This window comes from Gossypium hirsutum, chromosome D10, assembly GCF_007990345.1.
Source record: "Gossypium hirsutum isolate 1008001.06 chromosome D10, Gossypium_hirsutum_v2.1, whole genome shotgun sequence".
In the NCBI taxonomy this organism is placed as follows: domain Eukaryota; kingdom Viridiplantae; phylum Streptophyta; class Magnoliopsida; order Malvales; family Malvaceae; genus Gossypium; species Gossypium hirsutum.
In genome coordinates, this window is record NC_053446.1 from 54,050,178 (window position 1) to 54,121,619 (window position 71,442).

The 71,442-nt window shown below is 33.8% G+C and overlaps 5 protein-coding genes and 2 pseudogenes across 8 annotated transcripts in view; 4 read left to right on the top strand and 3 right to left on the bottom strand.

The window, feature by feature from the left end:
- The first annotated feature begins 10,161 nt into the window (after positions 1–10,161).
- LOC107916253 (probable GTP diphosphokinase CRSH, chloroplastic) lies at positions 10,162–18,147 on the top strand (annotated as a pseudogene).
- A 134-nt stretch (positions 18,148–18,281) lies between these two features.
- Positions 18,282–25,072, bottom strand: LOC107915637 (ABC transporter B family member 4). The gene is made up of 11 exons (XM_041103278.1): positions 24,765–25,072; positions 24,361–24,415; positions 24,079–24,254; positions 22,943–23,164; positions 22,621–22,859; positions 21,399–21,927; positions 20,976–21,249; positions 20,030–20,832; positions 19,468–19,734; positions 19,118–19,381; positions 18,282–19,016 (listed from the first exon to the last, which is right to left on the bottom strand). Exons 1-11 carry the CDS (start codon positions 24,984–24,986, stop codon positions 18,375–18,377), a joined length of 3,693 nt encoding a protein of 1,230 aa, XP_040959212.1. The 5' UTR covers positions 24,987–25,072; the 3' UTR covers positions 18,282–18,374.
- A 2,353-nt stretch (positions 25,073–27,425) lies between these two features.
- On the bottom strand, positions 27,426–31,677 carry LOC107916254 (flap endonuclease 1). Its single transcript, XM_016845413.2, has 17 exons — positions 31,517–31,677; positions 31,299–31,415; positions 31,125–31,183; positions 30,911–30,970; positions 30,706–30,759; positions 30,543–30,591; positions 30,399–30,446; positions 30,165–30,230; positions 30,025–30,075; positions 29,676–29,795; positions 29,519–29,603; positions 29,332–29,413; positions 29,116–29,230; positions 28,963–29,019; positions 28,825–28,871; positions 28,689–28,743; positions 27,426–27,638 (listed from the first exon to the last, which is right to left on the bottom strand). The coding sequence occupies exons 1-17, from the start codon at positions 31,526–31,528 to the stop codon at positions 27,564–27,566; spliced, it is 1,152 nt and encodes a 383-aa protein (XP_016700902.1). The 5' UTR covers positions 31,529–31,677; the 3' UTR covers positions 27,426–27,563.
- Positions 31,678–43,729: 12,052 nt separating this feature from the next.
- LOC107916256 (protein transport protein SEC23) lies at positions 43,730–53,151 on the top strand. 3 transcript variants are annotated; one of them, XM_041103280.1, is made up of 14 exons: positions 43,823–43,991; positions 44,118–44,193; positions 44,673–45,427; positions 45,498–45,671; positions 45,767–45,928; positions 46,082–46,224; positions 46,724–46,799; positions 46,879–47,054; positions 47,153–47,234; positions 49,341–49,418; positions 50,515–50,676; positions 50,798–51,061; positions 51,972–52,076; positions 52,733–53,151. In XM_041103280.1, the coding sequence occupies exons 3-14, from the start codon at positions 44,705–44,707 to the stop codon at positions 52,871–52,873; spliced, it is 2,286 nt and encodes a 761-aa protein (XP_040959214.1). In that variant the 5' UTR covers positions 43,823–43,991; positions 44,118–44,193; positions 44,673–44,704; the 3' UTR covers positions 52,874–53,151. The 3 variants fall into 3 exon arrangements, with proteins under 3 accessions (XP_016700908.2, XP_016700906.2, XP_040959214.1); XM_016845419.2 differs by lacking the exon at positions 44,118–44,193 and having other exon boundaries at positions 43,730–43,991; positions 52,516–53,151; XM_016845417.2 differs by lacking the exon at positions 44,118–44,193 and having other exon boundaries at positions 43,730–43,991.
- A 563-nt stretch (positions 53,152–53,714) lies between these two features.
- Positions 53,715–59,314, bottom strand: LOC107916255 (microtubule-associated protein futsch). 2 transcript variants are annotated; one of them, XM_016845415.2, is made up of 11 exons: positions 59,095–59,314; positions 58,680–58,762; positions 58,401–58,586; positions 58,140–58,251; positions 58,011–58,044; positions 57,705–57,742; positions 57,553–57,587; positions 57,295–57,447; positions 54,606–57,124; positions 54,255–54,332; positions 53,715–54,138 (listed from the first exon to the last, which is right to left on the bottom strand). In XM_016845415.2, the coding sequence occupies exons 2-11, from the start codon at positions 58,736–58,738 to the stop codon at positions 54,065–54,067; spliced, it is 3,288 nt and encodes a 1,095-aa protein (XP_016700904.1). In that variant the 5' UTR covers positions 58,739–58,762; positions 59,095–59,314; the 3' UTR covers positions 53,715–54,064. The 2 variants fall into 2 exon arrangements, with proteins under 2 accessions (XP_016700904.1, XP_016700905.1); XM_016845416.2 differs by lacking the exon at positions 59,095–59,314 and adding an exon at positions 58,873–59,020.
- A 4,622-nt stretch (positions 59,315–63,936) lies between these two features.
- LOC107916257 (60S ribosomal protein L10-like) lies at positions 63,937–66,334 on the top strand (annotated as a pseudogene).
- Positions 66,335–69,597: 3,263 nt separating this feature from the next.
- LOC107916258 (uncharacterized) overlaps positions 69,598–71,442 on the top strand; it is a 3,249-nt gene continuing 1,404 nt past the window's right edge. The window contains exons 1-2 of the mRNA XM_016845420.2: positions 69,598–70,415; positions 71,032–71,304. Of these exons, the coding sequence (XP_016700909.2) occupies positions 69,837–70,415; positions 71,032–71,304 (852 nt within the window). The 5' untranslated portion in view covers positions 69,598–69,836. The remainder of the gene's footprint in view (positions 70,416–71,031; positions 71,305–71,442) is intronic.

Genomic DNA, 71,442 nt, shown 5'->3' on the forward strand with positions numbered 1-71,442 from the left:
CATATTTGGTTTAGGTTTAGGGTATTAGGGTTCATTATATAATGTTTAGTATTTTTGAATTATAGTTTAGGGTTTAAGGTTTACGATGTAGGTTTAGTGTTATCAGTTTAGGGTTTAAGAGTTTGGTGATTAAGGTTCAGTGATTATTATAAGTTAAAAAGTTTATCGTATATAGTTTAGGGTTTTAGGGTTAATCATTATATAATATTTATTATTTTGTGAATATTAGAGTTTTGAGTTTAGGGTTTATGATGTAGGTTTTGGTGTCTTAGGTTTAGGGTTTAGTAGTTTGGGGTTTAAGGTTTGGGGTCTAGGGTTTAGGCTGTTTTAGTCATGTTAAGAGGTTAATTAGTGTTTTAGGGCTTGATGCTTGTGGTTAACGGTTTTCAGTTTATAATTTAAGGTTTACAATGCATGGTTTTGAGTGTAAGGTTACGGGTTTAGAGTGTAAGGTTTGTAGTTTAGGGTTTAAAAGGTTAAAGTTTAAAGGTTACGGGTTTAGAGTGTAAGGTTAGGAGCCTATGGTTTAGGGTTTAAATTTTATTTTTCCACATTTAAGGGATATGCTAAAAACATAGGAAAATATATGTTAAAAATAGAAAAAATTAAAATAGTATTATTTAAAATAATTTGAAAATAATTTTAAGTTTGACCAGTAGTGGCGTTTTTCGTGAAAACGCCACAAATATTCATTGAAAGATAGCAAAACAGTGTCGTTTTGTCTGATTTTTTAGTGGCGTTTTGACTAAAACGCCGCAAAAGGAGTTATATTAGTGGCGTTTTACAAAAAAACGCCACAATTTTGTTTTTAGTCACTGTTAAGCGTTGTCGTTTTTATGTATGTTTTTAGTGGCGTTTTTACTAAACCACCGCAAAATGATTTGTATTAGTGGCGTTTTTTTGTAACGCCGCAATTATTTTATTAGGCTTTTGTAAACGTTGTCGTTTTTATCTATGTTTTTAGTGGCGTTTGTACCAAAACGCCGGTAAAGGATATGTTTTAGTGGCGTTTTATTATAAACGCCGCAATTAAGTTTTAAGTGTTTCCTAAACGTTGTCATTTTGTATCTGCGATATTTTAATGCGTTAGTGGCGCTATTTATAAACGCCGCAAATTTATATTGAACTAACGTAAACGGCGTCGTTTGTGTAGCGTTGAATTTCCTTAGTTTACCCCCACTTTGATTTCCCCAATTTCGTTTCCCTAATTTCCCATTTCCTATTCCCCCAACTTCCCCGATTTCATTTTCCCCCAATTCCTTTTCCCCCAATTTCCCCGATTTAATTTCCCTAAATCCCTAAATTCCCAAATTCCCCCTGTCATTGTAGTCGTCTCCACTCCGGCGGTTGCTCTGTCACTCGCTTTCGCTGTCGTCTACTTCTTCTATTCACTGTAAGTTTCCTTGTTTCCACATTGCACGATTTTCCGTTATTTGTTTCGATTAAGGTTATATTTCTTTCGATTAAAGCCCTTTATTCCGTTATTTGTTACCTTGTTGAATCGGGTGCATGTTTTCGATATTAATCTTTTGGATTATTTTGGTCAAGGTCACAGAGCAACTAATCTAGTGGAGGATTAAGGCTTGGGGAGTTGTTCATCTTCGGCAAGGGTAAGTTACTGATTTGGGGGTTCAAAATTGGCTTTGTTTTAAACTATTGACTTCATAGACAAGAAGATTAGGGGATTTTTAATTTTGCTTTAAACTTGGCAATCAGCAATTGCATCTATGCATTTAAATCAATGTTGCGTATTTTATACCTTGGGTTTTCTCGTATTTGTTAGTTTTTTTTTTTGCTTTGTTATTGGTTGGTGATCCTGGAATTAAAAAAAAATTATTCTCTGTGTTTAGGGTTTTTGTTCTTCAGCTATTTTGTTCATCCTCAGGTACTGTAATGCTTCGATTACATTTATTAACTTATAAAAATGTTCTGTTAAATATAATAAGAGCCGATTACATTTCCAGGTAATGAATTGGATTTTTAAGTTGAATTTTATTAGGCCATGTTTTTTAGTATGATTTTTAGCCAAATATATATCATCTTTGTTTGTTTGTTAAAATTGTCTTTCATCCATTTTCTTATTGCCATTTGTGATTATATAAGTGATGAAATGAGATAATATCAAATTGATACATTAGTAAAAAAACTAAAAATTATTTAGCCGAATGAAAATGGGTCAATGTGTTCTAGAATCCGTGTTACCAATTAGTACCTATTCGGTTTGTGGTTTGTAAACTATGAATTCGGTTTCTAAACTACTCATTTATGGTTTGTAATCTGATTCATAATCACAAGATGTACCTCATGTGTTAGGTTTTATTTATTTGAAAGGAAATATTTTAATTAATTGGTAACAATTTGCAATGCTTAGAAAATGAACACATAATTTTCATAGTCTCTCTAGCATGTTAATATTTTCCAGCAGCAACTTTGAAAGGAATATGATTTGCTACGTTCGTGCAAAAAACGTAATCATTCGTGCCAAAAACGCAGTAAATTTATATTCTTTTTATATATTACATATATTAATATGGATATATAACCTATATTTCAATTTTTTGTAATAATAACATTTTAAATTAAAAAATAATTGTAAATGATAATTTAATATCTATTAAAACCAATATTTTTAATATATCACCCCATATATGGTATGGGTATATAACCTATATTTAAAACTTATTACTATAAAATTTAAAAGTTTGCTAAATAATTATAAATATTGTTTTAATATCTATATAAGTTTTCTAAATTTATAAGTTTTCTATATTAGTATTAAATTTATTAGTATTAAATTTATAAGTTTTCTAAATAAGTGTTCTAAATTTATTAGTATTAATTTTTTAAGTTTTCTAAATAATTATATCACCCCATATATATGGTATGGGTATATAACCTATATTTAAAACTTATTACTATAAAATTTAAAAGTTTTCTAAATAATTATAAATATTGTTTTAATATCTATATAAGTTTTCTAAATTTATAAGTGTTCTAAATTTATAAGTTTTCTAAATTTATAAGTTTTCTATATAAGTGTTCTAAATTTATTAGTAATAAAATTTATTAGTATTAATTTTTTAAGTTTTCTAAATAATTATATATAAGCTTATATATCTTACATAATACATAACTACATAACATACATAATACAGAACTTACATAATAATACATACCGTACATAAATTAAATAAGTTACATAATACACAAAAACAAAAACTTACATAACTTACATAATACACAACTGACATAACTTACATAATACACAACTTACATAACTTACATAATACATAATTTACATAACTTACATAAGACATAACTTACATAAGTTTCATAATACACAACTTACACAACTTACATAACTTACACAACTTATATAACTTACATAACTTACATAATAAATAACTTATTCCTAAATCCTAAACCCGTGCAATTTATTGTCAATATCAGACTTCAAGAATTAAGAAATGGACCGTTCTTGGATGAATTTGTCAAGGGTAAGCGACGGTTATCGAAATGGAGTACAGACTTTTCTAAATTTTGCATTTCAATATGCAAGCCAAGAGAACATGATTCTTTACCCGTGTAAGAAGTGTGTATTGCAGATAAAATGCCTAGAAGAAAATTTAGTTATTAAGTTTACTTACATTTTATGTGTATTGCAGATAAAATGCCTAGAAGAAAAATTCTAAGGGAAAGCATTGTTCAAAATGATCCAAACTCGACAGAAACAAATAGTACTGAACAGCAAACAGCAATTGGATCTTCGAACGTTCCGATTACACCTGAGGATCCTACGGAAGTTCAAAGTAATTTTACATTTAATTTACATGCGTGTTGACTTATAATTGATTTATTTTTCAAATTCTTATATTATAATATACCATTTGTAGTTGAAAATCGTGGGACGCGCAGAGGTTGAGGACGTACGCTTCTTAGAGAGTTATACGAGTTAGATCCAGTCGAGTGTGTCAAGGTATGCAGAAACAGTTTTGGTCAGCCTGTTGGATCAGAAGCTCGACTTTTAGCAGGATACATGGGCATTTTAGCACGAAATACGAATATGTTGCCTATCAACTATGAGTCATGGCGTCAAATGCCCGATAGCAACAAAAACTAAGCCCTCGATAATATTAAGGTAACAAAATGTTAATGTCATCTGTAATGCTTGGAAATAGTTTCATTTATATTTACTTTATTAACTTGTGTTTATTGTAGGCGAGGTTTGCTTTAGAGGTCTCGGATGCTTATGTAAAGAAGGTATTGGGAAAAAGATGGAGAGACAATAAAAGTACTTTGAAGAAAATTATTATAAGACAAAACAACCCTCGATGAGAAATTGCAAAATGTCCCGTCGGGTATGTTGAGGTGTCAATGGGAAGATGCGGTTAGATTTTGGCATTCGAAGAAAGGCGAGATACGACGTACTTCCAAACTATTGTAATTATTTTGGTTTATAGTATTTACTATTTACGTACTAAAAATTTTATAACGTAGGATCGTGAACGAGTTGGAAAAAAGCAGCCGGCAGCAACAAAAATTCACTCACACAACCGGGTCGAGAAGTTTTGCATGTGTAGCTGAGGCAGAGGTATTTTTAATTTTTTAATATTTTCAAATATGTATAACTTTCTATTAAATAATATTTTTACTACTATATTGTAGGAACAGTCGTCCGGTCAAAAAGTTGGATGCCTTCAACTTTTTGAAATTACACATAAGAAGAAAGATGGATCTGCTATGACTCCTAAAGCTGGTGAAATTATGGTACGTTTACTTAATACGATTTGACTTGTTTTAGTTATTTATAGTGTTTATTTTCTAATGGTTTAATTTATTGCTTGTAATGCGACTATTGTTATATTGCATTTGTTTTTTTTAATATATATTGCGTTCCTAACTATGTGATTTATTTATTAGGAAAAACTAAAGGATAAAAGACGGAGTACGAAGCGATTGCTTCTAGTGATAGTTCTGTTCATCTTGAAGACATTGATAACCGGATTATTACTGAAGTTTTGGGTCCTGAAAGGTATGGTCGGGTTCGATTTCAAGGATCTTTTATCAGCCCAACCCAATATTTTGGATCCAGCTCGCACCAATACATGGCTTCGGGGAGTCAATCTCAAGCTGAAGTTCAAAGATTAAAAGACCAGATGGCTCAGATGCAAGCGACCACATTTGAGGTTCAAAGGAAATATGAAGAACTTCAGCAACAACTTAAAACAGAGGCAGCAACGAGGGAAGCAGAAGCTGCAGCGAGAGAAGCAGAGGCCTCAGCGAGAGAAGCAGAGGTTCAAAAGAAATATGAACAACTACAGCTACGACTTCAAGCAGATGCGGCATCGAAAGAAGCAGAGCAGAGCAAAAAGTACGACGAACTTCAACAGCAGCTTCAGATTATGATGAATATGTTTCAGCAGTCACAACTTCCGCCGTCATAGTGTATATTGCATAAATATTTTTATCATTTTAACTTTTAACGTTTTTGTAAAGAAAAGTATGAATTCACTTTTATTTATTGATATTAATATTATTTTAGTCATTTAATTTGAAATATTATATAAATTTATTGTTTTTGGTTAGTTTAGATCTGGTTGCTTTTGATTTGTTGTTGCAGGAAGGCTGAAAAAAATAGAAAATTTTATTTTAAAAAAATCCCAAAATTAGTGGCGTTTTTTAAAAAAGCGCCGCTAAAAGTCATATCATATAGTGGCGTTTGTGAAATAAGCGCCGCGAAAGAGCACTACTTTTAGTGGCGTTTTTTACCAAGTGCCGCTATAGAACATTACTTTTAGCGGCGTTTTTTTCTAAACGCCGCTAAAGATCATGTTTCTTTAACTGTGTTTTCTCCCAAGCGCCGCTAAAGAACATGATCATTAGCAGCGTTTTTTTCTTAAGCGCCGCTAAAGAACATGACCTTTAGCGGCGTTTTTTTCTGTAAGCGCCGCAAAAGTTAGCGACATTATCCTTAACAGCGTTTTTTGTGGCGCTTCCTCAAGCGCCGCAAATGCATTTAGTAGCATTAAAAAGCGCCGCTAAAGGCCTAAAAAACGCCGTTAAAAATCTGTTCTGGTGTAGTGCATGAATCGATTTAACTAAGTTCACTTTTTTCTCACCATCTAAATTTGTTAGTTCATTCAAAGGTAAAAGCATAAAATAAAAAAATTGTTAGCAAATTAAAACCATAAATAATTTCAAAAGTAGGAAATCCAGTAAAAGAATTTATAGAACGATTAAAAGCAAACTCAACAAAATGCAATCATTTTTTTCCCAATTCTTTAGACTCTTACCTACAACAACTCTAACTAAAATATCCTAAAACTCGATTAACAACCTTAGTTTGGCCATTGGTTTGTGAATAACAAGTAGTAAAATAAAGAAGTTTAGTACCTAGCTTACCCCACAATATCTTGTTGGACAAAACACGTTAGCAAACAAAAATATATAAATATAAATAAACAAATATTTATATATATAAAATAAATTGAATATTTTATATTTAAATTTTCGAATATGAAAAACCAATAAATAACATAATAAAAACCAAAAATCAAAAAGAAGAAACGAGTTTTACTAGATGTTGAGGCCTATTTTACACAGTTTCCTTAAGATAGATTCAGTTGCTCGTATGGTACTTGGAGAAACGTTGGTTGAATGTCTCCTAGGATACAACAACACGATAGTCGAAGTAGTAGCACCCCTGCAGTGATCAATGAACAAACAATGCCTTTTTCTATCACCAAAACGTTGGAAAATATAGAGAGGAAAAAAGAATTTTTGGAGAGAAAATAATCTCAGTGTGAGAGATTGAGATTGAGCAAAATATTCTGAAGAAGTCTTAGTCTTTTATAGGCATTCAAAGTGGAGGAATTTTTGGAAATATCCATGTATAATGAGACAAAATCTACATTAAAGGGGCAATTAAATCAAATTGATTAGAATCAAATAAAATCATTATATATGTCCTTTTATATAAGATTTTGTATATATTTACTAAGGAAAAAATAAATTTCATGTTGGGAAAAATATATTTGTACGCCTCATGTCGCCCACGTCGTGCAAATGTGCCCTAACCCTAACAAGTTTGTACTTGAAAACACCTTATCACTAGGCAAAGTTTCAAGCTTAGTCATTCAATCACTTTTTAAGCGGGTTCTCACATATATACACATGTTACACTTGGTATTTAACCAATGTGGGATCTAAACTTTTCTTTTCCTCAACAAATATTTCCAAGTAGCTTACTTTGAGCATCAATTTCTCATTTATCACTCAATCATTTTGAGCATATGATATACCGTTGTAAAGGTCTCATGGAGTAGAATATGAAACCATAATTTTATTATTCAACTCTCCATCTTTACCAATTGCGAATATGTCTCAAAGTTCCCCTAAATTACAATTTTTTCAACATATCTTCCAAAAATGACTTAGCAACTTCACATCTCTACCCAAAATAATGGATTTAGGATCACCGTGAAGTCTTACAACTTCCCTAAAGAACAAATTGGCCACGTGTTACAGTATTGATTTTGTGACATGGACTAAAGTGAGTCATCTTACTAAATATGTCAAAAACAACAAAAATATTATTATTATTCCTTTGGCATAATGCTAAATTTAGCCTTCAATGTTTATATTTTTTTATCAACTTGACTTTTTTTAGCTAAATTTGGCTCATGACCTTTTAAAAAAGAACCAAATCATTTTTTAACGAAAATGCTAACTAAAACATTAATTTTTTTAACAATGTTGGTGTGGTAACTTGCATGACAGCACACGTATACTTTCACGCTAACATGACACTATTTGTCTTATATGTCATTTCAACAAATAGTTTTAAAATATAAAGAAATATTTAAAATTCATAAAAATTCAAAAAAAACAGCTTGAAGTACATATGGATTGTCATTCAAGTTGTCATGTTTAAAATTTTTAACATTTTATTCAGTATTTTCGATAAATAAAAAAACAATAATTTAACTCTTTTTTAAAATTTAACGGTCAAGTTTCTTTTTTTTTTAAAAGGTTAGGGTCAAATTTAAATAAAAAAGAATTAAATTGATAAAAGATTATAAACGTTAAATTTAAGCCTATACCTTTTTATTTTTAATCCCTAATAATCCCAAAGCAAAATCCATCGAGAAGTCAATCCAAGGGGACCTAGGAAGAAGCAAAGGAGTATAACCAGGCCACATAACATTAGACTTAGCTTGTTTAAATGCAATACATCTCGCGCAAATCTTTTCTCATATGCATCGAGAAAAAGTGTTATTGCACCATGTCCAAAGTTTTAAGCATATTAAAATGTTTCATTATGTAGTGTTGAGAAAAAAAGCCTACTACATTAAAAAATTCCAGTTACTCAAAATCGAATTAAATTTTATTATTTTATTTAATATATAATTAATTTTAATTTTTTATGATATAAAAATAAATATTTTAGATTTAAAATAGTAAAAATAATTTAAAAATTCTTAAAAATTATTGTCCTTTTAAAATATTTATAAAAAAACTTTAAAATTTTGTAAAATAATATTCAGAAGTCATAAAATAAAAACATTTTTATCAAAATAAGTCTAAAATATAAAAATAAAAAATTAATATAAAAAATTGAAAATCGAATTAAATCAAACCGGATTATAATGAATAATTCAAAAAATATAAAAATTCCAACCGAACTGAGTCGATAGCACCCTACCACCGTGTGCTTCCCTAACAAATAGTTGTCTAAGTGAATAGTTTAGAATGCACAATCTATTGTCAAGCTGTTGAATTTATCAAGTGATCCATTTTCACATGCATCATCCATTCTGTTGACACGTGGCACACTCAACCATCACACTTTTTTTCTTTTGCATTTTATAAAAGTTGTTAAATTTTAGTTTTTATCCATCTAATATGCTTAAATTTAATATTTAATTTATATATTTTAATTTTTAACAAAACTTAGTCCCTATATTTTCATAATGCTATTAATTAATTCAAATAGTTAATATTGTTAACTTTTCCGTTAAAACATGACGTGGTTATATATAATTTGAATTTCCTAAAAGTCTTAAAAGCTAACATACGACTTTTCATTTCTTTTAAATTTACATTACTTTTTTAACGCTACAAGACAATAATCAAATTTCAATTTTAACTTTTAGAGTATAATGATAATTTTACCAAATATATAAAAATGACTTGAAATATTTAAGCATATGGCATGTTTTAATTTTAATCTTATTGATAAATTATTATATATTATTTTAAATGGTTTTGAATAAGAATTATACATAATAATTTCAACATAAAATTAACTTGATAAATTGCTATTTACTTATTTATTCAATTTAAAATTATATTTTGTTGAAATTTATATATTAATTAAAAAATTAATATATTTATCAGACATTATTTTTTAAAAAATTAGATGTTAAAATTTATGTAGTACAATAAGAATTTATAATACTTTATTAAATACACTCTTAATCAAAAACGATTTACGTCTTTACTTCGTAGAAGTGGCAAACAGAGCAAGTTTTCGGTTAAGGATTACTTATATTTAGGAAAACTACATTTGAGTAAACTAAATTATTAGTAAATTTGTGTTTTGATGACTAATTTTTAAAAAATTATAAAATAATAATTTATTTTCTATTTGTACTATTTGCACTAATTAAAAACTGTCGTTTCTTTGGTTTTTTATAGTTCAATTAATGAAAATGAAATAAATTTATACATCATAAATTGTAAACTTAAAATTTAAATAGCTTTTTTACTATATATAATACTGATTGTCAAATCAACTTAAATCTAAATAAGCTCTTCTATTAATTAATGAGTATTAATTTACTGTACCCATCACCGAATTATCGTTTAAAGCTCACTAGCCAAACTTTTTTAAAATAAACATTTAATAGTTTAGGGATTTATATAAAAAATTTTGAGTAATTTAATAATTATTTCATAAGTAGTTGAGTTGAGGGTTGGCGAGCCCGATTTTGAAATATCCGTTGTTGAATCCAATCTGGTAACTGGAAACTACTGGCCTAACCAAATTGACGGAGTTAACTAAACTGAGCTAAAACTAAAAGTAAAAACTACCCGAGTTAACTAAACTGAGCTAAAACTAAAAGTAAGAACTACCCAATTCCGACTAGCTCAGCTCAGCTCAACCACACGTATGTATGAACATCAATCTCAGCCACAAACACTGTAAAATAGAAAAATTTTGTATTGGGATGGAGATGGGGGTGGGGAAGAAGTTTTGAGATTTCCTTTGATTGAACGATGCAATAATCAACCATCCAAAATATGGTGGCAATAACATCGGTGGAGGCGCTGTTCCCCAAATTAAAGGTGGGAGAATGCGTACCCAAATCCCATTTATTACCACTCTCATCATCTATTCCGCAGCAGCAGCGGCCATTCATTTGCAGAGCTGAAGCGTCGGCAAGTAATGCAAGTACGGCGACAGCGACTGCGTTGGAGCAGAGTGGAGGTGGGAAGATGGTGGTGGAGTTGGTAGGAGCCTTCAACCAGCTGACCCAGGAGATAAACGTGTTATCCAGCAGCTCCTCTCGCTTGCTTTTCAAGTCTCTCAAGCTCTCCATCCCCATCTTGCAGGCCTTGCCTCACGCTGTGGATGGTCGCCCTCTTCTCTCTAAGGCCTTGTCTCTCGCTCTCCTTCTCGCCCATCTCCAGGTACATTTTCTTTCTGGAATTTCTATTACTATTTTTCTATTTTGTTGATTACATGACTATAGGACTGTAAATGAACAGAGTAATTGAAGAGTTCATCAACATTTTGATTTCTCTTCATTTTTGTATGTTTATTAAGCTAAATGTACAAAATGATCAGAGGCTTGAACCGGCATACGTTTTGTTTATTTGTGTTCACAATTGTTTGAAGTTGGTGTAATTGTTTAAAGCTATTATTTGATTTCTATATAATTATTATTATTTCTGTTTTGTTTTTGTTTTTTTATATAATTATTAATATTTATGTTACTTATCCAAAATATATATATTTACGTTTACTTGTAGTTTGTTTGTTTGTTGTTCATTAATTGCTTATGAAGAATATGTTCGATTATATGTTGATGAACATATTCGTTTAATGTTTGTGACCGTATTCATTTAATTTAAATGAGTAAACATAAACTGAGAAATGAATGTACACGAACATAATTTTGAAGTTCTTGACGTACACGGATCGAACATGAACAAGCAAAACATAAACGAATGAACATAAACACTCAAGCTCAATTCATTTACGGCCCTACAAAGGAATGATATGAGGTTTTCAGTTTTCTTTCTCTTACGCTCTAACCGAATACAACATCATTTGTATGCCTTTGTTTCATGCAAACACTTAAGCTTAGTTTGAAAAATTAACCGTGTTGCATTCACATGATAGGTATGTATTGTATGTGTTTTACTTCTGAAAATGGGTGTCAAATATCCTACCATGATTGCAGATGGATGCCGAAGTTATTTCAGCTGGTTTACTCATCCAAGTTGTGGAAGCAGGTGCCATTTCCATCTACCTAGTCCGAGATCGTATTGGTATCGGTACCGCTCATCTTTTGCATGAAAGCTTGCGTTTGAAGAATATCCCTTCCAAAGTTGATGTTTTGGATGTGATAGTGCGGCTGCCCTCCGAAAGTTGTGTCTTACTTACTATGACATCAGGGCTCTCATTTTGGACCTTGCTGTCAAGCTCGATACGATGAGGCATCTTGATTACCTCCCAAGGTATCAGCAGCAAATGCTTTCTCTCGAGGTTTTGAAGATATATTCCCCCTTGGCTCATGCTGTGGGAACCAACTACTTGTCGCTGGAGCTCGAGGATCTCTCTTTCCTTTATCTCTTTCCTTATTCATACCTATACGTTGATACATGGCTACGAAGCCACGAGACTGGAAATAAGTCTCTGATTGACATATACAAGGAAGAGCTGCTCCAAGCTTTGAAAACTGATCCTATCTTAGCTGACATGGTCAATGGTATATCTGTTAAGGGCCGCTACAAAAGCCGGTACAGCACAATGAAGAAGCTCTTGAGAGATGGGCGTAAGACGGAAGAAGTAAACGATGTTCTCGGATTACGAGTCATATTGAACCCTAGGTGATACGAGTCACAAAAGCCCAAATTCTTGAGGGCAAGGCCCAATAAGAAGATTCCAAGCCCAATCAAGAAATCCACCCATACTTAGTTGAAAATCAGGCCAAATTGTCAAAGTGGCCCAAGTTGTAAAGTTTTATTTTTATTTATTTATTTATTTATTTTATTTAGTTTAAATTTTTATATTCAGTCCAAGAGTCCCAAATAAAAGACCCTTGGCCGAATTTCCATATTAAAATAATTAGGAGTTTTTTTAGTTTTAGTTTTAGTGTTCTAATTAAATTAGGAAAACATTTGAAAGGCCTATTTATATGGCTTGGCCAGCCACCCTACATTACATTACAATTACATTAAAAATTTCAGATTTGATTTGAGTGAAAATTCTCTTTGAGTTCTTCAAGGATTTTCTCTTGAGTTTTCTTTAGAAGTTGTTTTAACAATCTTTTTGATTGTGGGAGCCATCTTCAACCTTCTTCTTGCCATTGATATTCTTTGGAGGGGAGATTAGAGCCGTTTGAAGGGAGTTGTGAGATCTTTCGAGATTTCAAGGCTTCTTAGGACTTATCTTTTAATTTCTTACTGTCAATTCTTTCTTTATTTCTACTTGTGCTGAATCATTATCTAATCTATTTTCTGTTCTTATTGTGTTTTCAGCCTTTTTCTATCTTAAGGAATCAGCCCAAAAATCCCCAAATTCTAGGGTTTTTCCATACTCTTTTTGGGTGAAATTAGATTGTCGAAATTTGGGGAAAACTATCTTGGTGTTCAATTGGGCAGAATCACAATCTCCTTGAGGGTTTCAAGAACCCTAACACTTATTTCTATTCTCAATTTGATTCTTTGCTGATTTGGGGATTTTATTTCAGATCTGGAAATTCAAAGTTCTAATCTTTCAATTTTTCTATTTCGTTTCAGATCTAATTGTTTAGGGTTTTCGTAGGAGTTTCTCGTGACTTGGCAACTCGATCTTGGTCCGCGCGCAACCCCGTATCATTTGGTATCAGATTTTGGGCGTTTTGGGTGTTCTTGGTTGATTTCTAAACTGATCTCTATTTTTTAAATTACAAACAGCAGTTTTACCCAGAAAAATTTTTGAAAAAAAATTCATTTGAGTGGGTAAACATTTTCTTATTGATCTGAAATTTTACATACATATTTTTGGCACTGTTATTGAATATACAAAAATATTTCCCGCAAAAAAATAAGTCGAAAAAGTCAAAAAATTAAAAAAAGACGAAATCCAATAAAAAATTTAAAAAAATATTCAGCGGGTTGAATTTGGTGCCCAAATTTTCCAGATCAAAAATTAAATATATAAGGACACTCCAGATTTAATTTCATGATTTTTGGAGATCGGGAACACCTCGAACGAAGTTGTCAAGTTACTCCGCAGTTTTTCGGGTTTTCTGTTTTCAGCAATTTTTATTGATTCTTAGCTGTAGGTTTTAATTTGTTTACCTTTATTCTTCCTTTACGTTATCTAACACCTTCTTGTTTCTTGTGTTAGTAGGATTTAAACGTGTGCACAACTTCTTCCTCGGTGCAACACGAATCAATTGGTGTCTCGTCAGTTTTTGGCATCCTAGTGCAAATTAGGATTCTTTGGTAGTTTGGTTCACACTCTCTAATTGGTTGATATAAACTCTGATAAAGAACTCACAAGATTGAATTTGACCTCATTGAGAATTTGAATTTTCTTTTTGAGTGATTAATGGTGAGGTTTGCTAACTTTTATTTTTGAGTGTTGAGTGTTTATTTTTTACAGGTTTTGAAGATGTCTAAAGGTGATAATAATGATGCACTTATGAAAGTCCAACAACAGTTAGATGGACATACTGCTGCAATCACACAAATAAATGCTACACTTCAAGCATTGAATACTACTTTGAATGAGGTACGAGTGAATCAAAAACATCAATATCGAGATCCAATTAAGGAAGATAGGGATAACCAACCCCAAAGGCGCGGCCCTCGACGTGTCACTAGAATGGATGATGATTTTCATGATCGTGGACAATCATCTTTGGCAAAACCAAGGAGCGAGCAGCAACGAGAACATCTCTTTCATACTCGCTGCCATGTACAAGGTAAGCTTTGTAGAGTTATTATTGATGGTGAAAGTTGCTCGAACATAGCCAGCACGACGATGGTGGAAAAGCTTTGCTTAACCACTACCAAGCATCCACAACCTTATCAACTACAAGGGCTTAGCAACGAAGGCCAATTTAGGGTCACTCAACAAGTGCGCATTGCCTTTTCTATCGGTAAGTATCAAGACGAAGTTGTGTGCGACGTAATGCCTATTCAAGCCTGCCATTTGTTGCTAGGAGAACCATGGCAACTGGATCGAAAAGTCACTCACGATGGTCGTACCAATAGGTATTCTTTCAAGCATCAAGGAAAGAAACTTACCTTAGTGCCGCTCACTCCGGAACAAGTCCATGAGGACCAAATCAAACTGAGAAATTCTGTTAAAACAAGTGAGGAAAAAGAAAAAGAGAATGAAAAAGAGCAAAAAGAGATTGAGAGTGAAAAGGAATGTGAAACAGAAAAGAAAATTGAAAAAGAAGTTGAAGAAAGAAGAGAAAATGAGTTAAAAAAAGAAACAAAAGAAAAAGACGAGGAAAGGCTAGTGAGGAATGTTTCCACTAACCAAGATATGAATTTTTCTTGTGTTGCTACTTTTCAGGTTCCCGAAAGATCGAAAGATAACTTTCAACTTCAATACCTCTCAAATGAAAGACGCTTTCATACGATCAACTTAAGCAAAGATGAAATCACACTACATGATCCCGAAGGTAAGCGAGGTAAGGAAATTTTAGAAACCGAGTCCAGTGCAGATTTGAAAATTATTGATAAAACTTTTGGTGACTTAGTTCTTAAAAGATCCCATCATTTTGATCCGATTAATTGTTACTCTTCGATTGTGGTTGATAAAGTCATTACGAAAAGAAGCGTGATTTGTTATTCTCTTGATTTACCTTGTGTAAAATCCTTGAATTTGTCCAAATCTGTTTTGGAGAATAAGGTAACGAAATTTGCCAAATTTGTTTTCAATTTATATTCTTGCCTTAAACAGTTTATGTGGTTGTACATGAAGTTTGAGTTCCATTTGACAAAGGTTAACTCAACAACGGAGATTCGACTACACTATGCCCCCGATGAACGAAGGTTTGTTTTAAATGAAAAAGGTAAAATCGACCCTTATTCTTTTGCTTATCGAGGTAAGATGCTTGAAACCTTTGAAACACTTTTGTACTCCTCGGATAGTGATAAAGATCGTGTTGATGAACACTTAGATCGAAACGTGCTTGACTGTCCTATTTTATTTATTGATGATCTATCTGTTTTGATGGTTGATAAAAAGATTCTTGTTTTTGATAATGCATGTGTGAGTGAATCTATAGACCGTCGATTAATGCATGGTATGATTATGCAACTCTGTGAACCATGTAAATCTTTTCAAATACCTACTTGTGACGATTATGTTTACCATTTGATTTATTACTCGCAATTTATTCATGGTTTGTGGGAACAATGTGAGACGACTGAATGCCTTAAAACATGTCCATCTTTGTTTCAAATATTTGACGAGGCAGTGGTGAGTAAATTAGATTGTTTGCATGGTAATCTGAATCTGTCCATTCACATGCGTTATACCTGTTCTGTTATGCTTATGATTGGACTACAAGCTTGTTTCCGTTGCTATTTACTATCTCATGGCTATTCTTTTCAGTGGACTCAATTGCCATTAGTCCCGTTCGATAGAGGAAAGTCGAGTTCATTTGATTTTTCAGATTCGAGGACGAATCTTTTTGAGGAAGGGGGGAATGATACGAGTCACAAAAGCCCAAATTCTTGAGGGCAAGGCCCAATAAGAAGATTCCAAGCCCAATCAAGAAATCCACCCATACTTAGTTGAAAATCAGGCCAAATTGTCAAAGTGGCCCAAGTTGTAAAGTTTTATTTTTATTTATTTATTTATTTATTTTATTTAGTTTAAATTTTTATATTCAGTCCAAGAGTCCCAAATAAAAGACCCTTGGCCGAATTTCCATATTAAAATAATTAGGAGTTTTTTTAGTTTTAGTTTTAGTGTTCTAATTAAATTAGGAAAACATTTGAAAGGCCTATTTATATGGCTTGGCCAGCCACCCTACATTACATTACAATTACATTAAAAATTTCAGATTTGATTTGAGTGAAAATTCTCTTTGAGTTCTTCAAGGATTTTCTCTTGAGTTTTCTTTAGAAGTTGTTTTAACAATCTTTTTGATTGTGGGAGCCATCTTCAACCTTCTTCTTGCCATTGATATTCTTTGGAGGGGAGATTAGAGCCGTTTGAAGGGAGTTGTGAGATCTTTCGAGATTTCAAGGCTTCTTAGGACTTATCTTTTAATTTCTTACTGTCAATTCTTTCTTTATTTCTACTTGTGCTGAATCATTATCTAATCTATTTTCTGTTCTTATTGTGTTTTCAGCCTTTTTCTATCTTAAGGAATCAGCCCAAAAATCCCCAAATTCTAGGGTTTTTCCATACTCTTTTTGGGTGAAATTAGATTGTCGAAATTTGGGGAAAACTATCTTGGTGTTCAATTGGGCAGAATCACAATCTCCTTGAGGGTTTCAAGAACCCTAACACTTATTTCTATTCTCAATTTGATTCTTTGCTGATTTGGGGATTTTATTTTAGATCTAAAAATTCAAAAATCTAATCTTTTAATTTTCTGTTTCGTTTCAGATCTAATTGTTTAGGGTTTTCATAGGAGTTTCTCGTGACTTGGCAACTCGATCTTGGTCCGCGCGCAACCCCGTATCACTAGGTCTGGCATAGACATGTCACAAGTAGGTGAAAGAGCATGCTATAGGACACATGAAATAGTTCAATCGTTATGGAAAGAAATGCCTCATAGAACAAAAGACTATATTGCAAGGCCCAAAGCAAATGGGTATAAGAGCTTGCATATGGCAGTTGATGTAAGCGACAATGGAACACCTAGACCACTTATGGAAATACAAATACGCACTACGGAAATGGACATGTTAGCCACAGGTGGAACTGCAGCCCATTCATTGTACAAAGGTGGCCTAACTGATCCAGAAGAGGTCTGCAGTCTTTAATCTACATTAGTGACTTGGCTAGGGAATAGCAGAATCTATGCTTATATTTCTTTTTAACTTAGTTTAAAGTAATTTTCTATTTGTTTATTCTCAGGCAAAGAGACTTAAGACCATAATGATTGCAGCAGCAGAACTTGCAGCACTGCGGCTTAAAGATTTCCCATCCACAATTCATAAAGGCCTCGAGTTTGGTCAAGGAGATGAAGTATTCCGCCTTCTCGACAAGAATGGTGACGGGAAGATTAGCATCGAAGAACTAATGGAAGTTATGGAAGAGCTTGGTGCATCAGGGGAAGATGCCCGAGAAATGATGCAGCTCCTTGACTCAAACAGTGATGGTTCTCTAAGTACTGATGAATTTGACTTGTTCCAAAAACAGGTAAAATGGTTATTCTAGTTTTAATGGAATCATAGGAATTCGGGTTTAATAAGCACTGAACATTTATAATTTCCTACACCCGTAATGCTAACTTTAACCGGCTCAAGAACTTGGTTTACTGGTGTTGAACTAATCGGATGCTTGGATAACTCGGTATATGGCTATTTTTACTTGCTTGTTTTATTAGTAAATGTGGTTCTTTTAACACGTGCAGGTTGAATTTATGCGTAATTTAGAGGACAAAGATGTGAAATACAAGGCGATGTTGAACGACAAGCTCCAACTAGCAGACAACAGTGGGTTGATTCAGGTATATAGTAAAGAATTTGGTGACAGACTTGCGAATTAGATGACCAATTGTTGAAAGGTAATCTGATTGATCATTGTAGGCCGATTCTATGTCCATGTAAATCATACATACGGTTGTATATGTATATAAGCATACTGGAAAGTTATGATTTTCTTTAGAATTGTAATATTTGAAGAATAGAATATATTCATAAATGAATGTAAATGATACCTGTTATGAATTTCCTGGTTTCTTAATATTATCTATGACTAAAAACCTTCGAATTTTAGGACCTCATAGAAGAAATGTGTGACAAACTCTTCAATCATTTGTTATGAATTTACTTATATATATACTCTTATATTTTATCATTGTTGTGTTATAACACATTAGATACTTATGTGCAAATATTAATCTCTATATAAGGAAAGCATGCAAGGATATATTATTTATGTATTCTCCTAAAGTTTACATTTTGTTTCTAGGGGCCATCAAGGAGGTATAAAAACCATCCTTGATTTTGATTAACGTTTCGTGCCTTCCTTTCTCAACTATAACTCCATTCCTAATCACTGCAATCAAATCAGCACCCTTGATTGTCGATAACCGGTGGCTAACCACTACCGTTGTCCGCCCGACCATAACTCGCTCTAGTGCTTCTTGAACTGCTCGTTCACACTCGGCATCGAGAGCACTGGTGGCTTCATCTAGTAGTAGTATCTTCGGAGCTCTGATTACGGCACGTGCAATCGCCACCCGTTGCTTCTGCCCTCCAGACAAATTAATACCTCGTTCGCCTACCACCGCATTGTACCCCTGTTGCAAGCTGCTGATGAAGTTGTGGGCATTTGCTAATTTCGCTGCAGCCACAATTTCAGCCTCTGTCACATTTCCCGCCTTCCCATATGCAATGTTTGCTCGGATGGTGTCGTTGAATAGGACAGGCTCCTGGCTCACCAAACCCATCTGCTGCCTTAGCCATTTTAGCTGCAACTTTGAGATCTCAATTCCATCTAATGTGATACGACCTGCATCTGGTTCATAAAATCTTTGCAACAATGATATGAATGTTGACTTCCCACTTCCACTTTCTCCAACTAGAGCAACTGTCTGATATAAATGCCACAGCAATTAGATAAGGATTTGCTTGTCAGGTTCAAAATGTTCTAAAGATCATTATACCAAGTAATTCTAAGCTCATTTCGACTCACCATGCCGGCGCGAATCGTCAAACAAAGGTCTCGGAATATTTTAATATCAGGCCTTGAAGGATACTTGAACCTGACATGCCTAAACTGAATATCTCCCTTAACATGTTTCGATCTTTTTCCGCAATTCTGACTAGGGTCTATTTTGGATCTCTGGTCCAGGATTTCAAAAATGGAAGCTACGGAAACCTTGGCTTTACTGGTGTCCGGGGCGAGGGAGTTTGACTGAGAAATACCAATGGCAGTTACACTGAGAGCAAAAAACACCTGCAGGAAATTCACATATGCACGTATAGTTAGGCACTGCAATGAAGGTATATACAGCTCACCTGAAATGGTATCGGAAAACTTACTCGAAAAACCTGATGGAAAGTTGCCTTGCCATGATGAACTACAAGGGCTCCAACATAAAAACTGATAGCATAGGCAAAAAACAGGAAGAAGGATGACATTCCTAAGCCTATGCCACTGATCAATCCATGTCGTATTCCAGCCTTTAGAGGGGCTTCACATTTCTTTTCGTACTGTTTCACCACTTTCTTTTCAGCACAGAACGAAGCAACGGTCCTCATACTCCCGACTGCTTCATTCGCCACTTGGTTGGCCTCCTCATACATTTTCTACATGCAGTCATATAAGGAGTATCACTACTTTCAGTAATTAGTGATACATATACATATACATATACATATACATATACACACACATACAAATGTATGTCACAGATACGTCCAATACCATTTGTTCCGCACGTGCAAGTAAAACATAGATAAATACATACATACAGACATGCATACATAAATACATGCATGCATGCATGTATACAAAGAACTGATAATTTATATATATATCCTCAAAAAAGTCACGCATACATATAGGCACATACAGACACAAAATTTTATTCTCCCTGGATACCTTGGCATTGGCAGTGAATCCTTTCATGGATTTGAGTTGACCGTATCCACTTATCCCTATAAGAGGTAGCAAAGCAAGGATGGCCAGAGCCAGTTGCCAATTTGCTTGAAAAGCAATGACCAGACCGGCGACTGCAGTAGCCGTACTCTGAGCAAGAATAGCCAATGAGTCCCCAACCACCCTTCTTACCAAAACTGCATCCGTGGACAGCCTTGTTCCAATTGCACCACTCGAGTGTTGAGGCTCATCAAACCAACCTATATCCATGTTTACTACTTTCTCAAAGCACATTGATCGCACCCGCTGTATTAACTTACAGCCAGCAATGGCGAAAAAGTAGGTGCTCAACGAGTGAGACAAGAAAGATGCAAAGCCAAGAACAACAAACATTAGTGCCCAAAACTTGGAATCCTTGCTGAGTTCCTGAGGTGGCTCAGAGAACGTTTTGATTATACCAGAAAGCACAGTGCCAAAGATTGGCAATATCACACCATTAGCCACAGCTAGCAGAGCTCCTAAGAGCAATACAGATATCTCCGGGCTGTTAAGGCGAGCTAGCCGAGAAAGTGGGACTTGTGGAGGTCCTTTATCTGAGGCTTCTGATTTTGAAGGCAATTCAGGCATTGCCTCTTGTGATTTAGTAGTGTGTAGAAAATGACGATGAGGAGCTGATAAGGATTGGGGACCAATTTCTAAAGAATCATGAACTGATATATCCCGTTTCATCTCTTTGCCAATATCTTGCAACCTTAGGAGCTGGTTGTACAATCCTTTACGATCCTTGAGTAGCTCTGCATGTGAACCTGATGTAGAAAGGAAAGGAACTATAACTATGTATCAAGTTTCAGGTCTTGTTCAAATTATTTCAAGTTGGGATTCTTTTTTTCAAGTCATTTTCGAGTTCCCCATGATACAATAACTCACATATATGAAAAACTGAAATCACCTTTTTGAACAATCCTTCCCCGATGAATAACTGCGATGAAATGTGCATTCATTACGGTGCTCAAGCGATGGGATACAACGATGACAGTTCGGTTGAGCATAGCTCTTTCCAGTGCGCCTTGAACGATCCTCTCGGATTCTCCATCGAGAGCGCTTGTAGCTTCGTCTAATAGTAGAATTCTGGGGTTTTTCAGAATAGCTCTAGCAATGGCGATCCTCTGTTTTTGTCCCCCAGATAGCTGAATGCCTTGCTCACCCACCATTGTGTCTAGTCCCTGCACCCATCAAAAGCCATTGCAGTTTAGGGGTTTATTTTAAATATGGACTATAGTATGGGGATTCCCAGCGTAAATAACCCCTTCATAATGCAGCAAAAAAATCATTTGGCGGGCCAGCTTCAACAAATTAAAGATAATTTACAAACCTGAGGCAATTTAGAGATGAAGTCAGCGGCATTGGCAAGCACAGCAGCAGCTATTACATCTTCACTGCTCGCACCCTCCCTTCCATACGCTATATTCTCTCTAATGCTCCTCGAACCAAACAACACTGGTTCCTGCGAAACCAGCCCTATTTTCCGCCTTATCCATTTAAGCTGCAACTTTCTCAGATCAACACCGTCAATCAGTACCTCCCCAGTCATTGGATCGTAAAACCTTTCTATCAAGCTAATCACCGTCGATTTCCCACTTCCACTGCGTCCCACCAGAGCGGCTGTTTTACCGCTGGGTATAAAAAGAGAGAAGCCTTTAAGTATTAGCTCTTTGGGTCTTGCTGGGTAGCTGAAATAAACATCCCTTAGTTCGATTTGGCCTGAAATATCACCCATTTTTCTTCCCTTTGGGCTATATACGTCGATCTTTGGTTTCCTTTGAATTACCTCGAACATCTTGAAGGCTGCAGCTTGCCCTGCAGCAAAGGCAGTCAAGCATGTAGATGCCAGTCCTAGATTCCTTCAATCGTACTCCAAACAAAGATTTTTAATGTTAGAATATCATGCATTCTATATATTTAATTATATGTGTTTGAGTATTAAATTGATAAAATTTATAAAAATGGAGGGTTAAATTTATTGAATTATTTAGAATTAGGATCAAATTAATTGAATGTATAAGTATTGAGGATTAAATATGCTATTATACCAATTAGAAAAACACCAAAGTTCTGCTCGGCAATCAAAATAGAAACTATCTAAAGTAGCCGAAATAAAAATGATAAAATTGAAAATTTTCATGATGATTAAAACAGAAATATACTAATAATTGGATCATTAATTTTATAATTTATCCTAGTAATTATTTCATGAAACCCATTAAAAAAACCTGCTCAAATTGGCCAACTTTTTAGTGATTACTCTAAACATTTCAAAATAATGATATAAGGGTCTAGCACTTGCAAAAATCTCAACCGAAGGCCAAATTTTTTTTTTTGAAATGTTAAAACAAGGACCGTAATGTGTTTTATTCTAAATATATTAGTATTCACATAATTTTTGGATTAAAGTGAGAAACTTTCATTCGAGAACTTTTGTAAAAGTTAGACTCTTGTATAACCATTTTAAAAAGGTTTGACACTTATTTGAACAACTGCTATAAGGTTGGGCATTAATTTGAACATTTAGTCAAAAACCTTGAGAGAAAACTTACAAGGAGCTAATGACAACAGCAAAAATGACGTTGATGACAGTCCCTGCAGTGTAGCCTTTGTCCAGCATCATTTTCCCTCCATACCAAAAAGCAAACCCATAGCTGCTGAATAAAATACACATCAACGTCCCAAATCCCACTCCTGATACCACACTCTCTCGCACCCCCCATTTATAAGCTTTCGACAATGACTGGTTGTAGCTAGCGATGGCCTGTTTCTCGCCTGCAAATGATGCAACCTGTTATTAGGGCAGCATTACGCTTGTTTTCATTTTGTAGTTCCCATAACATAAAACCCAAATTGCTACCATATGTTGCCTACAGTTCTTATTGAGCCGATTGTTTGTTCAGCGATGGTGGCCGCACTTGAATACGAAGCTTGTCCACGGGATGCAAAGCTGCCTGCCACCTTATGCAAGATAGCACCAGAAATGAATAATGGTGGGATTGAAGACAACAGTACAAAAGTGAGTAGCCACCCTCTAACCAAAGCTACTACAAAGCCTCCAGTGAATGCAGCCACTTGCTGTATGAAGCTTCCGACCTGCCGTACATAAATCATGCAACACAATAATTTTTTAAAATTTCTCACTAAACATACCCAAACTATGAACTTCATTTTAAATTAGTCCCTAAATTTCAAATCATTATAATTACATCCCAAACTATTGAGATTATATCAATTAGGTTATTTGGTTATTAAAATCATTAGTTTAACTGTTAAATGACATGTTAGATTTTATGTGATATAATCTAAAATGAAAATTTTAAAGAAAAAATAAATATTGTAAAAATGGTGTTTAATTTAAAATTCTTAGTTTTAAGTTTTCTAAGTTTTTTTACAGAAACTTTATCATTAACTCTTTTTTTTAGTCTTTATATTTGACTTTACTTTTAAAAGTTATACGATAACGTTTTATTTTTTTAAAATTCATTTTAAATTTAGATACATAAGATTTGACATGTCATTGAACGTTTTAGTTAACAATTTTAATAATGAAAGGATCTAATTGATAGAACATTGGTAGTTTGAGGATATAATTAAAACGTTTTGAAGATTGAAGGTCAATTTACAATGATGGTCATAGTTTGAAGATATCTGGTGCAATTAGCCTATTAGGCTTTTTAAATATTTTTGAAAATTTCAATTAAGCACTAGTTTTTTTTGGAAGTTCTCATCAAGTATTCAAAAATTTTGAAAATTTAAATTAAACCCCTCAGTTGTTTTTGAATTTTTCATGGAACCCGTAACTTTTTTAATTTTTAATTAAACCCCTTGAATAAACGACATAGAAAGCTAAAAAAATGCTTCTTTTCTTTTCTTTTCTTTTTTGGCTAACTCTAAATAGAAAATGGATTGTATAAAAATGTAATACCATGTTATCTATATCTTTTTCTAATGGGAAAATGACAAATCAGATTCTAATGACATGTTTTGGTGTAGTGCGTTATATATACCTTCTCTCCGATGGCATCTCGGATAAGAATGGTGTCGCCTGACATCCTCCCGATCACTTCTCCGCCGGTGATCACATCGTCAAAATAGCTGATATCCTGCCTCAATATAGTCTTGAGGTATAAACTTCTTATTCTTGCTGCCTGCCGCTCTCCGGTGACCATCCAAGATGCCACCTCTGCAACAAACATTTAATTAATCCATCATTCTCATATTTGTTTCCTCTCAACTTAAGCTTAATTATCAAATTTATTATAAAGTAATTAAATAATATATATGCTTACGCAAAAATGATACCACGGCTGATGCCACAGCTAAGTACAAAAACTTGAGTGACACCTGAACATCATAGAATATTTGAGAATTAAAATAAGCTTCCCATCATGCCAAAAAACCCACTAGCATATTTGAAACAACAAACAAATACGAGGAATTTACTGTTATGTATCAATTAATTAAATCTTAATTCGATTAGTATGAGAATTATTATCAATATATGAGGACGTCGATTTGAATATGTTAAAGCGTATTATTCTCTTATTTATCTAAACTACAATTATCTGAATACAACTCAAAATGAAATCAATATTCAAATAAATTCAACCCGACATAATTCAAAATTTTTAAACCTCTACTCGACGGCGGGATGGTGGTTTAGTGAGTACCGGAAGATGTTGGGGGTACATACCTGTGTAACATCGTGTACGGCAGTAGCGGTGGTCACACTTTTCCCGATGGAATCAACTAATTGGCCGAAGAATATGGTCATAACCGGCATACATACCCCATTTCCCACGGCACATATTGAACCCACTCCCATCAATCCATAATCCAATGAATCCGCATACGAAAACAGTTTCCAATACGCTACTACCCTCCTTCCATCTTCCTCCTCCTCCTCCTTCCTCATTTTTAAACACTTCAACTTGCAGCTGCAACAGAAAGAAAGGAAAAAGAAAGAAGAACCTTGTTGATTGTTAATTTGTTGTATTAAGCACTAATCAAAACATGCATGCATGGCAGGACCATAACATGCGTGAAATGAAGCTGGGAAGAAGATTAATGGTGGAGGCTGAAGGCAAAGGCAACAAACGAGGGAATCAAGGAAGAAGAACAATGAAGAAACAATTTATTTGGAATATTACTGCCGATCGATGGAGCAAGAAGACGATACTCGGAATATTGGGCGACGGAGGTGGGAACAAAACAAATTTACTTTGATCCATAATGTACTATGCATCGTTTATCACAACGCTGTTTAATTTTGTTTATCTATATCTATTTTACTGTGATACTCTATACGACCATAGGTTGGCAATTGGCTTGCCCATCATCATTCTACCCAGCTATGCTATTATTATTTTATGATTTTGTTTTCAGGAGAAGGGATTGTATGTCATACTTATTTCTTTCTAATAGGAGAATGACAATATCGAATTAGGAAAATATCGATACCCTTGTTTTAGTATCGATATTTGCGTGATTGTTTTGGAAATTTTGTTAAGCATGTTTAATCATTATTATAAGTTCATTTAAAGTATTTTTGGCATGTTCTAATGATCTCAAAAAGTTCAATATACATACATTATTGGACCTTTTGAATAACAGTCGAGAAGACCTTATGAAACTTGAATACTTTCGCATAGAAGATGTCAAATAAATATTGGGCATTCTAGAAAAGAAGTAGAAAAAGCATTTGGAAATTGATTTATTAAAATTTTTAAATTGATATATATTTGATTAAAAATTTATAAGATCACTGATGAAGAGGATGATTTTTTAATAATGTGACAATTTACCATAAGTATGACATGAGACAGTAGTGTGGCATCTTGATATTTAAGTTTGATGACCAGGCCAAGTATAGGATGTTACATTTCTAATAAGAGAATGACAAGTCAAATTTGGATAAAAATGACGTGGAATCATAATTTCATACAATATTTTTTCTTGTATTTAGTGATCCAAATATATGGATATAGCAAAAATTATAGTATTGCGTTAAGAATTTTGGTGTCTAAATCCGGAATTTGACGACCTGTCACCATTGACTGCCGCCCTCCAACGAACGACCAATACTAAAAATCAACCTTAACATTATTTTTTCTATTTTCCTAATCTGACATCAATTTTATCAAAATAAGTATTAATTTTCCTAGATTTACAACTAAACTTTCGAACTCTTTTTCTTCGATCACTATTTTCAGTCGTCGGATCGGTCTAAAATTTAAGTATGTTGCCTCCTCTTAAACTATTATTTCATTGTTTGGATTTGTCAAAGTGACCTAAAATTTGCATGAGAAATCAACAACTCCCCCTCTCTTATTCTTCAAGAAAACTAATTATTTCTTTTGCTTTTGTTATTCAACATTGATTTTTCAACTTGAAAAAAAATTCTTCTCTGTTTTTGCCTCAAGATTCAAAATGATTGAGAAAATTTTGTTTGTATGAAAGGATTTTCATCTCCATTTTTGTTTGCACGGAGAAATTTGGGTGTTAAAAAAATGAAAAGATTCTTAAAAAATTTCTTTTGGTGTTGGTTTTTATTTGAAAAAGAGAATAGCTTTGAAAAATATTTTTTGGGTTTAAGCTCTCAATGTAACACCCTACACTCAATCTGAAAGACAATCGAATGCACAATGTTACATTGATTATCGAAATAACCTCAAATAAATCGAAATAGATAAATTCACGATTATTGAACGTGTTAAAATGATATTTATAAGCATTCAAACATATTTGATAATAGCTAAACAAAATTACAACTAAAATGACCTTAAAAACAACATTTGAACTCAAAATGCCAGAAACAAGAGTTCAGTACCGATACCTAACCCCTATGCATCAATACCTTAACCAATAATTCAGATAGACTATTACAATGATCTAGATTCCGATACATATATCTATGTTCCAATATCTCATAGTTCAATAGGATAATTCAAGATTAAATCTCAAAAGATGATTGATCATAGTGATTGAAGTAAAATTCAAATAATTTATTAAATTTGAGAAAATCCAAAATCGTAACTTTAGTTTGATAAAGTATTTGTCTCCAAATTTTACTTAATCATGGTTCGACACAAGTTTGTGCGATGGGTGAAAACAATGTTCAAGAAACTTCATTTCATTCTTGAAAAAATAGAATGGTAGAGAAAAAGGAAATAAGAGTTATATTACCACCCTACTATATATTTTTCATAGAAAATTAAGATAATAACATTATTAATGGTTGGTGAATTTTTTTCAATCAAATTTAATTTGTAATTTTAAAGTTCTATACTGTACTCAGAAATCAAACAAATTAAGTGAAGCTACCTCTACTTCCAAATGTATTGGAGCCAGCACATACACTAATCAAAGATCAAAGTTTCCAATTTACTAAGAAACTATAAAACCCATAAGTTAAAAAAGTGAAAATTCATTACAAAAAACAAAACAGTCCAAATCCCATACAATGCAGTTGCTCTGCTCACCCCTAATTCAACTATTTCTTTTTCCTACCACCACCAGCCTTGAGCTTTTTACTATTAGTTTCTTTACCTGTCTTCTCAGGTATTTCCTGTCACAGTGGTAAAAAAAAATTCATGTAGAGCACAATATTCTATTAAAATAAACAGTTTAACAAGTGACCAGAAGACAAATACAGTTTCAGCCTCGTGAGCAAAATGGAGACACTGCGATAAAATAGCTAACAGGATATACAATAATCCAAACTTTCTTACCCTAACAATCATTGAATAAAAGGAGTTCTACGCCTTCTAATCATCACAAGTATCAAAGGTTCTTATACTACGTTCACTTTCCTATTATTAACGGTATTAATGATAACGATAACATTAATATAGTGTTCAATAACTAAGATGAGCACAGATTTGTTCTAAGGTTCATGGTCTTCAATAGCCTTGGTAATTTTGGATATAACATGATTGCATCACATAGGAAAGAAAGATTAAAACACGAGATAGCATGAGAAAATTATACACGAATAAGAACGATTTGTTAACATGTCAAAATTTCTCCAACACAAATTCTTAATGTGCCAAGATTTATATAACACGGTTTAACACATCAATATACAAGAAAACAAGACATAAATATACGAATTGCCAAGTCCCGTTTCAGTTTCATGAGCAAAGCAGAGACAACCCTTGAAAATACTAGTGGAGAGAATGTCTTGAGCTTAGAGTTCATTAAGGAAATTAAAGCGTGCATTGGGTTCCTTGTCAACCGTGCACTGAACTTATAAAAGCCAAATACCTTTCATACTTTTCCCTTCATAAAGATTATCTAACACCAAATATATTTCTCAACTTCTTTTTCCAAAAAAAACACCAACCTTTGTACTTTTTATATGACCCCTTTCTATTATTAAAATAAAAATATTATAAAACAACAAAACCCCACGTAAGACAAACTAAGTTATACAAGGCCAAGCAATAAAAAACATAACAATATGTACCCAAAAATGCAGAATTAAAAGAAAAATGAAGTTGCATGATACATGAAATGCAACCAGTCAAAATAAATAAAAATGCACTGGATCGGCCACCAGGTAAGAAGAAAAGTACAATATAGTGATAGTTAATCAAAATGCTTAGTGGAGCTATACCTTTCGTTTAATTGGTGCAGATGTGTTAGCAACTGGCTTGAAAAAGGACTCTAGTCTGGAAAGAGAAGGGTAATGACATAGTAAGCATTAGAACAGAAACTTATAACGTCATTTTATGTAACTATGCACTACTTACCGGCCCTGTGAAGACTTGTTCTTGGCTGCTTTAATTTTCTCTACTCCCTAGTGAACAAAAGAAATAAAGATGAAAAGATTTTTTTATCAATTTAACCAAAAAGATCATAACAATTTGATTTAATAAGAGAGGAAATACCTTCGTCAGTCTGTCAATATTGAATCCATTTTCATTCACCAGAAAGGTAATCAACCCCTAGAAAAAATTGACAAAATAATGCAGCTGTATTAAACAAAGATAGGTTACACATCCCCTAGAACGATATATGTAATTAGGATAGGAATTACACACTTCAAGATCTGGAGGACTCCACTTCATCTCAAGTTGCTCATCGTCCATGCAGACTAATGGTTCTTTAAAAAGCCGTCGAGCCTCTTCATATGGCCAATCATCAGGTATTGAGTACCTGAATATGAAAAATGTTTTTATTCATATAAACTAAAATTAGTTAGCGTACAAAAAGAAATCTGTGTAAATCATTCTACACCACACATAAACAATCCAGACCTCTCTTTGTTTATGTTCTGAAGTATTTCCTCTATAGATCCATGTTGACGAATTAGCTTTAAAGCTGTCTGTCCCCCAATACCTGGTAATAGCTTGAGAACAACGTCATATACCAGCTACATAACCCAAATTTTGAGTGAATCATGTAACATTAAGGTCAGACACTCTAAAGGAAACCCCAGCATACCTCGAATACTGTCACAATAATCACATCCGGAAAGAATGCACAAGTCAATGAATTGATCCATTGTAAGATTCAGCTCTTCCAAAACCTAACATACATCTCCGTTAGAAAATCAAACTCAAAATCAACAAAGTACATGAGTGTATAATGCTTAAAGCACCTTTGCAACATCAAACTCCATGACTGGAACTTTTCTTGAGCTAGGGTCCATTAAGTGTCTAAGAAATTTAGGAGTTCCAAAGGTTAAAGAGTCCATGTCCTCAGAAGCCACAGCATAAACCTGATAAATATGAAGGCATGATTTCAACTCCTAAGGCCATATATAGTACTAGGTTATCAAGAATAAATGGTGTATATACTAAAAATTAAATAGGCTGCATCTTAAAATGGCATTAGAAAAAATTTGAACTTTTTCAATCTCATAAAGGTAAATAGAATTATTACATGTCAGTTTTCAGGACTGGTAAGCCCCTAAATAAACAACTTATCATGACCTACTGGATACTTGCCTTTCCAGATTTGCAGAGTGCAGCACATTGAGCCTCTGCTTCAGAAGGAGCCTGTGAAAAAATAAAACAGAATTCCGTAGAATGAATCTAGCTTCTAAACCCAAAACTGAAAACCCCACATTCAAACAAAGTACACTCACATCAATCACAGGCACCCCCATAAGTCTTAAAAGCCGTTTACAGTCTTCATTATGCTGCCTTGTCACCTGGAAACAGTAGAGAGCAATAAAGCCAACATTGCACTTTGGCACAGTTCTATTTTAACCAGATCTTTTGTATTTATGTCATGACTAAACATCCAGAAATAAATACCAAATAAAACAGTGAGCTATCACATCTACTATTGGGAGAAAATGGATGAGAAAAGAACTCACTTTTACTGTCCGCTTGCTGAATTTTTCAATGTCCTCCTTATTTCCAGTCTAATAATAAAAACAACAGCACCTTAATTTTCCGTAGTGGTGAAACAACAAAAGAAAACTTTACTTATCACTCCATGTGTGACCAAAGAAAAATACCTCCATGGCTTCTTGCAAATCCTCAGTAGCATCTGCCCTCTTTGAGTAACTACATGACAAATTTAGTATAAAAATTATGAAAATGCAACATTCTACTCATCAAGCTCCGGTCATATTGAAGGAAACCAGCAAAAAACAATTTGAATAATTTGCAATAAAGTACCGCTTAGCAAGCTCTTGTTTTTTTAAATCTGGAGGCTGCCCATCAAAAACATAGCTGAAAGAAAATACCACAAGCATTAGCAAATAAAAGGCCTTTGGGATGTGGTACCGTTATAGGCAGCATAAGGCAGAAAATATCTGTGTTAAAATAACTGACTAATTAACTTCTAAGGACAATGAAAAGAAAAGGGAAAGAAACACATTACACAGGTTTAAGCCCAGCTTCAAGAAGCCGAATTGTCCGAGTAAACATGCCTTGCAAATGACTAAGGATTACGCCAGCAGAACCCATGTAAACATTTTAAGAACCAAATAATGAAAATGTAATTGAAAAGGTAAAAAATAAAATAAGAATCAGCTAACGATAGTTTTGAAAGATAAAAAAGAATTAATGAATGAAGAGAAAAATATATTAAAAACCTGGTAACTTCACCGGCTTCATTGGTGAGCATTTCAGTCCCCATACGACCCACCACAATCTACAGTCAACCCAAAATTTAAAAAAAAAACATTATTAGTTAGTCTTAGCTCTCAAATGGATATAAAAGAGAAAACTTTCATTTTTTTTTCTTTTCGAGGGAACAATATACGAACGAGAAATTGGTAAATGCTCATGCTGGCGTCGATGGCAATCTTGCGGCCGAAATAGCTCTCTAATTTCTGTTCCTTCATGGCCTTTGGCGCATTGTCTGCTAGAAGCTTCGTTAAACCCTAATCATGAAATTCAAATGCCAAAACATCGATCAATATTCAGATAAAGAAAACCCCAATTTAATTATTCAAAAAAAGTTAGAAACACTTAAAAAAATCACCTTAATACCCATTGCTGGTTGAGAGAGAACGTGGAAGAGCAGAGGAGTAGTGACTACAACCGTTAAGGATTTGGCTTGGGGTTTTGTGGAGAAGCTAAAGTGAATTTCCTTCGCTGTGTTAGAGAGTTTTTCCCTCCTTTCCAATAACTATTACTATACAATGACACAAGCTTCTGAAATTAATTTGGGTAAATTGCATCACAGGTCACCAAAGTATGATTAAATTTATATTTAGTCATTTAACTATAAAAAGTTACAAAATAATCCAGAATCCAGCAGCCAACATTTACGCCAACCTCCCCTCACCGACCACCATTCGCCAACAGTTTAAGCCTAAAAAATACATCCTTAAACTCATTTTTTCTTCCTATTTTCAAACTTAACTCCTGTTTCATCCAAATTATTGGAACCCACCCATTGTTTGAAAAGTCAAAAAGGGTGGGCACCGAAAGTAGAAAGTAAAATTGGTTGGCAAGTTGGGTTAAAAGTTAGCATGGGATAATTGCAATTTTGGTCCCTAATTGTATAGGGACATTGCAAGTTGATCCTTGAACCTCAACTATAAATAGGCCTAACCATTTCTTACTTTCTTCATCTCACACTTGCCATTCTCTACTTAAGGCAATTGTTCTCTCTCCCTATTTGTAAACTTTCACTTGTATTTTTGGAGTGAAATATATTTGGTAGTGCCCGAGGACGTAGGCAAAATTTGCTGAACCTTGTTAAAATTCTGGTGTTCTTTATTATTTGTTTTGCATATTTTGTGAATATGATTGTAGTGATTTATTGTGCTATTAAATTACGATAGAGGGATATTCTGGCTAGGAAAGACTTGGTATTTAAGTGATCTTCGTGATCTACCTCTCTTTCCTGGGAATTGAACTTAGTGTGATTTTTCAGTACAATAATTTTACTCTTTCACACGCTTCCGCGCAACAATTGGTACCAGAGCCAGGTTCGTACTTGGGGAATACGACCGTTTACGATACTATTCACGTATACGGCACTATTCACGTATGCGGTACTATTTACATATACGGCACTATTCACGTATACGGTACTGTTCACGTATACAGTAGTTGGGATTGAGGAGAAAATGGCAGCAGCATCGTCATCAGCAAGGACTACTGTGACAAATGCAAAATTTGAAGTAGAGAAATTTGACGGTACCAATAATTTTGGTATGTGGCAGTGTGAGATCCTGGATGTCTTATGTCAGCAAGAGCTGGATATAGCCCTTGAAGAAAAACCTGACAAGATGGATGACAAGGAGTGGGCCAAGATCAATAGACAGGCGTGTGGTACAATCCGCCTATGTTTGGCCAAAGAGCAGAAGTACTCCGTCATGAGGGAGACATCAGCGAAGAAGCTGTGGGATACATTGGAAGAAAAGTTTCTAACGAAAAGTCTTGAAAATAGGCTTTATATGAAAAAGAAACTTTTTCGGTTCACGTATGCACCCGGTATGTCGATGAATGACCATGTGAACTCATTCAATAAAATTTTAGCAGACTTGCTAAATTTGGATGAGAAATTTGAAGATGAAGACAAGGCATTATTATTGTTGAATTCCCTTCCTGATGAATATGATCATCTTACCACCACATTGCTTCATGGGAAAAATTCAATCACATTTGATGCAGTCTGTAGTGCGTTGTATAGATCTGAGACTCGAAAGAAAGATAAAAGAGATCACAGAGATACAACTGCAGAAGTCTTAACAGTAAGAGGTCGTTCACACAGCAGCAAACCTGGTAGAAGGGGTAAGTCCAAAGGGAGACCCGCCAAAGATGAATGTGCCTTTTGTCGTGAGAAAGGGCATTGGAAAAAGAATTGTCCTAAGTTACAAAAGGGCAAGTCTATTTCTAATGCATGTGTAGCGGAGCATGATGAGGAGTCAGACTTTAGCTTGGTTGGCATGGCAATGGCATGTCAAACGGATGAGTGGATATTGGATTCGGGATGTACTTACCATATGTGTCCTAATAAGGACTGGTTTTCTAGTCTTGAAGAACTAGAAGGTGGAGTTGTTTTTATGGGCAATGATAGTGCCTGTAAGACAATGGGTGTAGGTACAATCAAATTGAAGAACCATGACGGCTCAATCCAAGTTCTGACAGATGTTCGCTATGTACCCAGCTTGAAGAAAAATCTCATCTCATTAGGGGCCCTAGAATCTAAAGGGCTCACAATCACTTTGAGAGATGGATTACTAAAGGTAGTAGCTGGGGTATTGACGGTGATGAAAGGCACTAGAAGAAATAACTTGTACTATTTAAATGAAAGTACAGTTATTGGATCAACATCAACAGCTTCTGCGAAAGATGCAGATTCAGAGGCTACCAGGTTATGGCATAGGCGATTGGGACATGCTGGTGAAAAAGCTTTGCAGACTTTGGCGAAGCAAGGCTTGTTGAAAGGTGCAAATTCTTGCAAATTGGAATTCTGTGAACATTGTGTTCTGGGCAAGCAAACGAGGGTAAAATTTGGTTCAGCAATTCACAATACGAAAGGAATTCTGGACTATGTTCACAGTGATGTGTGGGGACCTACCAAAGTGGCTTCTTTAGGAGGTATGCACTATTTTGTCACTTTTCTTGATGATTATTCAAGAAAAGTATGGGTGTATCTAATGAAAAGAAAAAATGAAGTTTTGGATGCATTTCTGAAGTGGAAGAAGATGGTGGAGACTCAGACAGGTCGAAAGGTCAAACGACTTCGATCAGATAATGGTACTGAGTACAAAAATGATCCATTTCTACAAGTATGTCAAGATGAGGGCATTGTGCGACACTTCACTGTTCGAGATACACCACAGCAGAATGGGGTGGCAGAACGCATGAATCGGACTATACTGGAGAAAGTTCGATGTATGTTGTCCAATGCTGAATTGGGCAAGGAATTTTGGGCTGAGGCAGTTACATATGTGTGCCATCTAATTAATCGATTGCCATCAGCTGCAATAAATGGAAAAACTCCTATGGAGATGTGGACTGGTAAACCTGCTACTGATTATGATTCTTTACATGTTTTTGGTTCCACTGCATATTATCATGTAAAAGAATCTAAGTTAGACCCAAGAGCAAAGAAAGCATTATTCATGGGTATAACTGGTGGTGTAAAAGGATACCGTCTCTGGTGTCCTGATACAAGGAAGATTGTTTTCAGTAGAGATGTAACTTTTGATGAATCAACCATGATGAAGAACGAGGATTCACAAAAGGATGACAAAACCAGTAGTACTTTGCAGCAGGTGGAGTTTGAAAAGGTTAATGATGATCCAGCTAATATTGAAAGAACAAATGATGAAGAAGTTTCGACCCAAGAACTTCTACAGCAACAAGATTCAATTGCATATAGAAGGCCAAGAAGAGAGATTCGTAAGCCTGCTCGCTTTGATGATATGGTGGCCTATGCACTTCCAATTGCAGATGATGATGTTCCTTCCACTTACACAGAAGCAATAAGTAACTCTGATGGTGTAAAGTGGAAGCAAGCTATGAATGAAGAAATGCAGTCTCTTCATAAAAATAGGACTTGGGAGTTGGTGAGACTGCCCAAGGGAAAGAAGGCAATTGGATGCAAATGGGTATATGCAAAGAAGGAAGGATTTCCTGGTAAAAATGAAATTCGATACAAGGCTAGATTGGTAGCAAAGGGTTACGCTCAGAAAGAAGGAATAGACTACAATGAAGTGTTTTCTCCAGTTGTGAAGCATTCGTCTATTCGAATTTTGCTAGCCTTGGTTGCGCAATACGATCTTGAACTAGTTCAGCTTGATGTGAAGACAGCATTTTTACACGGTGATTTGGAAGAGGAAATCTATATGACTCAGCCTGATGGATTCAATGTTGCTGATAAAGAAAATTGGGTTTGCAAACTGACAAAGTCGCTTTATGGATTGAAACAATCTCCGAGGCAGTGGTACAAGCGATTTGATCAGTTCATGAAAGGGCAAAGGTACACAAGAAGTAAATTTGATCATTGCGTATATTTTCAGAAGCTACAAGAAGGAACTTTCATATACTTGCTCTTATATGTTGATGATATGCTGATAGCATCTAAGAGCAAAGTTGAGATTGAGAGATTGAAGACTCAACTCAATCTCGAGTTTGAGATGAAAGATCTAGGTGAAGCTAAGAAGATTCTTGGCATGGAAATATGTAGAGATAGAGCTCGTGGCAGAGTTAGCTTGTCTCAGAAGCAGTATTTGAAGAAAGTACTACAGCAGTTTGGCATGAACGAGCAGACCAAACCTGTAAGTACCCCGTTGGCTTCTCATTTCAAGCTTTCTGCACAACTATCTCCTTCGACGAATACGGAACGAGAATACATGTTGCAAGTTCCGTATTCTAATGCAGTGGGTAGCTTGATGTATGCAATGGTGTGTACAAGACCCGACATTTCACAGGCAGTTAGTATAGTGAGCAGGTATATGCATAATCCTGGAAAAGGACATTGGCAAGCTGTGAAATGGATTCTACGGTATATTCAGAAGACCGTGGATGTTGGATTACTGTTCAAGCAAGATAATACACTTGGTAAAGGTGTTATTGGGTACGTTGATTCTGACTATGCCGGTGATTTGGACAAGCGAAGATCAACCACCGGTTATGTGTTTACACTTGCTGGAGGACCAATAAGTTGGAAGTCTACACTACAGTCTACAGTTGCATTGTCAACCACAGAAGCCGAGTACATGGCTGTAACAGAGGCTGTAAAGGAGGCTATTTGGTTACAAGGTATAGCTAAAACCTTGGGGTTGGTTCAGGAGCATATTAACGTGTATTGTGATAGTCAAAGTGCTATTCATTTAGCAAAGAATCAAGTCTATCATGCACGTACAAAACATATCGACGTACGATTCCATTTTGTGCGGGAAATTATTGAAGAGGGGAAAATTTGTCTTCAGAAGATCAAGACTGCAAATAATCCCGCAGATATGATGACCAAGGTGGTAACAGCAACCAAGTTCGAACATTGTTTGAACTTGATTAATATCCGGCAAGTTTAACAGTTGAAGAAGGCACTATCAAGTATTGTTGTCAAAGGCAGAAAGAATTGTGTGAAGATAAGATTATCCTAATCAAATCTTCAAGGTGGAGATTATTGGAACCCACCCATTGTTTGAAAAGTCAAAAAGGGTGGGCACCGAAAGTAGAAAGTAAAATTGGTTGGCAAGTTGGGTTAAAAGTTAGCATGGGATAATTGCAATTTTGGTCCCTAATTGTATAGGGACATTGCAAGTTGATCCTTGAACCTCAACTATAAATAGGCCTAACCATTTCTTACTTTCTTCATCCCACACTTGCCATTCTCTACTTAAGGCAATTGTTCTCTCTCCCTATTTGTAAACTTTCACTTGTATTTTTGGAGTGAAATATATTTGGTAGTGCCCGAGGACGTAGGCAAAATTTGCTGAACCTTGTTAAAATTCTGGTGTTCTTTATTATTTGTTTTGCATATTTTGTGAATGTGATTGTAGTGATTTATTGTGCTATTAAATTACGATAGAGGGATATTCTGGCTAGGAAAGACTTGGTATTTAAGTGATCTTCGTGATCTACCTCTCTTTCCTGGGAATTGAACTTAGTGTGATTTTTCAGTACAATAATTTTACTCTTTCACACGCTTCCGCGCAACACAAATCAGCTTTGATTTTCCTAACTACACCCTGTGCTTCATTTTCACCACTAGGATCTTCCAAAAAAAGGCATCAAAGAACTCAAAACTTGTATAGGCAAGAGAGAGTACGAAGTAAGGTTTTGAAGGGGTCACTTCAGACAGGTTTTTTTAGATTCTTTGAACCCTCCATCATAGTTTGATTAGGCTCTGTTCAATTCTAGATTTTTTTTCATATTATTTTGTTTTGATTTTTAAATTTTATTTTGATAAAATGAACTTTATTTTATGGCTTTTGAATATTATTTGACAAATTTTGAATGCATATTTCATAAATATATTTAAAAACCAATAATTTTTTAAGAATTTTTAAATTATTTTCACTATTTTAAATTTAAAATATTTATTTTTATATCGTAATTAATTATATATTAAATAAAAATAGAATTTAGTTCGATCTAGTAACCGCGATTTTTAAACTTACATTCTATAAATCGTCCAAATATATTGATTCATGTTAGTTTTCGTTTTAGTCGATTTTCTTGCTTAACCCTAAGGTTTTGGAATAAAAGGGGTCATGTACCATAGTGTTAGTGTTAGTGTGCATGAGCTTTTATAAGCTTCGTTCTTCCTGCCCAAGGACAAGTGCCTTGTATCTAATAGTTTTGCGTAAAAGCTTCCATCCGAAAATTTAAGGCAACCAAATCCCTTGTTCATTTCATACTAACTACTTGAGTTGAATAAGAAGCTCATAGTAACTTCAATAATAAAGGAAAAGGTGCTTCGTAGAAGAGTGTGTGCCATGCAAGGGAAATTCCCTTGTGAGGCCTTTGAGGTCTGTTCCATTATGTGTATGGGAAACTAGCTAGCCCTTGGTGGGGTTTTTTTTATTTTGGATAGCCTACACATTAATCTTATTTGTTTGTATTTATTTGAGTTCAAGGTCATGCTTATTTATTTAATGGGTGTTGACAATATGAATTGAAAAACTATTTGCAGTACAAAGATCGGTGTGAATTAGGGTTTAACAGAAATAAAAGAGGTGAACTTAACTTTTCTTGTCAAATTGGGTTGGAGATTGACAATCGAAGATGAAACCTAATGGGCGCAAATCCTAAGAAATAAATATTTACTTGACTCAACCAAGCAACACTCCAATACAATCAGAAAAAACTCTTATCATTGTTAAACATCCTCTATGCTAAATTTATCATTTAAGATAGTGGTGTAAATGAGACATGTGGACTTCTAAGCTACTTGAGTTTGACTCAAAAATTTGAAATTGATTAGGTAATTGTTGTGTTGAGTCAAGCTCAATCTCAAGTAGCTCGAGCTATTAAGTGAACTAGACTTGAGCACCTTAATGTCCATTTTGAATAGCTCACAAGCTTAATTGAACTTTTAATTTTTAATATATGTTTTTAATTTTTCTATATTATTAAATTATAGTTTACCCTTATTATATCTATCTATAGATATATTAAGTCATTAACCGTGTTAATGTCACGAGTCAATCAAATACCAACTAGGTTGGGAAAAGACTAAAATACTCTTTATGTAGAAAGTAAGATATATTATTGTGAGTGTGATGTATACACGGATGGGTTGAAACTCATAAATTAATTTCACCAAAGTTGTAAAGTTTCAACTCTAGAAGATCAGTCGACTTGCAATGCATTTTTAGATGGGATCCAAGCATTTCTTGGTTGAGATATGTTCTAAATGGTAAAAATATATATCTCTTAGCTTTGAAATGCACTTTGAATCGCCTTATTTCAACTTCGAAAGCTCAAGATATGGCTATTGCAGTGAAGATTACACAAGCAGAAAATTTTGGACATGTTCATTGTAGAAATTATTAGTTTTAGACTTTTTTTTAGCTTTTAAATCATATTAGGGTGAATAATAAAACTTAATTTTGATTATATATAAGTCCAATAATGTATTTATTAAGTCTTATATTGTAACATCCCTCGCCCGACCCGATCGTCGGGTTTGAGCTATAGGATGTCACATCCATTGCCGAAACAAAAACTGTCAAAAACATTATAAATAAATCATTTAAACATTCAAACATTCCATAAACTCAGCTACCGCGTGCTATACAAACTTTTCCGAGTCTCAATTGAGCTTATGAAAGCTCTTTTGTTGACCTAAGCATAAAATAGGACCAAATTGCAAAGTTTTAAAATTTTAGGGTCAAAACGGGACAAAGAATATGACTGTGATTTCTGAAGCTTGCGCGCCAACTGGAGCATATGTCATATGAGCCAGAGAGAAGGCTATTGCTCTTGATCTGATTGATGGTTTATTACATGATTAATTATATATTAAAGCTCACATTGTTATTGTGATTTGATATATTAGGCAAACTTTGTCAAGTTAAATAGTTTAATATGTTTAATTGTAAATCGAGATAAATTTCTCGTTTAAATACATGTGAACTTACTAAGCATTTGAAATGCTTATTCCATTGTTTTTCCCTTTCCCTATAGATTTCATCTCGCAGAATGCGTCAAATCAGATCCATTAAGAGCTCACACTATCCTATCTTCGAATTTGTAGATGTTGATCAACTTGAACTTGAGTTGTGGTATGTATATAGGTGTCTTAATGCATATAAATGGTTTGGCTTATGTTAATGTTTTAAAGTTCTTTTGAGATGATCATGATATTAAATTTGCCTTGTTGAAATGGTAAATGTTTGAATTAGCAATGCTTGTGTTAAGGTGGCATGGAATGTTTGATTAGCATACTTGATGTACATACCTATATAGCAAATGAAATGGTAAGGTTGAATGGGAATTGACTTGGTAATGGATGGGTAAATGCATGGATGGTTAGGTTGAATTGTACAAGCTAAATTGGTATGTTTTGAATATCAATTGTAGTTGTCTTAAATTGGTTGAATTGAGATGAAGTTATGAAATGTTTGGTATGTGTTTTGGTATGGTTTTATGCAGGTAAGGTTGTGCAATTATGTACCAAACTTAGAGTTTGAAAGCTTAACATGAAATAAGTACCAAAAGGCCTAATTTTTGTCAGAAATAGAGTGCTCGTCTCGACGACCATATTTTCTCGTCGCAATGCCAACAAATAATATATGGCATTGCGACATTGAGTGGCCTGACGTCATGATGTGGCAAACTGTTGGTGGACTACTTTGACAAAGGTTGTGACATATATGTTGAAAAAATATGGATATCACTTATACGATAAGAATAATTACATGGTATTATTTACTATCACAAAATTTTAGCTCAAATTAAAATTGATGCTTTAGTTATTAAATAAAATATTGGTCAAATATGTGTAGATACTCTAATAACTAATTTCTAAATGATGATGGTCTAATTAGAAATTAAGGTTAACGTACAAAAGTTATATATCAAGGTTGTGGTCCCAATACACATATATAACTTTTTTAACATCCCATTTTAAGAAAAGAGAGAGTCGCCTTCTCTAAAATACTTGTAAGTTAATTTGGAAGATCAAAACCACAAATATTTCAATATATCGATGGATTCATGTACTCTTCCTCATCTAGTTTTATGATTGATTTGTTTTTGATGATCTGGCATAACAAATCCTGATTTATGGTTTATATTTTTTTGATTTATTTATTACAATTTTTTTTCGTATTTTAGATTAATAAAAGTTTAATTAAATTTGAGAAAGTTTATGTTACTTACTTTACAAGATAGTTAACTAAGTTTTAAAAGGTTTAGTAATTACTTAGAGTTCAAGTAGGACTTATACATGCTTACTAAGCATGGCCAACTACCATAATATGTAGTATGCTTGATTTTTTATTAATAAAATACTCCAAATGAGAATTTCTTACAAGATTAGTTTCTTGTTTCTTTCTTCATAGCTTTTGCTTCAAATCTTCAAGTTTGTAAAGGAAGCTTAACATAGCTTAAACCTGCTTAATTCAAGCCAATTGGGAGGGTTGATTAAAGGCTAGTATAGTTCTTTGTTGGTGCGCAAATTCGCCAAAAGAGGTTAAGCTATTTATCTAACTATTTGTCATCAACATCATCTGTATTCTTTTCATCAATCCATCTATCATCTTTTGTTGTTTTTTTAGTTCTTTATTCTTTATTTTTACCTTGATTTATCATCTAATCATTGTTGAAAATTTTCAAGTCTGAATTCAAGAACTTTGGTCTAAAAGTTACTCTTGCGAGAAGTTACTTAGGTTGCAAGAAAGAGTCATAAACTTTAAGTTGATTGTTCAAGCTCTTAAAAGTCAATCTTGGGCTTTTGCATCATTTGGTATTAAAGCCTAGGATTCAATGTTCAACCTCATCCTTAACACCTCTTGTCCAAGAATAAGTCCTTGAAGCTTTCTTGCATGCCTTAAACTGAAAACAGTCAAGATTTGCTTCTTACCTTATTTTTTTAATTTTTTTTTCAAATTTTGTTTTATTTTTTCAACTATTTTAAATTTTATCATACTTAGTTAGTACTTGCATCGACTAAAATAAAAAAGAAAGTAAAAAGTAAAAAAAAAATATTCATCCAAGTGATCTTTGGGCTAATTTACATTCAATATATCCATTGACTTTGTCTTATTTTTTCATAATTTTTTCCACCTAGAACACCGGAAACTAATCACTCGAAGTTGGGTAGTTGTTTTCTAGGATTTTGACCATTATAGCCTATTTTCTTAATTCTTAGAGTCAAGATTTTTTGTTTCCTTGCTTTTATGGATTCTTATACGTTCACTAACACCTTATCCTTCCTGTGTTAGTAGGTTTAAAGAAAAGTTGCACATTCCTTCTTCCGCGTATCCGAGCCTCTCATTGACACCCTAGAGCATAGAAAAACTTTGTTAGCAGAAGTCTTCTCTATTATTTCTCAATAATTGAAGTTTGATTAAGTATTATAAGAACTTAGTAAGTTAAAAAGTCTTGCTCCCTTGTTAAGCGCTTAGCATTAGACAAACTTTTCTTTTTCAGAGCTAATGGTGAGGATTTGTTTTACATTCGCTTTTTCTTTTTACTTTCTTTGTAAGTGTTTTTTTTATTTCAAATAATAAATAAGTGTCAACAAGATTTGAATGAGAGGTTTAGACTTCACGAAGAGAGACTAGCCCAAAATGATAGACTTCATGCCAATATGAATTAACAAATGGCTTAAATAATCGAATTAATGCACTAAATATCAAGATCTTTGAACAAAAGTCAATAAGGAAAAACTCAAATTTCCCATTTCCAATTGGGATGATCGTGAGGTTACTCAAAAGGGAAGGAGAGTCGATTGTGGAATAAATTATGATGATGATAACGATCCTGTTGTAATCACCAGGAGAGATTATGATGTTAGTTCCATCAAATTGAAGATTCCTCCATTTCAAGGCAAGATTGACTTCAATGCCTACAATGAATGGGAGAGTAAAGTTGATTTACTATATCATGTTTTATTGGGGGTTATTTGGGCACCATAAATTTAGGAGTATATCTTAAATCCATATTAGAGTTTGTCCTCACTATGCTTTAAAAGGATAAATTAAAGTTTTGTTAATAATATTTAATTAATGTATAGTAAATGTAATGATTCAACTATTAACTAAATGGCTAATGAGGCCTTGGCTCAATGCTAGAGTGAAGAAGGAAAAATCAAGAAATTGAAAATAACCCAAATCAAGGTGCTTTAGCCGCTTATGGAATATAAGTTAAAAAATTATGATGACACCAATCAAATTGAATTTTAAAATTAAGCTGCATTTTATTTATTATTTAATTTAAATTTTTTATGATGTAAAAATAAATATTTTATATTTAAAATACTAAAAAATTAATTTTTTTATATAAAAATATTTTACAAAAAAAACATCATTTAAGAATTACTAATTATTTTTATTTACTTGAAAAATTTCTAAAAGTATTCATGAAAAAAATTGGAAACTTACTAAATAATTTAAATTTTTTATATAAAAATTACTTTTCATTTACTTTTAAAATTCACACATGCATAAAAAATTACTATAAAAAAATATAAACATGAATATGTGATTAAAAGTCATATAAATTCAACCATCACATGAATACTAAATATTTTTAAAATAAACTGATTGAGTCTTAATTCGATTGGCACGAACATTGTTGTCAATATAGTAGAATGTATGATGGAGTTCACTGAAGTGCATTATTCTACTATTTATGAGTTGGGGAGAAACTAACCATAAATATACATGTAACGTTATATATCATAAAGAAAATTTATAATACGACATATTTGGGATGAATTTTAATTTAATACAATTATAAAGATAAAAATTTTATTTTATTTCAATTGGACTTAAAAATATAAATATATGTATTTCTTTAATAAAGAAATATAATTATACGTTAAAATAATATTAATAATTCATAAATATGGAATAAAACCATATTTTTCTTTACAAATCTAAAACAAAATCAAAATTTATATATCATATAATTTTATTTAAACTAAATTCATGATAGCTTTACTATTTATCATCACAAAATCAATATTTTTAATATATTTACTATTTTTTATAACACAATACGATTTAATGCACTCAAATTTATGTTTTACTGCACTAAACACGAATATCAAGTTAATTCTGTATTGGCAAATTATTTGTTGGGAGTAAATCTGTATTTTTTTTACTATGCTTTTGTAGGTACATCATAGAATGATGGCATTTTGCTAGTGTCATGTTCCTCTGGTTAATTTAATTTAAGTTAAATTTAATTAAAATTCACATTTTAAATGATAGTGTTGTTCTGTTCTATGATCTCTCGACATCTTGTAAGCTTCTCCGTCGGATACGATTCTCTCCGATTCCTCCATCAGATCAGAGGCTTTAAAGCCGTTTCCGGTCAGCTGATTATTGCTTTTTCCTTTAATTTTTTCAATCCTAATAATCTCTCTTTCTTTTGCTTCTTTTATAATTACTGCTTCTCCACTTTCTTCAAAATCCTCACCAAATTTAATCGACATTTAGGCTGGAAACTCCGATGGAATGGCATGATTTTAGTCACTTTGATTGGGCTAGATCGAGTTAGGACTTAGGCAGACAGGTTTATGAATTTATGCGGCTTAATTTCGTTGTTATTTGTCATTTCATGTGGTCTGTGTTGCTCTTTCCATAACTGCAACTCTTTGATGAACAAGAAATTTCCCTAACTTGCCTCATCAATATTCTGATTTTCGATTTTGCCTTTGCCGTCCTTCGAAATCTCAAGTGAACTGGACTGTAACACACTATTTTGTTGTGTAACGCGCCTGCCCCTCTTCCTTTTACCCTCAGTAACTGCTTGATTTAGTTCACATTTCTTTCCGCAAGTTTATTCTACAAATTTGAAGGACATTGGTTGCAATTAACTTTTATGCTGGCAAGTTATTCATTCTCTCAGAAAAAAAGAAAAGTAAAATTCATTTAAACAATTGTTTATATTCATTTATATATATGTTGTTTGGTGAACCACTAAATTCCTTTCTCGTAATATTTCTCAAATTTGTTTTCCTCTTCATGAAATGGTAATTTTTTTCCTTGCAGCATAGGTAGGGCAAATTAGTTGCATAAAGATTATGGCTGAATTCATGGAGCTGGAAGGGCAGGATGGGGTTCGAATGGCATGGAACGTGATACCAGGGACAAAGCAAGAGGCAAGTAACTGTGTGGTGCCAGTGTCAGCCGTCTACACTCCGATCAAACCATTCCCCAACATGCCCGTCCTACCCTATGCTCCTCTCCGTTGCCGCAATTGCCGCTCTGTACTCAACCCCTTCTCCATCGTGGATTTTGCTGCCAAGATTTGGATCTGCCCCTTCTGCTTCCAGCGCAATCACTTCCCTCCCCACTATGCCTCCATCTCAGACGAAAATCTCCCTGCTGAGCTCTTCCCTCAGTACACCACCATTGAGTACCAATCCCCAGGGGAGGCCTCCACCATTCCTCCTGTCTTCATGTTCGTTGTTGACACCTCCATTATCGAAGAGGAAATGGCATTTCTGAAGTCTGCATTGTCCCAGGCCATAGGCCTTTTGCCCGACAACTCCCTTGTTGGTTTGATCTCATTTGGCACCCTCGTTCATGTGCATGAGCTTGGCTTCGGTACCATTCCTAAGACCTACGTCTTCAAGGGCTCCAAGGATGTCTCTAAAGAACAGCTTCTTGAGCAGATGAACTTCTTCCTTATCAAGCCCAAGCCCCCCACTGGTGTCATTGCTGGTGCCAGAGATGGCCTGTCTTCTGAGAGCATTGCCCGATTCCTGCTACCTGCCTCTGACTGCGAGTTTGCCCTCAATTCGGTAGGTTTTGAGCAAAATTTTCTTTTTACCATGTCTAATTCAACGCTAAACCACTGGATTCCCTTTCTAGATCTTGGAGGAGCTCCAGAAAGATCCTTGGCCCACTCCTGTTGATCAACGAGCTAGCAGGTGTTCAGGCACTGCCTTGAGTATTGCTGCCAGTTTGTTGGGTGCCTGCGTTCCTGGTTCTGGAGCTCGAATCTTGGCATTTATTGGTGGCCCCTCAACTGAGGGCCCTGGTGCTGTAAGGACTGCTTTGTTTCCTTATTCTTCATTCATCATGATAACAATCTATTTCTATTAGTTTTATTTACCTGTTTACCAATCTTCTCCTTGTAGATTGTCTCAAAGAATCTATCTGACCCAATACGTTCCCATAAGGACCTAGACAAAGATTCTGCTCTCCATTATCATAAAGCAGTTAAGTTCTATGAAGCTCTTGCAAAGCAGCTTGTGCACCAAGGACATGTGCTTGATCTCTTTGCTTGTGCCCTTGACCAAGTTAGTATTTGCTTGCAGTTTTTAATAATAACAGCTTTTATATTTTTTCTTATCTAGTATAAAAGCATTCTAGTGGTGGCTTCTTACCTGCACCCGTCTAATTTCCTTGGATAAAATCACATTCTTCTGTTGTGCTATGTTATTTTGTCCTAGGTTGGTGTTGCTGAACTTAAAGTCGCTGTTGAGAAAACCGGGGGACTCGTTGTGCTTGCAGAAAGTTTTGGTCACTCAGTATTTAAGGACTCTCTTAGGCGTGTTTTCCGTTCAGAGGACAAGGATCTTGGACTATCTTCAAAGTAAGGCTTTGTTGAACTTAGTCTTGTGCCTTATGTTACGCTGACTTCATTTTTTCTAAAATACTTTTGTCCACACGAATTCAGACATAGGTATGGAGGGTATAATCCTCTGATTATGTGGAAAAATTTAGAAAATTGAGCATACCTGTCCCAGACACATGCTTATATCTGACACTCACCTTCAAGTCTAGTAATGTAACTTGAGCCACCATTGCCTTCCTATAGTTGCATGGTACTTAACAGGAACCAGCTCTGAAATATCCGTTCTTCTTGATATGATTAGTCCATTCTGTGCAGCATTAATTTGCCTTGATACTAGCTGGTTTATGTTAGCCTATCGAGGACAATGGTTGGTTCTTTTTCAAATTTCATGTACTCCTGGAAGCTTTGTGTTGTGTAATTGAATTGCCTGTTTAAAAGTTCTATAACTTTTCTATTTTATAACTCTCGATAGCTGGATCCATTGAACAATCTTGATAACTTATTGCTTGGCTTGTAGTGGTATATTTGAGATCAACTGTTCAAAGGACATCAAAGTTCAGGGTATTCTTGGGCCCTGTGCATCTCTTGAAAAGGTATAGATGAAAGACTTACATGGTTTCCTCTTTCTACTGGCCATGCTTAAAGTGTCTAATTGTTAGTAACTATGTGCAGAAAGGTCCTTTGTGCTCTGACACCATAGTGGGGCAAGGAAGCACCAGTGCATGGAAAATGTGTGGCCTCGATCAAGCTACGTCTTTATGTTTAATATTTGAGATTGTTAAGAAGGAGATCCCTGATGCTACTCTTCAGTCCTCAAACAATCAATTTTATTTCCAATTTCTAACATAGTATGAACTCTTACCTTATATACATTATATAGATTCTTGTTTTAATTTTATGGTGGTAGCAGTTCAAACATCTTTGGCTCACAGTTATATTTCTACAGTTACCAGCATAGCACCGCCGAAATGAGGCTTCGTGTTACAAGTCTTTCAAGAAGATGGGTTGCTGGACCCGGAAGCATACAGGTAGCCTTTGATTTTCTATTGTAATTGATTGTCTCTTCAATGGTTTATTGTTTGATGACTTTTGCTCCACTAAAAGATTTTCCCTGCAATTTCATGTTTATTGTCAATTAGCAATAATAATAAAAGGGAAAAGGAAACAACCAAGCCAATAGTGTCTAATTTGCCTTTGATGCTTTGCAACTTTCTAAGAAAAAATGAAAATCACAGCTGATATGGATGGGGAAGATTTCCTGTGATTTTGATTTGACACTCATTTAATATGCTTGAAAACAAGTATATAAGCAATTAGTTGAGACTTGAGGCAGTTTACAATTTTGCTTGGTGTGTGTGTTTTTTACTTTTTTGCTTGGATGTTCGAAGGAGAGTTTCTGTGAAATCTGTTGCGAAGCTTGTAGCGTGTTTAACATTGGACTACTAGGTAGGTACAAATAGATAGGTTGGTTGGTGGAACAGAGATGGATACTATATTACATTATTGAAGGTAATTATTTAAATTTATTTGGTGTCCGTGTATTGATTAGAGGCTGAAATTACTACTTGCAAAAATGGGAAAAAAATTGAAATCTAGGAAGTAGGAACCATTTATGTGGGCTTTGATATTTGGGATTGATTCTGTTGCATACATTATGATAGATCATCACTATTAAGCATATTAGCTTGGATAGTTTGGACTTTAAGGTGATGATATGGCATTGTAGCTAGTAACATCTCTTTTTTGAAATATACATTTGAGAACCTGTGTAGTTCTTTGGCCAAATCACTTTAGTTTTTTCATTTCTACTTGCTCTTTATTTGTCTCCCTGTCTCATCCCCCCCCCCAAAAAAAAAATAATAATAATAAAAGGAGAAAGGAGCATTTCTCACTTTCTCAGCCCTTGTAAGTTTTCTTTGTCTTTTACCTTCAAAATCCCATATCAGCTATCAAACAATGAACACGAAAAAATGAGAGGAATTCCTATGGTTTGCTTTTTGTAACAACGGTAAGAAAAACAATCTCAATGAATCTCAAAAGTAACTGGATCAATTAACGAAATAAATTCTGGAGCATAGAGAAACTTTGGCCAAATCATCCAAATAAATCAAAATTTGCCAGTTTACCAACCATCTTCATCTGTTGTCATCTTCTTCTGCAATGCACCAGTTTCAAACTCAAATGTTGAACTCGCAAACCCAAAGACGTGATGTATCTGTGAATTGGGATCTGTATACCTCAAATCTATTGGCACATATTCAACACAAAATTAATTACTAAACAGGTCAAGAGTCCAAATAATGATACAAAAATACCTATGTGTATGTGTAAGAAAAATTGAAAGAAGAGACTAGAATTTTAAAGGCAGAACCTATTTTGTGAAAGAGAGTGGAAATTAAATATCCATTCACCCTATGTTGCTAGTACCTAGCTGCTAGCCATGGTATGAAACATTACACAAAGGAAGCTAGTTTTAGATGATCCTTTATCATTTGATGGTGATATTTGTCTTGGTGAATATTACCAGTGATAAATAATTAATTAATTTAATGAATTGTTAAGGTATATTTGTCTTTCACTATTTGCACTCTTAGAGTTGGTACTTTATTGTATGGCATGTCATTCATTATTTTCACTCTTAGAGTTGGTGCTTTTATGTATGGCATGTCATTCATTATTTTCACTCTTAGATTTTGTACTTTTATGTATGGCATGTCATTCATTATTTTTATTGATAAAGTAACACCATCTAATACATTGTTGACATAACAGTTGCGAACTAACAAAATGATTGAAGTGAATATTTGATCTTTGTCCTTGGCTAAATCTGGAGTTTAGCCATATATGAAAAAACATAAAAAAAAGAAGAAGCTAGTTTTAGATGATCCTTTATCACTTAATCGTGATACTTTTCTTGGTGAATATCACAAGTTTGCTAGTTCTCTTATCCCCTTCATCAGGCAAACTTGAATAATTTTGCATATTTTCCTTCTTATCTATTGCCTTTTAATTCCTTATCCCCATTGAAGATGGGGAATTGTTTACTAGGAATATTTACCAGGTGTCAGGTTCTCAACTTTACTTTTCAGTATTTCACACGATTTCACCTAATCAAGCGACATTTAATGCTGTAGGACTTGATTGCTGGATTTGACCAAGAAGCAGCAGCTGTGGTGATGGCACGCTTAGTGTCTTTCAAAATGGAAATTGAGGTACTCTTTATATCAAACATAATGTATTTCAAGTTTTTTTTAATCCAGATGATTCTTGGAAGAACCAGTATTTCATGCAAGCCAATATTTTACTCAACACACACATATGTAATTATTTTTGAATGTATTGCTTCACTGATACTAGCGGACTTTTTGCACCTTGCTCCTTGGGTGATGTCAGGGTACATGCTTTTAACCACAATGCCTAGTGTGCTTGAGGTCACTGATAAACTGCCTTTTACATTTGAGGGAATATTTTTATAATTGTGGGTCTGCTTCCTCCATGCCCCCTTTTTTTTTGTTATGAAAGGTAATACTAGAGGAAAATGAAGGAAATCCATAAAGGGCACACTACCTAATTACATTGGAAGTATTCCAAGCCTCGCATTAAGAAAGGAAAGGAGTGTGGTTATAAAGTAATCCAATTCATTTAAGAAAGGGATCTGAAACCGTTAGTTTAGGACTTCAAGATTCTTCCTCCCTCTGTACCAGGAAGTGCAAACAAGACACTGAGACATAGTCCCCAACATTTCTTAAAGAGTAAGGTACATACATTTTGGAAGGAAACTCAACATAAAATCTCAGCAGCACAATACTATTCTAGTCATCCTGCAATATGCAGGAAACCACTAACAAATAGACCATAGTTCTCTAGCAACAATGCAAGGAGCTGAGAACTGACATCATCCTGTTGAGATTTTATTAAAATGTTACCCTGTATGCAGAAAGATACTTGGCTTTTATATGATCTGGTGTTTGCATCTCCTAAATGTACTCCCTGTTTCTCCATATTCTTCTTTTTATTTTGTACAAATTAAGGTTGTGTAGTTCATTTTTTACTTTTTTCTATCCTTACCGAGTTACAGACTTCTTCATCTCCTTATTGTATCATGTGTGATGTTTTTTTCCTGGCCCCAGCAACAGCTTTTCGTTAGATGTTTAAAATTGGTATATGGGTACTTGAGAAATAGGAGAGATGAATGGGCTTTTCCCACAGCCTATTCAAATACTCCTATAAGAGTTGTTTTCATTCCTCTATGCAATTTTTTGACCTGTGTGATTGTGGTGTTTACAATTTTTAAATATTGGCATGCAGGCTGAATTTGACCCTATAAGATGGTTGGATAAAGCATTGATACATATGTGTTCCCGTTTTGGGGATTACCAAAAGGATAGCCCATCTTCTTTCAGCCTGTCTCCGAGGTTCTCAATATTTCCTCAGTTCTTGTTTCATTTGCGACGTTCACAATTTGTCCAGGTAGTCCATCTTGGTTTTTATAAATCACATACTTTTTCATCACAGTAACTGAAAACTATGACCTAATATAGGTTATGGGATATTGGAATTTTCTTCAAATAAGCTGGTTCATGCCTTACAGGTTTTCAATAACAGCCCTGATGAGACAGCATACTTCAGAATGATCCTGAACCGGGAAAATGTTGCCAATTCGGTTGTGATGATTCAACCTTCACTGATTTCTTACTCATTTCAGTCTGCTCCCGAACCAGCACTGCTTGATGTGGCTGCAATTGCAGCTGACAGGATCCTGCTTTTAGATTCTTATTTCACCATTGTAATTTTTCATGGCTCAACTATTGCTCAGTGGCGGAAAGCTGGATACCACAATCAACCCGAGCATCAGGTAATATTTCTTGAATTTGGAATTTATATGTTCAGCTGAACTAGAAAAGCAAGTCTATATTTATCCAAAAAACTGACAAGGAAAGCTGATATCTGGAGGTCTGATGTTGGGCAAAACACATATTGTCCATGTGGGGAAAGTGTAATTGCAAAAAGGCACCAAAAGTTAAGAAGTATATACTATCTGAAAATTTAATCCTTTCACTGGTACCCATAAGTTTAGCCAAGGCTGTTTGTTGTCTTTTTTTTCTTGACCATTATGGTCTCATTATCATGGACAGAGAATTACATGGACCTCCACTATTAAACAAGAAATATTGCTGCTGGTCATGAAATATTTTGGCCCGTAGTTTTAGAGACGTTGGCCTCAAATTCCGGGGTTTTTTTTTTCCCCACTACTTTTTTGCATTGGTAACATTAGCCTGTGTTTTGCTTTTATACTTAGACTGGATTATTATAATTTTATTTGGCCCTCTAATTATCTGTATTAGGTTATAGGAACTATCCACGTTTAAGCAAACGGAAGACAACAAATATAACCTAATGCACCAGTCCTTGAAAAAAAAAGCAAAGGGAAAAAATCCTAAATCTATGTACTAGAGTTCCAATTAATCCCTTGAAGTTAAAATAAAACAAAGCAACAGAATCAGTATTAATATTGCATCATTTTGCCTGCATATTTGCTTAGGGAAAAAATCATTTAAATATTTACTAATCTCATACAAGTTGTGATAGAAAGTCTTAGATTATGCGTGAACCAAAAAAGAATAGAAAAAATACATCCTAAGAAATGCTCTCTTTTTTTTTCGTTTTATTTGTACTTAAATCGAAAGATTTAAAAAAATAAATAAGAAAAACAGAGCCTTGGATAGTGCATATTTGTTATGAACATTTTCATTTGTTCCGTGTAGGCATTTGCCCAGTTGCTGCAAGCTCCTAGGGATGATGCAGATGCAATAATCAACGAAAGGTTTCCGGTTCCTCGTCTAGTCATTTGTGACCAGCATGGCTCACAGGTCAGAATCTGTTGTTCTTGTTGCTTGTATATTAAGTTTTTAATTGTGGATATAATATAATTAAGACTTAAGAGTACACAGTTGCAACTAGAGATGTCAAAAAACTCCGAAATGTTTAGGCTCCAACCTGCCTTGAGCCTATAGGGGTGGGATTTTCTTTGAACATCGGATTTCAGGGTGGAGCTGGTCAGTTTTTTCCATTAGAATTGTCAGAGTCTAGTTTAGGTAAAAGCTGCCTGCCTCAATATATTTACTGGAATGCCTTCAATTTGATAACTATATTTTTTTATTAGAATTTATAAGCTATATTTTAATTTTATAAATATATATTTTTATATTTTGATTACAATTTCTTAATTTTATTAGATCGTATAGCATGGAGTTGGTTTAATTTTGTAAAAATTAATATAATCTAAAATTTCCGTGCGAGTCGAGGTAGAATCTGGGAAATTATTTCAAGGTTGAGGTTGGAGTTGGAGTTGGGTGCTAAAGTTTAAATAAAGTTCCAGGCGGGGGCGAGGGTGGGCAGGTTCAGGTTTAAGTAAAAATCAAGTGCGAGCAAAAATCACCCGTTGCCCTCTTTAATATATGCAACATTCATTCATCTTCTTGCTGGAAATCTGGTGTTATTAAGAGAGTGTGATTGTGGATGTCAGGCCCGTTTTCTTCTAGCAAAGTTGAATCCTTCCGCAACATACAACTCAGACGGTCATCATCCGGGCGGAGATATAATCTTTACTGATGATGTCAGCTTTGAGGTGTTCTTGGATCATCTCCAGAGATTAGCAGTTCAATAATCTTTTAATGAATATGATAGAGCTGTAGGGAAAGGGAATTTTGTAAAATTTATTATCATTTAAACTTTTGTATAGTAATTTTAATGCAAAACTCGTGCTCCTCTTTTTTAATTAACTAATTTCAGTCACGAGGAATGGAGGGAATACAGTCTCTCTTTTTTTTTTTTATCATATGGAGGGATACATTCGAACTTCGAAGATGCTATATGGTTATTAATTTGTAAGACACTTCTCTTTTTGGTGAGAAAATGAGGGAGTGGTGAGTTCATTTTAGGACATACCTTTTCTTTTCATATATATATATATATCTATATATTAGGACTAAAATCTCAAAAATTTGATCTATCAGAAAAGGAGAAATAATCTCATTCATTGTTTTAGATTCTGCAAAAGGAAAAAGTTGGAAAGTTGACACATTTTTAGGTAGAATAATAGAAGGAAAGGGCTTATGTTGGAAAATTTTATTAGAGATAAACCCATCTTATGACTTATAACAAAAATAAAATGTAATCACTGCAGCGATAGTAGGTTCTTAATTCAATGGTAAGATCAAAGTCCTGAGAATGTATGAATTTTCTCCTCTTATATTTCAAGTTCCAGTGAATCTTTATTGTGAAAATTTTGTATTTAATTGTTCAGTTGACGTTTCATTTAGCTTTGTTGACACGTCGAGTCTTGTAATTGGTTGCATGAATTTTATGTCTGAATGCTATATTCTTAGCCATGTTAGATCACAAAAAAGTTGTGCAACGCTTCATTCTAGCAGTCACTACGGGATTCCACAGTACAAGGCTAGAATTTTATGAATGCTAGCTCTTATAATTTGTGCTGATACAAAAAATAAATAAATTAAATCATTATGGTTTTATTATGTCCTTAACATAATGGTTAACATGGAACAATTTGGTTTAGCAGCATGGAAATCCTAATCCTGCAAAGTACTGTATCTACATCAACATTTCACCAACACAATACAGAGCACCAGATAGAGATGATCTCCCACAGCTGACATGCAAACCAACACCAATACACCAAAATAATAATAATAATAATAATAATAATAATAATAATAATAATAATAATAATAATGGTAAGAGAAAAGCAGAAGTTTTGGCCATTCAGCCAAGCTAGTTCATTTTAGCTTAAGGACTGGGAGAGAGAAATGTCGATAGCCTCGATTTTATGAATGTCCTAGCTTTGGCGAATCTTCATGTCACTTGGTTTACTACCCCTAAATGCTGAAAGGGAGAAGAAGGACCTTGTCCCTGAAAGAATATAAAAGGCAAATAGTATTGGAATTGCAAAGGAAAAAGAAAATAAACATTTTATTCCAGAAGATTAAAAGCAGAGGAACTGGATTAATAATGAGATGGATGTAGACCTTTGGTAGTGGAAGCAGCTGCAGAGACACCTCCCTTTTGCAATTTGTGTGCATCAAATGTGCTAATGCCTGATTGAGCTGCATAACCAAAATATGCAGTACTTTCATAAGAAATAGGTGAAGACTCAAGGAATGTAATATTTACAACTATTTTTGTATTTTCCAGAAACTTGAGCAAAGAAGCCAAAACAGCCGACCAATAGAATAATGAACCACAGGACACAGGCATGAAAGCAGTTACTCCTATGATTTTGACCTAGAGCCACCTCGATTCTATCTATATGAGACTGAAACAGTTTGACAGAAATAAGAATGTAATGGTTATAGAAAAGGAGAAAAATCAAAATATACCAGATGGAAGCTCATGAGCATCCAAGTGATTTTCATATCCATCCGATAACAAAGTCTTTTGTTGCCCATAGTTCTTTGCATGAAGAGCAGCCTTTCGTAGTAGGTTATCAGAATTTTTCTTAATATAAACTTTTGATTCTTCTGTGTCATCCTCTCCTTCAGAAAAGACAGACGGGCTAGACCAACCCGACATATTTGCATCCCCCTTACTCTTCCGAGCAAACTTCAACAGCCTCTTCAATCCCTTGGGTGCATCCTTTTGGTAGACCATTGCAGGAGGATTTTCAGCATTTCCCCATTCAGTAGTATCAGCTTCACTACTTTCTTCTTGCAGCATCTGTGACAGAGAGTGACGGACACGAGGACTAGCCGATCCAACAGGTGCAGTGCAAGTTGAAGAGGTAATTTCACCCGTTTGGTCTTCACATTGGTCAGGCAGTTTCTGATGCTCTTCTATTTCTACCCAGGCAGTTGGTGAGATGGTTGATTCTTCCGCACCTTGGGAAGAACCACCTACATTTTTTAGGTCCTCTTCAAAGTCAGGAGCAAGTTCATCAACACTCTCAGTCACATCACATTTCTGGTGGCCGTTTGCCTGTGTTTCTGGTAGAATAGCATCATCACTGTGACCCAGTGATGAAAAATGCTTATCTTCGAGCTCATTCACCAAGACAGAAGAATTAACATTGACATCACTCTCTTGAGCATCAATTGAATTTTCAATGTTTTTCAAAGGGTCCTCCAACTGAGAAGGAATTTTTATCTTGTTAACGGGACCAACAGCAGAGGTCAATCCAGAACCTTTCCGGAGAAATGGCTTTGATTCCAGTGGAACTACAGTACTTTTCTTTGTTACCTTATTATACAAACTAGGCTTTGCTGGAACCACACTGGATGAGTCTCCACGTGCTACTGCAACTTTTGTCCTGGTTGTTTTGTTGCTTTTCATTGAATTTTGCTGCTGCTTCTCATTCACACCAATTGAACCTTGTTTAGAAGTCTGCGTTGCATTCACTTTTCTTCGTTGCGGCTGGGAGTTTTCCACTTTAGGACTCAGTCGAGGTACTGCTTGTGCCGACTGAGGTTTCCGACTTGTTGGCACAGTGCCAGAAGAAGAGTTTCCAGCAGAAGTTTTAGCTGGTGATGTTCCTCTTGTTCTTGGTGATGGCGTTGAAGGCCATGACTTACGAGTAGCAGGCAAGGAGGATGTTCTAGATGAGATCCTCTTTGCACTTGAAGTTTTTGTGGTTTCTTTTACTGTTTCCTTCGTTGTAGCTGGCTGAGGACTCTTTTGTACCTTTTGGGAATTTTTAACAGATTTTAGGGCCTTTGTTGGAGGATCCTTTTTACATAAATTATTAACTTTTGTGGAAGCCATTTCTGCTTTCCTCTCATCAAGAATTTTCTGCATTGCTTTAAACGTTGCTTCTTTTTCAGCACGCGTTCCAGCATTTTCTCCTCTAAGTTTTTTATCCCTCTTCTCCTTGTAATGGTCATAAAATCCACCTCTCTGCTCTGGAGGCAGATTTTGTCTGACTTTAGTTTGAGGCTTCCTACGGCTAGCGGGCTGATTTTCCATCATTCTTTTGAACATTTGATTCAACTCCACTTCGTTTTTCCGATTCCATTCAGCTGAGCTTTTTGACCTTTCATTAGCTTCCTCTTCTTGGATTATATCTGCGACCTCATGAACATCTATTGGACTAGCCAAGCTCTCTTCCAGCCTTTCTACATTCTTATCAACAGTCTCATCGACATTGTGTGCATCAGTTCTAGTATCAGGTTCCAAATTAACTTCTGACCTCCTCATGATATCATTATCAGGAGGCTCCAGAACAGGATCTTCTGAAGCATTCTGTGATAGGCATTGGGAGGAGGATTCACTCATACCTGCACTCCATCTTCTCAATACAGACTTACCTGCACCAAGAGAGATGTTTGCTAATGAGTTCCTTTTAGGAACATCAGTAATCTGATCCCTTTGTTTTCTCTCAAAAAGATTAATTGCGTCTTGAACACTCATACGCTGAACATTATTCTCAGGTTTATTAGCGTGTCCTGATCCTTCCTCTTCACTACCATCCGAAGCTACATCTCTTTGAGGAAATATCTTTTCTCTAGGAGGAATGTAACTAAGGCTCTTAATGGTCAAAGCAGGGGCCCTACGTGAGCCACTCCTCCCTATTTGAACCCTTCGCATGGGAGACGCTGAACGTCTAGGTGATGCAGATCTTATAAGAGCTCGACTTCTTTCTGCAGACGTATGAATCTTGTCACTTGAGTCAGAAGATTCCTCACTTTCTGTTGAGCTCTGACGTTCAACTTGGGCAGCTTTTGCTGGTGAAACACCATATTTAACTGGCGTTTCTGAACTTGGTGGCTTTGATATTTGATCATTTCCACCAGTCTTGTTTATTCTGTCATTCATCGAAGCAAAAGTGGATGAAGACTTTTCATCATCAGACACAGTAGCAACTTGATTCTTTTGGCTCAGCTCTTGAAACTTGCAAAAAAGATTCCTGCAACAGACTTACTAAGATTATTTTTTGCTTATAATTCATTTCAATAAACGATCTATATATATATATATAAGAAATTCAAATGTTTTGGTAAAAGTATTGCATTACAAATTGTTCGAGCAAATAAGAATTTAAAAGATCCATGCGCTTTCTTTTGGAAGGCAACTTACTTTACATCATTTACTCCAAAATTTTCAGCAAATTTGGCTAGGTGAGTGATTTCTTTGTAGGAGCATGTTTCTCCAACAGACTGGTTAAAAGCTGCAACTAACTCACTTCTTAATGCTGTAAGTCTTGAGTCCATAGCACGTAAGAGCTCATTCCTAGCAATAAACTTTCCATAGGTTAGTTACAATTTTCAGGAGAAATTACAAACAAACCATAATACATATATTATATATACATAAATATTATATTAGTGAACTTACTTTGAGGAATCTGACAATGAATTGTGACCGTCAATCTGCAGAGATCAAGTGCATATATTAGTGGCAATAACATAAATTAGAATAATAAGAACAACTCCTAGAGGACCTAAAGGAAATTTTGATTACAAAAAGTTGTGAAGAACAGCAGTTACTTTGGATGCTAGTAGCACGTCTCCTGAGTTGCAAGTATCTGTTGAACAAGGAAAGAGAACAATTAATCTCTCAAGGCATTTAGGTTCAATTGGCAAAACACAAGACCAGGGAGATAAGCAAGACAGACAAGGGACAACACTTCTGTTCCCAATTAGTTTAAAAAGAAGCCTCAATCATATGTTAAAGTCTTCAGTTTATTTGCAATGCAAATAAATAGAAGGCAATAAGATGAATGAATGGTACTCCTTTTATACCAAGTATCTAAGAAGATTGTAACATTAAATTTGCTCGAACATAACATTTACCTTTTTCGCTGCTTTGAATATGATCTTGGTGACCCTGAGAAGAAGAAGAAACTTTTGTTAGTGATGACTCCTACATATAATTAAAAATCTAGAGGCAGTCAAAGACACAGACAATATATTATCATTTACCTGAGCATATAGAGAAAGATGAAATTTTCTGGCTTCCTCCAAAAGAGACATCTCACCTTCAATACCTTTAGCAGTGTCCACTAAATCAGTTGAACCAACAAGATGTACGAATCTGAGAAAGTACAAAGGGGGTAAGCGCATGCAGAACTAAAATGCCCCCCGATTCAGAGGTCCGACCCAGCTTGACCGCTGATTAATCAGGACCCTATCGGATGTAGGAGGACCTCTGACAAAAAAATGGAAAATGAGAAAAAGGAGAACCTGGTGAAAGTAGATTTAGTAAACCAGTGAGCATAGTTGAGATTGTTAGGAGGTTGGAGTTTGTAGTCAGCATTGGAGCCTTGGGTGTACAAGTTTTGTAGGCCTGGTAAATGGGGCAAGAGCTTCTCCAGAACCCCAACACCCACTTTTTGTACTTTGTTGTCACTACAACTATATGCTTCATACCTAATATATATAATTCAACATAGCAGAGAATGAGTATTCCATTGTAGATAAAAAGAGTAAGTGAGTTAGTGACATCGGAGATGCAGGTTGAACCTGTTTTCAGCAGGCAGGATCTGAATTGTGGCGTAATCTAAAGGCGAATCTCCATCCATCTCTTGAAATTCCTTTTTGGGTACCTAACAAAAACCAAAAATAGAAACAAAATCGTTAACGGAAATGGCGAAATCAGTCGCAACTCAGCTGCTGCATTATTGGATTCGGATCTGAAAGAGTTAAGAATGCACACCACCACTATATCTACAGCTACAAAGCTTTAGCTTTTTTGAAAGGGACACAAGCAATAAAATCAATCGCCTTCCAACTGCAACTTCGCCTTGTACTAGTGGTAGTAGTAGCAATTGAAAGCGCAATTTTAGTTCTGACACCCCCCGATAAAATGCAAAATTGGTGGTTTGATTTTGATTTGGTTTCCATAAAATAGAAATTAGAAAAATAAAAAAAAAATTACCTTGTGAAAGTTGAAACAGAAACAAAATGACGCAGTGGCAGCGACAGAGCCTCCTCTCCTCTCCTCTCCTGAGAGTGTATGGAGATAGAATGTGAACTGAAATCTGAAAAAGTATCAGAGACTGGAAAACCAGATGTATGGTTTCGTCATTGGTGTTGGATTTACTGTGTTTTTTTTAAAAAGAAAAATTTGGATGAATTATTATTATATGAAATATATTAAATTAGTTGAATATGTCGAAGTTAATTAGTTAAATAGGGCTTTCCTGTTAACATATCAGTGAAAGTACTTTATTTGGATATATTTTTCGATAATTACACATTTTCATATAATTGTGAGAAAAATATATTCAATTGGATATGCTTTTATATTTTTCACCAAAAACTATTTATTTTTTAATTTTTTTTAAAAAACCGATTTATTTGACCAATTAACTTTTTTTTTTGCATATATGGTTAATTTAACCAATAAAATATTATTATTAACAGTAATAATAATAGTTGGAACGTAAATGGTTGAATGTATGGTGTTTTACCTTTAGTTTTGTCCCTATCTGACTAAAGATCCACTATCAAGAAAATTAAAGCGGTAGACACACCAATTACTATTTATTAACTAATTTTTCATTTATTTTTAATTTTAATTTTAATAAACAATTTAATTTCCTACTGAATTTTGGTCAACGGACCCAATTAACCGGCCAAAATATTGACTTTGACAAAATAAAATCCAGCTATGGGCTTATTATTTTTTATCTCCTTTTTTCTTTGAAAGGGTTTTTCTTCTTCTTCTTCTTCTTCTCCTTATTTTTATTTTTATTATCATATATTTATTTTATAAATGAAATATATATTAAGAAAAATCAAATTTTAAAATAATTAAAAATAATATTGTAAAGGTGTTTCTTTATTTTAATGTCTTTATTTAATATCATTTAGAAAATAAACATTTTCTTTAAAAAATAAGTATTTATTTTGAGAAATTATACATTAAAAAACTCATATATATAAACCATATTGTGATGAAGCCAAAAATAGATAATTTACTTTCTTTGTTTATTTTTAAATCTATATTTGTTTCTCAAGTCGAATAATTTGAATTCGAATTTTATTCCGCCTCCTTTCTCTGCTCATATTCTTTATCATTTGGTATCAAAATAGAGGAAGAAGACAGAAGGAGGATCGAATCCAAGTTGTTCGACTAGAGAAACAAAGATTTGGATGTGACCTAAAAAGAGTCCAATTAAATCATTTGGGATATAAATCCTAACAAACTCAATCAATGACTCTAATCAAGAAAATAGTACCAATATAAAAGAAGAGTTTTACAATATTTTATCCAGACAATAATAAGAAAATAGTAGTAATATAATAACAAAATGACAACAAAACAACAACAGAAAAGAAAGTTTAGGCTGATTCGGACCGGACCTGAGCAAAAAATCCTACCTGGGGCCTGATCTGTTAAAAAAAAGAGCCTTATTTTTTAGTGCAAGTCCATTTCGAGTTTATATTTTTACCCAAATCCTTTCAGTTTTTTAGCGTAAACAGGTGACTTAGTCTATAATCAAGTCTAAAGGCAAGTAGGGGGCATCCCCTCTCCCTCCCAAAATAGAAAATGACAATTTTATCCTCTTATTAACAGTAGATTATAAGTAAATATATGATAAAATTATATTTTGAATTCTTAAGAACAAAAAATGTTTAATCTCATTTAAATATGACGAAACCATAAAATAATACATAATATAAATTATATTTTGAAAATAAAAATTTATAATTCAATTTAAATTTCTTAAATTTTTTTTCTAGATTTACCCCTAGTTATAATCTCGTATATATATTAGTTTTTTTTTTAAATTGATGAAGGGAATTTTTAAGAAGATTTTTGTATTATGATTTGAAATAACAAGTGTGGTTGGATGAAAGAAGGACCACATTGGGAAGGTAAAGTGAACATGAAAAATGAAAAAAAAGAATTTCAAAAATTCATGATTTGTAGTCATGTGCTGATTCCTTATCCTCCTATCCTTACCTTTCCTCCACTGCTATTCCACCATTTCCTTTTCTTTTTGCTTTACTTTGCGTTGCTTGTCATTCAAGTTTCTTAAGGGTTTCAAAACAACCACCATCCCCCTCCCCTCTAATGCTTCACTTCAAAACAACCCAACCCAAATCAATACATACATACATGCACGCATTCATATACTAACATTTCTTTAATTTTTCGTTGCAAAAGTTAGAAAGTTTGGATAAATATATAAATTCAAAAATTGTATTCGGACAATAAATAAAGCCTGTTTAAGAAATGAGTCAAGTCTGAGTAACACTTTTTTTTCCTTGAGCCCAGCTCGACCCGAATTAGCAAAAGACAAAAAATCTACTATTTTCTTGTGTGTTTTTTTACTATTTTGCTGCTATTGTATTGTTGTTTTCTCACTTGTTTTACTACTATTTCACTATTATGTCACTACTATTTTGTTATTATTATTTGGATATTGTGTAACTCTTGTTTTATTGTTGGTTTTGTTACTATTTTAGAGACATTTGCTTGTTAAGTTACACTTATCTTAGTGTTATTTAAATATAAATATATTTTTAAATTTTTTTGGGAAAATTTCATTTTAATGTCTTTAGTATTTTTTATGAATTATATTTTTAAATTTTTTTATATAAAAAAATTAATTCAGATGGGTCGGACCAAACCCAAGTTTAAACATTTTAATCCAGGTCAAGCATGAGCAGAATTTTAGGCTCATTTTTTGAATCAAATTTGGGCCTAACAAAGGGCCTAAAATTTTGATAAGACTTAACTCAACTCATGAATAAGTCTAATTGCGAGTTTATTATAATACTTCTTATTGGTTATCGAAAATATAAAATTAAAGATAAACTCGAGAATTGAAATTGTTGTTTAATTAAGTACGCATAATGAACTCTTTTTTTCCCTATAATAATCGGAGCCATCATATTAGGTTTGACGTTGAGATATAGTTTGAACTAATTAGGTGTTAGTTACATACCTAAATATAAATTTTTTTTCTGAGGAAAAATATATTCTACCACATTTGAATCTAACTTCTTTTCAGTAGCACTAGCAACAGAGTTAATTACACTAATATTGAATTGAAGTATATCAATTAGATTAACATACAAAAGAGAAAAAAATGTAAAATTTTGTTCTCTTGCTGTGTGGAGATGAGACATACCTCTTAAATTTGTTGAAGAACGAAATCATTGAAGAGCAAGATCATGGGGTCTATTTAGATAAAGCGCTCGTGGCATGGTTCAAATCCATGACATTTAAAATATTGAGATTTATGAGTATTTATGGTAGCTATTTCATGTAATATTTTGGTTGCTTATGAATATTCTATGTGCTAGAGGTTATAGGTTTGAATTGCTTTATGCGCGTTGTTCTTTAATTTTTATAAATTCCTTATTGACAATTTAATGCGTGCCTTTAAGTTCTATTCAGAGTTGGAAGACAAAATTTTGAGTGTGTCAATTCAACGGCACTAAAAGAGGATCATACTTTTATGTTATCAACACGATATGTTCTAAAACCTTACAAAAGATCAACTATTTTTCTAATAGTCAATCATATTACTAAAATATTTCATTCTAAGGAAGAATTCAATCATACAAGCAAATCTCCATGTTAGGTTTTTGAAAAATGATTCACGTTGGTATTTTAACTAAAATAATTAGCTATTTGAGCTAATTAATGACACTAAAAATTAAAGGGACCATATTATACGAAGTTAAAGTGTAGAGATTAAACTCAAATTTTGGGCGTAGTAAAGCAACAAAAATCATATTTTGACCAATAAAAAAAAAGGAAAACTATATTTAGGAAAACCAAAGGTAAATGTGAAATAACACATAATATAAAAAAAAAAACTTTTTTTTGTTAAAAAATCCAAAAATAATAAGAGAAATTCGCTTTTATTGTTATTTTAATATTTTATCAAATTTGTTTGGTTTTCTAATTTTGAATTCCATTTATGTTATTGAATGATCAAACCAATCTATTTTAAGTTCACTCAACAATATGATACTGATGTTTTATCCTTAGGGAGAGGTTGCGACAAAAATCAAGTGAATTGTATAACAAGAACTAGGGGTGAGTTTATGTTTGGTTGGGTCAAATTTTTAAAATTTTTAAATTGTTTTGAACACATTTGATTCGATTTTTGATATTCTATCTTAATTTTGGATTTTTAATTTTATTTAATAGTATTTAGACATTATTCGGTAAAGTTCTAATTGTTGTTCATAATTTAAAAAAAATTAATTTGTCAAATAAATAAAAATAATCAATAAATTTTATATAATATTTTTGGAATTTATTTTTTATATACTAATTTTAAACATTTTAAATATATGAATTTTTACATTATAAAACTAAAATTAATTACAAATTAAATAAACGATTCAATTTAATTCGATTAACCACAATTTTATATTTATATTCCAAAAATCATTTAGTTTTTTATTTTTTTCCTCCACCTAGCACAATCAACGTCAAAAGTAAAAATTTTCAAACATAAATTTATTTAATTTAATTTTCGTTTTTTTATATTGATTTTTAAATTTTGATTTTAAAATTCATTTTGATAGAATGATTGTTATTTTATGCTTTTTTTTCAAATATTATTTTAAATTTTCGAAATTTTTATGAATACTTTTAAAAATATTTTTTTCCAAGTAAATAAAAATATTCAATATTTTTATGGTTTTTAAAAATAATTTTTATATAAAACTTTTAAGTCATCATAAAAAATTAAAATTAATTAGAAATTAAATAAAAATAGTGTTCGGTGCATGAGAAATTCGAAGTAGATGTGGGCTTTGGACTGCTCTGCTTGTGCTGTGACTGATGTTGTATGAGGCAACGGATGATATAAAATGAAGAAGGGCACAAAACTAGGGTTTGGGATTTTGTGCTCTCAAATCTCATCTGAGCACGACACGAAGACATGGGAAGGAGTGAGTAACTTCGTTATCTTGCTTGCTTACTTGCATTCTATTAGAATTCTTCTTTGAATTCTTTACTGCCATAATTATTCTTATCTTAATTGTTGTTCTCTAATATCCTTAGAATTCTGTTTTGCTTTCATTTTGCTAGCATTTTATCTTTTTTTTCCCTCAATTAATGTGTACATTTTACATTTACATTTAAAGACACTGTAATTCTATCCTATATAGAGAAAGCTCATTTGTTTGGGAATCTGGAAATATTTTGTACCCATTAGATCTGTTTAATGTTTTCTCGTTTAGAATTTCTTGTGAGGTTACTGGCAATGGATTTACATATGTTTTCTTTTTTCAGTTTTTATTTTTTAAATTATAGTTTAAGGATATCTTGATAGTTTATTTATTTAATTCAGCTTGTGGATTTAAATGGCATAATGATCTAATAATTGTTTCACCTTTTCTTCTTTGTTTGGTATTATTCACCACATTCATCCTAACTTTACTAAACTGTGCTGGTTTTCTAAAATTCTTTCCTTTAGGACCGGCAAGGTGTTATCGGCAAATCAAGAACAAGCCATACCCCAAATCTTGATATTGTCATGGTGTCCCAGATCCTAAGATCAGAATTTATGATGTTGGGATGAAGAAAAAAGGTGTTGATGAGTTCCCTTTCTGCGTCCATCTGGTCAGTTGGTAGAAGGAGAATGTCTCGAGTGAGGCATTGGAGGCTGCCTGAATTGCCTGCTACAAGTACATGGCCAAGTATGCTGGGAAAGATGCTTTCCATTTGAGAGTGAGAGTTCATCCCTTCCATGTTCTTCGGATCAACAAGATGCTTTCATGTGCTGGAGCTGACAGGCTTCAGACTGGAATGAGGGGTGCTTTTGGGAAACCTCAAGGAACATGTGCTAGGGTTAACATTGGTCAGGTCCTGCTTTCAGTTCGTTGCAAGGACAGCAACAGCCACCATGCGCAGGAGGCGCTCCGCCGTGCAAAATTCAAGTTTCCAGGTCGTCAAAAGATTATCGTTAGCAGGAAGTGGTATGTGACTTCGTTTCTTAGAAATTGAATGAATTCTGAAACTCCTCGATCTATACTAGAGGATCATAGATATCATTAATCTCTGCTGTAATTTACATTCTAGACCATTTAATTTAGCATCAATTTTCATTTAGGTCAAAACCTTTAATTTCATCGAATTACACTACGAAACTTCTATTATTAACAAATTAGGCAACTTATGCTAACTTTGTTAAGTAATTATAATGGAAAAGTTAGCTCATTGTATGTACGTTAATCAGCATGGAGTCCCAAAATTAATTCTGTTTTGAAAATAAAACAAGTATGCATGCTAAGACAGGTTTTACAATAAAATTATTTAATAGAGGTAGTATAAGTGACCTAATCTTTTGATAATAAAGTTCAAGTTGTATAATTTAATGAAATCAAAGGTTTGTGGCTTACATGAAATGTAAATTGCCTTTAATTACGGAACAAAAGGTCTGGTTTTTGCTCTAAATTTTCCTTGTTGCAATTGACTTACATGACACATGCACAATAAGTCACCTATGTTCTCAAAATAAGGTTTATTATATTATTATTATTTCATTGTTATTGTTGTCGTCATTGTCAGGGGTTTTACCAAGTATAGCCGTGCTGATTATCTGAAGTGGAAGTCTGAGAACAGGATCGTGCCAGATGGTGTCAATGCAAAGGTAATACTAAGAAAACTAAAGATATAGTCGAACATATTATCTCTTTGAAACAAATGCTTTGTTCTCTTGTATCTATTCAATACATTATGGCTATTTGTAGCTCTTAGAGAATGTGCATTGCAAAGTTTTGAACTTATTTTGGTGGTAGCTTCTTTCCCTTCATGTTTCTGTGTGTGTATATATATTTTCTTAGACACTCTTTTGAAATGATATTTGCTTGTGATCGAACTTAGTCATTGATTTGGGACTCCATGTGTTGTTTTTGGCTTTCTAAAGTGGAACTTTGTGATTTATAATGTGCAGCTTCTTGGATGTCATGGACCTTTGGCTAATCGTCAACCTGGAAGAGCTTTCCTACATGCAACAGCTTAGATCGACTCTTTTGAGTCTCTATCTAGTAAATTTTGAAGCTTAAGATGGACCTGTTTTTAGTTTATTATCATAGTTGGGTTATTTTTGAGTTGAGCAAATTTGTGTAGGTTCAAAATATTTGGCATTTTGAATTGGTGGCATTGAGAGTTTAATGGAATTGCAGTTTGTTGTTTCCATGAGAAGCCTAGTGTTTATTGTCTTTCATTTCGGGCCAGTTCTTCTTTGCTTTTGAAAAGTGCTGTGGAAAAGTGCTTTTGAGAAGTGTTGTGGAAAAGTTTGGTTTAAAATTTGAGTCTTTAGCATTGCTGTCAAAAAGTGCTTTTGAAAAATAAAATATCCATTTTAGACATGTTATTATCAAGTAATAAATATGCATTTAAATAATATTTAAATTAGTTAATATTATTATATTTTAGTAATAATATAAAAAAATTATTATAACTTGTTAATATTTTAATATATGAAATATAAATTGTAAATATTTTTAAGTAATAAATATTAATTATTTATAAAATTTAATTAGAATATATAAACTATATTTTAAATATTTAAACATAACCATTAAATATTTGTAATTAGTATTTTAAAAAATATTTTTTTATTTTTAATTAATGATTTTAACACAATTGTAATTAAGCACCAAGAAAAAAAAATACTATATTATTGGAGGGGTGAAAAAGTAATTAAGCATTAAAAATGCTTTTGGGAGAGGAAAAGCTAAAATTTTTAGCTTCTGAAAAGCTAAAAATTTCAGCCAAAAGCAGCTTGTTCTTCACAGCTTTTCTTTTAAAAGTGTTTTTGAAGTCAGAAGTGTTTTTTTTAAACAATAAAGAACTAGCCATTCATCTCATTCATTTACTGTGGTTCTAATGCATTTTGCCCTTCCATCTTTTCGCTTCCTTCCATTATTTTTGTGCCTATTACTATCTGATACACTTTTTATATATAAATTAGTCAATATGAATATATAAATTTTAGGAGTATAAAGACGTTTGAGTTTGTTGATGTGATGAATCAGCAAGGATGGAGGGTGGTGAAGGTGGCAGTTCACCTTGGCAGGGCAAGGAGCCGTAGTGTTGGGTGGTAGGAGAAAGGTGGAGAGAATGGTTGAGAAAGAGTGGATTGGGAGGAAAGAGTGTATCCAGTGTTAGGTTTTGTGATTCTAGTGGCAGTAAAGTTACATTTTGTCTTCTTAAAGGGGCATCGATTATTGATGTGACGTTTTAGGTCAGTCAAGCAATTAATGAATGTAATGTTCCACATGCTCTTGATGAAGGTAGCTCGGCATGAAGGTCTTCTAGGTTCACTGTAAAGTTACTTGATGTTGGAGGCCCGCCCAGTGCAAGGTTCGCTTGGAGAGGGTATGTGTAAGGCTCACGGAGGCAGTGTAACAATTGCCCGCAAACAAGGGAAAATTATAAAGCGACCTCCGCGAGCTTGTTGATTTAGGAGGTCTACGAGTCTATTTAGTGAAAAGGTTTATTGACAGTATTTGGGACTTATTGAAGATGATGGGTGAAATTTGTAACATAAGTGTACGTGCGAATCAAGTAATAAAGTTATAAGAAGAGTTTATTCTCACGATGACTAAATTCTAAGTTACTAAGTATCAATTATTTAATTTTATCTAATCTAGATCAATAAAATAAATTCTAATTACCATTAAAATTAAAGTAAGCAAATTATGGAGATTTTCTCAATCAATTTTAAAGATTTGAAACTCCAATTTCACTTAATTTAATTAATTCAATCCATGTAATTATTATCTCAAAATTTAATGGCATTAACTAGGTTTTTCCAATATCTAACAAAGTCAGTCCACCTTCCTCGGTAGTTATATTTCTATTTTAGTTGCGAATTATTTTATTCGTCAATATTATTAAAGTTAACCTTAATTTATTCAGTCTAAATCTCATCCTAATTAAAGTTAATCTTAATTTATTTAGTTTAGATCTCAACTTAAATTTTTTCTTCCAAAATAATTTAAGGTCATCAAATAGATTAAATAAGCACAGGGTTGGATAAATAATTAACAAGAATCAAAAAAATTGAAGAAAAAATAAATAAATTAACTAATAAATAAGATTCCTCATCGTTTGAAGAAAATAAAGTTTAGTTAAACAACACAAAAAGATATTCAAAATAAATTTACATGAAAAAAGTAAAAATAAATAATCTAGATTAAAAATGGTCAAATACTTAATTTCGAGCTCTTCGGATTTTTTTATTCTTATCTTTACAAGTATGAAGATTCCTTTGGTGTGTTAGTTTTATTTAATTTCCAAGTGATATTTCCTTCTTTTCTTTTCTTTTTTCTTCTTAAATTTTGTTACCCTTATTTTTAAGGTTTTTCCCGCACCACTTCACCGCACACAACATTTGCAGTGAAGTGAACTATTTGTTACTAAGGGTGGGTTTGGATGGGTGATTAGGTACGGTACGGTGTGGTGCGTTTAGCTTACTTTTTGTCTCACGCTACAGTATTACTACAGTATCTAATCTCACCGTCACCGCTATTTTTACACTAATCGTAGGTAAACGCATCGCCCATCCAATCTCACCCTAAGAGTTCTGACTTAAAGAGCATATTTCACCGCACTAAATTAGATTTAGCTAAGTGGAAGGCTTTTCTCCACCCCTTTTTATTTTATATTCCAAGTCTTTAGTTCTTTATCCCATAGCTACAATGGTAAAAGGGAAATAACAAATAAGTCCAAATTAAGTCTAGAACATGATAAATTTTACATGAAATTGAAATAAAATATAATTAATCCAAAAAGTTATAAAATATAATAAAAACTATCTAAATGCTAAAATATTATGAAAAAAACTTACAACATTTAAATAGAGGTGCTCATGGGTCGAGCGAGATCTAAGCATGATATTGACATACTTTATGTTTGCTCAAGCTTGGTCCTGTCCAAAATATGAGCTTAAAATTGTTTAAACTTACACATATTTGTAAAAGACTAACCTAAGCTCATTTTAGGCTCAACTATATTATTTTTTAAATTTTTTTAAAAAATATTTATATTATATTATATTAATATTTAATAATTTTATACATTTTTTATTTCTTGAAATTTTGTATATAGTTATCTTAATATTATTTTAATATTTATATTAGAGTAGTATTATATATTTAATATAAATTTATTTTTTTAATGTGTTCTAAATTATATAATATATAAAAATAACATAATATAAAGTAATATAAATTTAAAAATAAGTCGGGCCGGATTAAGTTTAAGCCTTGAATGTTCAAATTAAAATTTGATTCATATTTTATCCGAGTCTAATTTTTTATCCAAGTCTATTTTTAGTACCTAGTATTATTAGTTAAACCCTTCCAATTTTAGAATGGACATTTTAACCTGAACTGATAACCCAACTCATAAAGTATAAATGTAAGTTGCTTGCCACCAAAACCTCGTTAGCTTTTTAGTCCATATTTTGGTCCAATCTCTCATTTTTCAAACCTAACATATACAATTGAACCGTTCAGATTTTGGTTCACCCGATTGAACCGTCAGGTCCAGGTTTTTTCAACCATGCTGTTCTGCTGTTCTCCGTTTCCCAGTTTTTGATAATCGAATCGGTGAAGGAAGCTTCTTTTGTTTTTGATCGTCGACTGAGTTTGTGCGTCCTTAGAATCTAAAACATTCTGACCCCAAAAATGTTGAAGCTCTCTTCTTCTTCTTCGTCGTCATCATCATCATCATCATCTTCAAGAATTGTCGCTGCTTTCCTCAAGCTTCACTTCAACCGTCTTCAAGTCAACCCCTTCTCCTCCTCCCACCACCACCACCAACTCCCTTCAAATCCCACTTCCTCAAATTCCGCTCTTTCCCACTTCCTTTCTCGCTCTCCCCACCCCCACGCTCGCACTACCCCTTTCTCTAACCTTTACATTGCTAAGCCCAATCATCCCTTTTCCCCTTCTGGGTTTAGGTTCTTTTCCTTTAAATCCTCCAATTCTGCTCCCAAATTCGATGCCCATTTCGCCAAAAACCTTCTTCAGAAGCCGGCCAATGTCTTCGCTTCCTCTTTGTCCAGGTACCGGGAGGCTGTTGCTTTGCATTTCGATGCTTTTTTCAAGAGGAATTACTTGTTTCTGTTTGGGGTTGGAGGAGTTCTACTCTGTGCTTTGCTTTGGAGGATTATGTTCGGCATTGCCAACACTTTTGTTGGCCTCTCTGAAGGAATGGCCAAGTATGGCTTCCTTGCCCTTTCCACTGCAATTGTTTCTTTCGCTGTAAGTTGCTATATTTTGTGACCAGTTAGCATTGTCCGTTGGGTTTTGGATTGATTGAGGTTGAACCATTGACACCATAAATGGGATGTTTCTGCATTCTGCATACGCTTAATTGATGTTGCTAATTGCGAGTTGTTCATGCATTTGTCAGTGACTGCCTATTAACTCTTTTTATATACCAATTTTGATTCAAAAAGTTTGGGTAAATTATTTACTTTGATTTACTAAAAGTAGAGTTTTACAACTTCAGATGAGATTCTTTGGTTTTGGAGTTAGTATTCTATTATACTGTAAATTAGCAATAATAGCATGAATCTGCACTTAAAGGGTGAATGTTCTTGGATAACAAAATATAATAAAGCTTTAGCCGTTGAGCTGACTTTAATTCATTGTCCGTCATCTTATTGAATACTTGGTTTTTACTTTTCTTTGTTGACTAATGTGTTTCTATACTCCAATAAAAGTGAACATTGCTTCTCTTAAACACCCATGTTTGGTTCTCGAATTAATAAGTACGACTATTTTGCTTCTTGTCTGGATGGATGATTCTGCCGTTTTTATTGGAAAATGACAGTATCTTAACTGTTTACACTTTGTGCTTATTCATTATCTTCAGGGCTTGTATGTTCGCTCAAGATTAACAATAAATCCTGACAGAGTCTATAGAATTGCCATGAGGAGGCTTAACACAGCTCCTGGGATTCTTGAGGTTATGGGTGCACCACTTGCAGGAACTGATTTAAGAGCTTATGTAATGTCTGGTGGTGGACTTACACTGAAGAATTTCAAACCAAAATTTAGGAGAAAGCGATGTTTTCTTATCTTCCCCGTCCAAGGTTCTGAGAGAAAGGGTCTTGTGAGTGTTGAAGTCAAGAAGAAAAAGGGAGAGGTTTGCTTCTAACTTCCTACCCATTTCTACTTTCTTGAGTAAACTACACATGAACCCTTGCACTGTGGGCAAAAACCACTCTCCTTTTCCCTTTGGTTCAAGAGATGATGTGCAAAACTATGTAGTTTGCAATGTTTT

Bases quoted from the DNA above. Each gene is read 5' to 3' on its own strand.
- LOC107916254 (XM_016845413.2), bottom strand. The intron at 31,184-31,298 runs GTTCGTATATTG...GGTTGACTGTAG, and splicing joins TGAGCATTTACCAATTTCTC to ATTGTGGTGGGTCGTATGGG. The intron at 27,639-28,688 runs GTATAGCTCCAC...CCACTGTGACAG, and splicing joins CTGCACCAATTAAACGAAAG to GAAATACCTGAGAAGACAGG.
- LOC107916256 (XM_016845417.2), top strand. From the start codon at position 44,705: ATGGCTGAATTCATGGAGCTGGAAGGGCAGGATGGGGTTCGAATGGCA. The intron at 47,055-47,152 runs GTATGAACTCTT...ATATTTCTACAG, and splicing joins TATTTCCAATTTCTAACATA to TTACCAGCATAGCACCGCCG. The intron at 50,677-50,797 runs GTAGTCCATCTT...CATGCCTTACAG, and splicing joins GACGTTCACAATTTGTCCAG to GTTTTCAATAACAGCCCTGA.
- LOC107915637 (XM_041103278.1), bottom strand. From the start codon at position 24,986: ATGAGGAAGGAGGAGGAGGAGGAAGATGGAAGGAGGGTAGTAGCGTAT. The intron at 21,928-22,620 runs GTAAGTTTTCTC...GTACGATTGAAG, and splicing joins GCTGTTGTCATTAGCTCCTT to GAATCTAGGACTGGCATCTA. The intron at 19,382-19,467 runs GTAAGTTTTCCG...AATTTCCTGCAG, and splicing joins CTTTCCATCAGGTTTTTCGA to GTGTTTTTTGCTCTCAGTGT.
- LOC107916255 (XM_016845415.2), bottom strand. From the start codon at position 58,738: ATGGATGGAGATTCGCCTTTAGATTACGCCACAATTCAGATCCTGCCT. The intron at 57,125-57,294 runs GTAAGTTGCCTT...AGTCTGTTGCAG, and splicing joins TTTGGAGTAAATGATGTAAA to GAATCTTTTTTGCAAGTTTC. The intron at 54,139-54,254 runs GTCTACATCCAT...ATATTCTTTCAG, and splicing joins AGCTGCTTCCACTACCAAAG to GGACAAGGTCCTTCTTCTCC.